Source organism: Marmota flaviventris, chromosome 10, assembly GCF_047511675.1.
Source record: "Marmota flaviventris isolate mMarFla1 chromosome 10, mMarFla1.hap1, whole genome shotgun sequence".
NCBI lineage: Eukaryota > Metazoa > Chordata > Mammalia > Rodentia > Sciuridae > Marmota > Marmota flaviventris.
Genome location: NC_092507.1, coordinates 36,491,494 through 36,560,842, shown reverse-complemented (window position 1 = coordinate 36,560,842; position 69,349 = coordinate 36,491,494). Strand labels below are relative to the sequence as shown.

Below are 69,349 nucleotides of genomic sequence, written 5' to 3'. Positions count from 1 at the left end.
CCAACCTACTGTTCATCCACAGCTTCTAGCCCAGTAGCAACCACTCCCTCCATCTTTCCTCTTCATTCTGGCACCTTTCTTATACCTCAGTAATATCACATTGATCTTGCTGGGCACTACGCTAAATGCTGAGCAAGACAACCTTACCTTCTGCTACTGAACCTAACGAGGGAGAAGCATGCAAACACTAGCAATAGTCAGATAAGTACTTGAAATAAAACTGCATAAGATGGAAGGCTATGGTAAGAGAAACGAGGAAAGTTATTCTGAGAACGTTCTGCAAGGATGGTGACTTTTTTTTTTTTTTTACAGAATCAGGAACAATAGGAAAAGGGGGAAGAATGGATATTTGTGATAGAGGGAGAAGGCTTGTGCAAAAGCATGGAGATGTGAATAGTTATAAGTGCTGGAGGAGGGGTCTTTGGACAGGGAGCCAATGATAGGAAAGAAAAGATACAAGTAAAAAAAAAAAAAAAAAGAATAGCATTACCCTAGATTAAGTAGAGAAAAGTGATGGGAGGGGAGGGGAGGGGTTGGGGAGATAGGAAGGATAGTAGAATGAAATAGACATTATTATTACTGTGTGTATATATGTGAATGCATGACCAATGTGATTCTGCAACCTGTATACTCAGAAAAATGAGAAATTATATCCCATCTGATTCAAATGTATGATATTTCAAGGTCATTGTACTGTCATGTGTAACTAATTAAAACAAACAAACAAAAAAAAAAGAAAACTCATGGACATTTCATCTCAAGATACCCCTTACTTTTTATATTTATGGAGGCTGTAGGCAACTATTATCAACTGTTTTTCTTTACAAAGTTTTTGGTAAAATAGGGGAAAAAATTTAAAAAATAAAAAATAGGATATAAATAAAGAAAATATAATAAAATGATAAAGGAAAAATAAAAAAGGGTTTCATTGTAAAAAAAAAAAAGAAAAGAAAAGAAAGAAAGAAAAAGAAAGAAAGATCACCAAATTAGGAGTCAGCAAAAACTGAGTTCCTATCATCACTCTCATCCAAACTCAGACACTGGGCAAATTATGGACTTTAGTTTTCCAGTTGTTGAAATTAAATGTTACCACTGTGATCTCTGACATGCTGTGACTGCATGAAATGATGTTTCCAGAAATAGGGCTGAACAGTAGTTTTAAAGACCAGAGAAAGGAAAATCTTGCTACCAGAGAGAGAAAGCTTTGTAAGTAGGCCCCGAGAAAGATCTTGAAGGATTTCTACAAGCAGAGGTGAGGAAAAGATTTTCCTACTTTTTAAATTATGTTTAACGTACTTCATAATTGAAAAGGAAAAAGGGACTTCTGTTCTCTCTACTGAGAGACTGAGCAATCATTTCTGTCTGAAGGGATACTGGCATGGCTTTCTCCAGTTCTGAATTATACCTTCCCTGTTTTTAAGGAGCTCAAGTCTGAGTGAAAAGAAAAGAAAAGAAAAAAATCATAAAACATAACCCCCCCCTGAAAAGGTGCTTTAGTATTTGGAGGCATGGGGGATGCTCCCTATCTCTTCCTCCCCACTTCTGTAACCGGAACTGTCTGGGTCACAAAGAACATCCTCAGAGGAAATCCTGTTTTCCCACTTCCTGGTCGGGGGCTGAACTCCAGGAAAAGGATGGATTTTGTGTCCTGCTTCTTCATGGGAGGTCTGGGGCCTCCAGTGCAAGGGGCATTAATTGAAAACATAACAGAAAAGATGATATCAGGTATTCAGAGGTGTAAGAGCTGCAGGCCCCTCAGAAGACCACTTGGCCCTCATGGCACATGTGAGGACACAGGCCAAAGGAGAGAAGGGACTTGCTCCACTGCACAGAGCTGGGACTTAATTCAGGATTCCAGCCAGCCTCCCAGAGCGCACTATTGCCTGCCATGGAATCTGAGTCAGCAAGTTAGAAATGGAGCAATAAAACCCAGGCCCTCTCTGATCCCTGTACATACCACAGAGGAAAGGAAAGTCAGTCCACACATACCTACGCAGTTCCCAGCCTTCCTGCCTTGATTGGTATTGTTTCTTTGGCCTCCAAACTCTCCACAGGTTCAAAGCTCTTCAAAACCAAGCTTAAATGCTCCCTCCCCAACTCCTGCATTGTTTCCTCACCTGGAGCAAACCTTCTGGAATCTTCATGTGGAAGGGATATTTTTCTTCTTTGAAACTCCATAACCCAGGCTGGGGTTGTGGCTCAGCGGTACAGCGCTCGCCTAACATGCTCAAGGCCCTGAGTTCGATCCTCAACACCACATAAAAATAAATAAACAAAATAAATAAAAATAAACAAACAAAATTTAAAAAAATGTTTGTTTCTAACAAAAAGATAAATATTAAAAAAAAAGAAAAAGAAAGAAACTCCATAACCTTTTCTCCGGTCCTCTTCTTGACCTCTTGAAGAATTCAATACAGATTGTACGTTACTTATGTGTACCCAGGACTGGGAACTCCAAGGGCAGGAACCATGCACAGTCACAACCCCTTTATCCAATGAAAAGCAACATGAAAAAGGTCTGCTTCACCCTCCTGCTATGCTAGGGGCCTTGCACTAGACTCTGGGGAGCACAATGAAGAATGAAAAGACACCACCACACTCTGCCTTTACCGGTGTGCATTTAGTGCTCACTCCTGTATGTGCAGAATTATATTAATCTATCACTGAGCAGAGTCCTACTCAGTACATCATTCAGACTTCACAGCCCTCCAAAGTACACAAGTATTCAGCTTCACATGCAGATATAGAAGTGCACAAAATTACAGAGAACTGGGACAAAAGCAGGCAAAAAGACTTGCAACAAGTAAAAGCGCCCTGGCTTAGGACAGTGGAATGAAGTTGAGTTTGGGGGGAAGATGATGAAATTATTTTTAGAGGCCAGAAACTGCTCGCTAGGGGGCCCATTCTGTTTGCTTGCTGCATTGTGGCTCCTAAGGAAAATACTATTTCATATATTCTCTCATCTAATTAGCATAACAACTCAATGTTATGATAATAAGTTACACACAACGGCTCTATGAGGTAGATATTATTATTGTTCCCAGTTTTATAGGGTGGAAAATAGAAGCAGGGATATTAAGTAAATTGCCCCAAGGTCCCACAGCCAATATAAGAAGCCAGGATTCAATCCCAGTCGTCTGGCTCCAGAGCCCATGCTCGTAATCTCAGCAGCAGGTCAGGATTATTCCTGGGATGCAATAGAGTCTCAGGTACGAAGGTGATTCCTACCCCTGCCCCCACCACTAGGTCACACAGGTAAAGTAAATGGTCAAGTCAGAAGTTGAACTCAGGACTGTTGAACTTCAGAGCCCACGTAGGCTGCTTCTCCTTTTTCTCCTTCTCCTTCTTGTGGGTGGGGCAGAGAGACAGCTGAGGTAGGCATGTGCTTGGGTTCCCTAAAGCCCATGTCCTTCCTTGATAGGTGACATCAGGTCTTGGCCTTGGATGGAAGGCAGGGTGTACCACAGCTGAGTGGCTTCTGATGAGTGCTCCAGACTCCTAATCAGGCTCTGTAACTCTACTGGCTCTGCTTGTCATCCCCTTCCTGCCCAGTGCAGAGACTATCAGCGGAGATAGAGTCTACCTCTCACCTCCAGGGAAGGGCTGCCCCAGCGCCAGTAATCATGGAACCATTGATCTCTCCTCCCGGGTCATACAGGATGCACTTTCACACTTCTCTGTGGCTGGTTCTAGGACTCAGAGGGCTAGCTAATTCTACTTTCTCCAAGTCAAAGCCCAGGTTCTCTCTCAATTTCTCTCAGCAGCTCCATCTCTGTCCCTCCAATTTCTTCAACATACATCTGTGGTGCTCCTACTGCATCTGGGAATATGCTGGGGCAAATTCAAACCATAGACACGGTCCCTTTCTGGGAGGGTTTTGGCAAATAACGCAGACACTCAAGTGTGGGTCAGCACCATGTTGGGGGGATGCTTAAGGGATACAGGAGTTTCTGCTCTGCCCCAAATACATGGGCAACCAAACTCCTTGGCTCTCTCTGCTCCAGGACTTCACTTGGTCTTCACTCCTCTCCCTCCTGCCACCCAGTTCAGCAAGGCCCTATTCCCCCAAGATTCTGAGGAAGCAAGATAATGATGAGACTAACCTGGGAGAAACAAAACGTCCATCCATGTGCCACCAGAGGCCTGAGCGCATGCATGCAATTACATTCAATTCATTTTTATTCTCCTAGGCCTGTAGTGGGCTCCGGGTCCTCCCATATCCCCAGTAGGCAGCATGGGGCTCAGCGCTGCTGCTCAGAATGTGTTTGTTTAAAAAGGACCAGTAAGCAGGGGCTGTGTCCACTGAGCAAATGAGGAAACCAGGTTCTAGAGAGGATAAGGGACTGTCCTCCCTCTCAGGTTTTAGTACCAGAGTTGGAAAAAAACCCCTCAGATTTGTTAACCTAGCACAGGGCATGCATTCCAAGGCAGGGAGCACAGATATTCATCTCTGATATCCAGGCACAGAGGATATTATCCAGCACAAACTAGATCCTTAATAAATGTGGAATAAAATGAATGGGTGAAGCTGGGTATGGTAAGCTGAGTATGCTTACCCCTGGTCTACACTCTCACCTCACCTAACCAGAGCCGCTTCATACAGCTATTGAGCCTCAGCCTCACTGAGCTTCTCGCAGTCTCCACATGGGCCCTCCACTCCCACCACTGGGCTTTTGCACTTGCTATATTGTTCTTTCTTACTATCTCCTCTTGCTACTCACAGTCTAAGGCAAATGATACCAGTTTCACAAAATCTTGTCTGTTCCTCCCCTCCGAAAATACACAGACACACACACACAGACACACCCACCACCTCTCTTGGACTCCAAAGCACTCTGCACACCCTTCTTTAGTAGAACAAATATTAAGCTGTACTGTGATTCTTTGCCTGTGCCTCTGTCTCCTCCATCTTGCTATCCCTAGGCCTGAATACAATGGGGCTTGGGATTGGGGGTGGGAGCAGAGGTTTATAATAAAAATTAATAACTTCTACATATTAAATATTGCTGGGCACTGTGCTAAGCTCTTTGAATGTGTCTCATAACCTTTCCAAAAACCCTGTGGTTTTTTTTAACCCCTATTTTAGATATGAGGAAACTGAGACAGAGAAATGGTTTGGGGGGGCGGTGCTGCTGGTGCTCCTCATGCTTTCTTCAACCATGTTATGAGGCTTTGTCCTACACAGCAGGTCCTGGGCTGCACACCCAGGACCTGGGCCATGTGGAAGAGAGGCTATTTGCTCTCTCTTTTCCCAGTGACCCATAGCTACGTGGCAGAGTCCTCTTGGCCCAATGCCTGTGGGTCTCCTTAAAGATGCTTTGGAAAATCTCCCCCCACCCTTTCTATCCTCACTTTCATTTCCCGTTCTCCCCCACCCCACAGAGCCGACGACCAGCTGAGAGAAAGGTGACAAGGAGACCTGAAGGCTTGTTTCCGCAGGGTGCCTCTGCGGAACTGGAGTTCTCCCTGAGAGCCTGAACAGAAGGCAGAAAGGAAGAGGGAGGCAAAGATGAGAGATTACAGACAGAGACAGAGAGGCAGGGCCAGGGGCAGGAAAGAGGAGAAGATTCAGCACCAGAGAGAACTCGTTCAAACTTAAGATAGAGACAGCAGAGATGAGAGGCAGAGTGAAGAGATGATAAGAGATAAAAAGGGTCCCCCACCTCATCCCTGGGACAGATAGGGAAACTGAGGGTCAGAGGAAGAAGGGACTCTACTTCCTGGAGGAAGTCCCTGTCACTCTTCTGAATACCATCAGTTCAGTTCCTTTCTTATTCCCAGCTCTTACCTCATGTCTCTTACCTCATGTCTGTGTGCCTGGCTCTGAGCAGCGCGAGCAGACGGAAGGGGCAGATTCAGGGCATGTGAATCAGGAAAGAGAGAGAGAGAGAGAGAGAGAGGGAGGATGGGAGAGAAAGGTGTCAATGCAGGCTAGGGCAGGGCAGGCTGATCAGGGAAGTTTTCCTGGAGGAGGTGGGGTTGGAACAAGGCCACAAAGAAGGTTTGCAGGCAACTTTACTGAGACATGATTTATATATATATATATATATGTCATGTACCATATATATGTAATGCACTCATTTTAATGTTCAGTTTGCTGATTTTTTGTTTTAATGTGGTGCTGAGGATTGAACCCAGGGCCTTGCACATGCTAGGCGAATGCTCTACCGCTGAGCCACAACCCCAGCCCCAAGTTTGCTGAGTTTTGACAAATGTATATCCTGCAGAATCACCATCACAATCAAGATAGAATATTTCCTTTGCCCAGAAAGTTCCCTTATGTCTCTTTGAAATCAATCCCCTCCACCATTGCCCCTGATCTGAACTCTGCCATTATAGATTCATTTTGCCTTTTCTAGAGTTTCATATAAATGGAATCAGACACTCTATATAATGACTTCTTTCACTGAGCATAATGTTTTTGAGATCATTCTGTATTTTTGAATGTATCAGTAATTTGTTTCATTTTTACTGCTGAGTAGTATTGCATGAATGTACCACAATTTGTTTATCCATTTACATGTTGATAAACGTTTGAAGTATCTCTAGGTTTTTGGTATTATGAATAGAGCTTCTGTGACAATTTATGTCCAAGTGTCCTTGTGGACACACATTTCTTAATCTTCTCAATAAGCGTATATATAAACTGTATGTATGTAAGGAACTACCAGAGTTCTCCAAGGCAGTTGAAAGATTTTTGCATTTCCTTCAACAGTGCATGAGAATTCCAGTTGATCTACATCCTCCTCAATTCTTAATATTGACTGTCTTTTAAATATTACCATTGTATCCGGGTATGATGGCGCATACATATAATCCCAGCAATTTAAGAGGCTGATGCAGGAGGTTTACAAGTTTGAGGCCAGCCTCAGCAACTTAGCAAGACCCTGTCTCAAAGCAAAACCAAAAACAGCTAGGGATGAAGCTCAGTGGCAGAACACCCTGGCTTCAATCCTTAGGATTAAAAAACAACAACAACAAAACAAAACAAAAACCCACAACCATTTTAATGGGTGTGTCATGATAGCTCATTGTGGTTTTAACAATTTGCATTTCTCTAATGTAAGTTTGAGCATCTTTTCATGAAACTTGGCTATTTGTCTTTCTTTAAGGATCACAGGGTCTTCAGCCAGAATCTATCACGATACTATACAAAGAGTTCAAGATTTTGAAGTAGTTCACCCAAAGTAACAAACACTTCCTTATAGCCAACAGGAGTCGAGGAGACATTGGCCAAGCAGGCTTGGGTGTATACCAACTTAGTGACTCTAGGTAAATGAGTCTGTTTCTTTATCTTCAAAGGGGGATCATACCAGCAGCCCTGAGTCCAGAATTCCAAGTGTGAGAGTCATCTCTATGCTTCCAAAGCCCAGCAGGATCTGTGCGGGATCAGATGACAAAAGTAGAGCAGAATAGGTGCTCACCAGGTACAGTCCCCTTCAGGGCTCATGGGTTCCTTTTACTGTCTTGATGTGTACATGTGGGCCATGGCCCTACCTTAGTGACCATTAACAAGTATTTGTGAGCTAGAGAGTTAATGGCTGCACACATTTTGTGACTCTCTTCGCAGCTCTGAGAGGAAAACCATTGGCGCAGAGCTGTCTGAGCTCTCTGTTCCTGAGGACAGACAAGTTGAGGTGGTATTCCTTTCACAAGTTGAGGATGCAGCTTTGGTCTTCTGGACACTTCTGAAAGAAGCATGAGCTGGAGAAAGGGAAAGAGCTCTGAAACATCAGAAAGCGTAGTGCTTTCTTTCTTTTTCTTTTTCTTTGGAGCAAGGGGATACTGGGGATTGAACTCAGGGGCACTCGACCACTGAGCCACATCCCAAGCCCTATTGTGTATTTTATTCAGAGACAATGTCTCACTGAGTTGCTTGCTGGCTTTGAACTCCTGATCTTCCTGTCTTAGCCTCCTGGGATGCTGGGATTACAGGCATGCACCACCTTGCCTGGCACATATTGCTTTCTTCATATCCTCATTTACCTTACTTTAGCCTTTGTTACACATGGGGTTGTACACTAGAGCAGTGTTTCTCAAATTTTGTGTGGATCAGGGATCACCTGGAATTCTGGTTAAAAGCAGATTGCTAGCCAGGCACAGTGGCATATGCCTGTAATCCCAGTGATTTTGGAGGCTGAGGCAGGAGGATTACAAGTTCAAAGCCAGCCACAGCAACTTAGTGAGGCTCTAAGCAGTTTAGTGAGATCCTGTCTCAAAATTAAAGTGTAGGGGGACTGGGGATGTAACTCAGTGGTTAAGTCCCTGGGTTCAATCCCTGGTACTAAACAAATAAAAATTGGATTGCTGGCTTCTTTCTCATAGTCTCTGATTTAATAGGCCTGGAGTAGGGTCCATGAACTGACTTTTCTAACAAGATAAAGAGCATTCTGACTGTCCTCCTTGATAATCAGGAATTAGAATAAGGTCTTTCCATCCCTGAAACTTCTGGTGGCCCGGCTGGGATTTGGAAGTAGAAAGATGACTCTCATGCTTGGAATTCTGGGTTCAGGCCTGCTAACTGGTAGGGTAAGGGTTCTTCCTGGGTAAGAGAACAAAAATGGAGAGAACGGTCACATGCAAGTGAAAGGAAGAAATAATGACATCTCCTTAGATTGAAGTTTTCACCATTAACAATAATCCTTATAAACCCCAGAATGCTGTGTGGACAATTATCACCTCCTTTCTACAGACAAGGAAAGTGAAACTCAGATTAACTTGCTTTGAATCCTACAGCTGGCCAGTGGGGAGAAGGACAGACGCTCAGGTGGGCCTGCCTATTGGATTGCTGCCTTGGAAGCACCACGGCTGAAGCAAGACTAACCTAGATATGAATTCTCCTCCACTACTTACTAGCTGGGCATTCTCTGCAAGATGCTCAGCCTCTCTGTGCTACTACAAAATGGAGGTCCTAGGAGTCCCTAACTCATTGGGTTGCTGTCACGATTAACTGAAATGAAACTCTGATGTGCTTAGGAGCAGTACCTGGCACATAGAAAGGCAATGTAAAATTTTGGTTTATTTAACCTTATCGGCCATCAGACTGCACACACTGAGCGGAGAAAGTTCAGAGAGAGTCCAGTACCCAGTGACAGGGTAGGCAGAAACACTTGAAACTATAAGAGCCTCGGGTGGAGGGAACCTTGGCTTCGTCGGTGGTGAGGGAATGGCCTCATTTAAAAGCCTGATTAAGTGCTCTGCCCGCTCGCTGGGTCTTAACTCCAGGACCAGACTTCAGACTTACCAGTGCGGGTCCCAAACCTCTCTCCCCACCGTCACTACCCCCACCCAGGCGCTCCGGGTTTCCTGCCCGTCTGAGGCCCCTGAATGTGGCGGGTGGAGGAGGGGTGGCATTTCCTGGCCAGGCCGAGGGCCGCGTCACCCTCTCATGGACGCTCGGACAACTAGCTGACCGACAGGCACCAGATGCTATTTCGGGCGGCGCCTGGCTAAGCGCTCAGTTTCCGTTTTTCCACCCACTGTCGGAAACTGGGGAGGGGAGGGGTGTAGACATCACGAGCCCCCAGCCCCAGGCAGCCCCAGGTGGGGGCTTGGGGACTTGGTCAGGGACAGCTGGCAGTCTGATAGAGGAGAGCGCGTTTGTGTGGAGGAGGGGGATGGCGAACGCCCCGCTCCCAGCCCTGGAGACAGACCCCTGGACACACCCTCTGCGGTAGGGTTGACCAGCCTTTCCACCTGTCTCCACTTCTTCAAGACAGCTCTTGAAGGTGTAGGGCAGGGTTCTTGCATGCCCTGTAAAATAACCCGACAGTCTGCAGGTGCCTCAAAGGCATCAGGGAGTTCAAAACAAAAAGCAGAATCCCACCCCCTGCTCTCTGGTCTCCAGAACTCTCCCCACCTCTCAAGGAGGACTCACCTATCTCCAATATGACAGCCACATTCCTGGATTCCTTCCTCCTTCTTGCCTGCCAAGCCCAATTCCTTCAAACCCAGTTTTACATCCTACATAAATGCCATCTTCTGCCAGCACCTAGAACAAGCTCTAATTCTCCCTCCCCAGACCACTACACTGGCCCCAGAACTGGTCTTCCAGAATCCTTCCCGTCCCAACTCCACGCTGCAGCCAAACAGTCTTCTAGAAAAGCAAATGTGATCCTATATAGGACACTGGACACTGGACAAAAGGTTCCAAACAATCCTTGAATTGTCCATAGGCTTGCTCCATTCCTACTGAATTCTTTTCTGTTCCTTTCATGAACTTATGGTCCTTTTGCTTCAGCCCTTGGCCCAGGCCTCATTTTCTTAGGGAAGCAGTCCCCAGCTGGACTCTCCGATATGGGATTGGCAAATCTCTTTTTGCAGGGGCTTGCATACATGAAATGACTTACCCAAGAGTCCCACAGCCCAAGAATGACAGATCTGGGTTTCTAACTCACTCTATTAAGTGTCACAGACAGGAAAGGTGTGTGTGTGTGTGTGGGGGGGTGTGTTTAGACTTTCTCGGGTCACAGGTGGCCTTCCACTGTGGGGTTCTGTGAAAGTTCCCTTTATCCACACAGCAGCTGACTTTCATCAGAGAACACAGGAAGAGGAGACAGGCTGCACTGAAGTAACCACACCTTCTCAGGGAGTCATCCACATGACCTTGGAGGGGCCAGAACTCAGAGAGGGGTACAATTGGGGATCAGTCCTTGACTGGAACTCAACCTATGACTGGACAGATGAGGAGCTTTTCCCAGTTCTCACACTCCAAAAAGAGCCCAAACTGGAGACAGAAGAGAGACAAGCAGCCTGGCACAATGAGAAAAATTGGACAAAGAGCTTGGTTGTTGGCTTTTCTTCTGGGTCACTAAGTTTGGGCCAATTCACATCTCTTTTTGCCTTATTTTTCTTCTCCATGATGGTATCCAGATCTCCTATGCAAGTGCATACGATGTTTTCATGGGCTGTAGGTTGGTTGAAGTATATAGACTTATCACCCACCACTGCCACCTTTTAAAGGTCATTGTATTTATTCTCACAACTTTGTGAGGTAAAAGTTATCTCCCTGTATTACGGAGGAAGAAAATGAGGTTTGGAGCTAAATGGCTAAAATTTGAGCCTGTACTCCTTCCACTCCGACATGAAAGAATAAATTCATATATTCTCCATAGGTTGAGCCCCAGTTACCCAGTTGGCACTGTACTCCACTTCCTGCTATACATTATAGATCTTGTCTGGAGTACTCCACCACTGAGCCACATTCCCAGCCCTATTTTGTATTTTATTTAGAGACAGGGTCTCACTGAGTTGCTTAATGCCTGCTATTGCTGAGGCTGGCTTTGATCCTCCTGCCTCAGCCTCTGGAACTGCTGGGATTACAGGCATGCAACACCATGCCCAGCCCAAACTAAGTTCTTAAAGCCCCATTTTAGCTGAGACTCCGGGGCCAAATTTCCTTCAAACCCAGGCTCCACCACTCACTAGAAATGTAACATTGGGAAACATTAGATTTTACTCTGTGCCTCGGTTTCCTCATCTGTAAACTGAGAATAACAAAAGCACCCACTCCTCAGGACTGGTTATGAAAATTAAAAATATTTGTAGAGTACTTAGTACTTAGGTTAAAGTGTTTGTTAAAAATATTATGGGGGAGTGGTGATTGTGGGCACTGGGCTAAGCCTGAAATCAAGCAGAATGAATATTTTAATTCCCTATTGACATCAGTCACTCCAACCCTCTTAGAGCCCCCTTGAGTTTGTGCTACTGGCTCCATTTTAGAGTAGAAAGGGGTGGAAGGCCAGAGAGGAGTTGGGGGGCTTTCTGAGATAAGAGGAACTGTCCACTGAAATCCGGGTGTCTTGGACACTGGAGAAAAAATGAAGGGAGAAGAGTCAGGAGGTGATGGTTTGGGAGGTCTTGGTGGTCTTCAGAGGCACAGAGTGTTGGGATGAGAGTCGCTGAAGAAAGGTATCTGGAAGGCCGAAGGAATGGGTGAGGTTGTAGGGAGCCAGGATTCGTGAGAGGTCCCCGGGATGAGAAATGGGGCTGAACCCGCCCGGTCGCAGACAGCGCGCTCAGTTCTCTCGGTGGCGCATTCCGGAGCCGGTCCCAGCGCCGCGCAACCAGTCCCCACTCCCTCCGGTGAAATTGCCAAATTAAAATGAATCATTTGGCCCATAATGGCCGAGGCGCTTATCGGGGGCGGGCGGACCCGCGGCAGTGCCTTATCTCCGCGGCGCACACGGCCCCGGCGCGCCTCGGCCCATGCTAACGAGGCCGGGAACGTGAGCGGGATTAGAGCGCGGTGGGGCAGGAGCCGGGCGCGGGCGGGCGGGGGAGCGGACTGCGGAGGGGCCGGGCCTCCATAGCCAAGGAGCAGGCCTCAAAATGGCCACACGCGTCCCCCCGTACGGAAAAACGTGAGCATTCTGGCCTTTTTGTTGGGGAGAAGCGACCTCCCGCCTCCCACGGAATTCCTCGTCAGTTTCCTCCCCTCGCTCCCCACACCCGCAGAAGATGCCTGCGCTCCCTTTCCTTCGGTTTCTTTAGACGGGGGGCATTTTCCACGGACACCCCCGCCCTCGCCGTCCCCCTCCCGCCTCTGAGACTCTCTTCCTTCCTTCCCCTTTTTCCTTACGCAATATACAGAAATGCGCGAGGCGGTGGTTGGTTTTCATTTCTTCTTCGTGGTTGTGTGCATGCGGTGGGATTGTGAGAGTGCGTGTGTGTGAGCTGTGGGCGATGTTGGCTGTTTCCGAATGTGGTCTTTTGGGCGATAGGTTGCGTGTCCCCGTGCAATGGTGCCTGCACTGTTTGGGTGTGTAGATTTGGACCCCTCGAGGCCCTACTGCCGTTTATTCGTTGTGTGTGTAATTACGCCCGTTTCCTTTCTCAACTGGGGTCGGGTTCTGCATGTTGGGTTTGTGTGGTCTTGGCGATGGTGTTTGGGTGGCTTCGTTGTTAGGTCGCGCCTGTGTGATCCTGTGTCGGGTTGTGTGTCCGTGAGTGACTGTGTTTAACTGATTTCGTTGTGTCATGTTGGGAAGCCTGCGGGTCTGACCATGTCGGCTTGTGGGGCAGTGTTTGGTTGTGTTTATTTGCTTCCCTCCTATGAGGCTGGACCTTGTGTGGCCCTGTCCACACCGAGCTGTGTGCGTGTATGCCTGTGTCCTTTAGAGGTGCATTTGCAAATCGCTGGGGGCGGGAGTGGGGGAGGGTGAGCGAGAGATCCAGGCGCTAGTGGGGACGTCGGCATGGGGGCGGGGAGCGGGATTTCACATTTTATTCCAAATTATGATGTATTCGGGAGCCAGTGTTGGCTTGGATGGGCGGACAGAGCCCAGTCGGCTGCTGCTCTGTCCGGAGGTCAATCTGCGCCTCGGTGTTTGAAGGGTTCGTTGGTGAGTGGGAGGCTCTTCCAAGCTCGAAGCTGAGCAGCGCTTGCAGAGGCCCGCGCCTTCAAGCCGGTAGCCGCCGGCTTGGGTTCGCGCCGCACTCCGGCTTCTCCCATTTCTGGTCAGTTTCGCGGGTGCGGCCGGCAGCGGTGGTCTAGGAGGGAGGCCCGGTAAGGACAATGGATGCATTTTCCCAAGGCCTCGCGCCACGGGTGGGGGCCCTCGGGATCACCTCCGGGGGACATTTTCCTACCCTTTTCTTCATAAGCGACATTACCGTGAGGGTCAGATGCCTGTCGCATGGGTGACCACAGCCAAATTCATTCGGGCTTCTTGGAAGAACGGGGTCAGTGCTGCCCTGGCTGGAGAAGAAAGGATTTTGTTTTGCCAGTTGTTGTGATTGCCAATGTCATCATCATTATGATCATCATCATTAGCATCCTATTTTAATTAAAAATAATCGTCCCAAAGCGCGGCAGCAAGTCCCTTTAGCTTCTTTGGAAGGAGAACAAAGCAGCGCAGTCCTGTTACCCCCCGCCCTCCAGTTTTGTTTTCAAGTTGTTGGGTTTGGGGTAGGGAGAGAAAATGGAGGGGTCAGACAGAGATTCAGTCATAAAGCAAACACAACCCCGAAATAACACACCGGGGATGGGTGGGTTCCCCTTTTTCTTTCTTTCTCCATTTGGATTAGGAGAGGAGAAAGAAAATCGCCCGCATTGGATCAAAATTCGAGGAAGAATTATTCCTGTATTTCCACCAGAGCGCGGCAAAAGGAAGGAAGCCTTTGCAATTAATCCAAGACTTCGATGTGATCATAAACTGGACAATTTAGGCAAAACAAATTAAACAAAACCCACAGGGGGAAAAATAAAAGCAAACTAAATCTGGCTACACCCTTGGAAGCAGTATCCGGTTGGTTTTTAACCCTCCTTCCCTTTTGCCTTATTTATTACTGCAACAAATTACTAGAATTCCCCCTATTCTGCCTGTCTAGACCCCGAAAAATCAAAAACCATTTTGTAGGGCTGGTGGAGGGAAAGGTGAAGAATTTACCCCCTCTATTTCTCTCTCCCTTACTCTCTTTACTTACCCTAACTTACTTACTTACTTTAGTTTTTTCTTTTATTCTTTCTGTTAGAAGGGAGGGGGAAAAAAGGACCTGAATTTATCAGACACCTACCCACCCCCAATTCGGACTCCATTCCTTAAGGGAAGTAGAGCCCTTGGAATCTGGTTCTGGTTTCGCTTTGGGCTGGAGGTGGGTAGATCGGGGTCAGGAGAGTTCCTGGAGGAGGGGGTTGGACTTGGTGTTCTGCCCCACAGATCAGGGCCTGGAGAGACTGACTATTCACCTTCCCGGACACATACCCCCCACCCATCCACGTCTGGCCGGGGAGACCCTTATGCGCTGTGGCCAGGGCCTGGCTCCGGTTGCAGAGTAAACTGCGTAGACACGTCCATGCTTAGAAAACAAATTTGACCATACCGAACCAGTTCGATCCCGTTTGGAGGGTATGAAAATGTTCTGGGCAGCCTGCCGGGAGGGGTTGTTGTTGTTGGACTAAATAGTTATTCCTGATTGGTTAGGCGTAGTGTTCATTTTTAAGGGGAGTGGGGGAGGCTCCAAACACCTGCAGGTTGGGGGCCGGAAAGCAGTTCGTGATTCTATGGGCTGGTTGGTGGGGGACATGAGGTAACTCCCAGCCATTGACCCCCATTTCTCTCTCGCCCTCCCTTTTTCTCTCCACCCCCATCGTTCCTGGAAACTCGCATTGGGCGCGGCAGACCGGCCAGGACCACGCCGCAGTCCAACTAACTGCTAGTCTTTCTGCGAGAGAGGGGGAAAGCAAAGACCCCTGGCCACAACCTTGACCCCTCTCCTCCTGCGGAGGAGTGAAGGTCCTGTTCAGAGGGGCCAGTCTCTCTAAATATGCCCCAGGTGAGTTTTTGGGGGGTGAGGTGGGGTGAGGGTGAGTGTTAGAGGAAAGAGTATCCAGGAAGGCCTTGGGATTCCTGCTTGAGGGGGGGAAAGCTCAGGAAGAGAAGATCCCAGTCTTAGATTGGGACTGGACAGGACCAACACAAGGTTGGGAAATTCAGCTGCCTCTGGCATCCAGCAGGGCCCTTCCCTTTTTCCGGTCTCCAGTAAAACCAGCTGGTGGAATAAGTCCTCCTGGCAGCTCTCATCCTTCTGGGTTCTGTGGACATTTCACAAGGCCGGTGACTTTGTAGAGGCTATATCCGGGTGGTTTAGACTATGCCTGGAGCTCCTGCAGGAAGAAGGCCCAAGCCATCCTGGCTGCTCTTGTGAGCCTTGACACAGGGCCTGAGGCCTAGGGCCTATAGTGCTGAACACCCCTCCACTTGGTAGCAGCAGATACTGGTGGATTTGGATCTGATGTGGACTTTGGGCTCCTCCAGAGTGTCCTGCTGGTGCCGATGCAGTAGGAGGGATTGGAGGCCAGTGTATGATAGTGGCTCTAGCCCCGGCCCCCCCCCCCTTTTTTTTTAATCTAAGAAAGTCTCCATGCCAGGGAATGGAGGGTTGGGATCTGCTGGAGATGGGGTATCTCCTTGTTCAGGCACACACTGAAAGGCCCTGCTGTTTGGCAACTGGAGTGTGAGGATTTGGTGTTAAGGGCTGCAAGCTGGATTTCTACTGCACAAAGAGAAGAATTGTAATGGTAGAATAGTCTAGTGCCATTCAGTCCTAACCCTCCCTATTTCTGCATCCTCTCCAAATAAAAATCACTCAGGCTTTCCTTTCAGTAATCTTAACTGAAGCCAAGTGATGCAGTTTTGTCCTCAATGACTATAGGCGTTTGTGTCATCTGGTGGCTTTCTTCTGGGTATGGACCCCTGGCTGGGGTGATCCTGGGCTCAGAAGAACTAGCTGGGTTTTTCTGAGGTCCAGGAGAGGGGGCAAGGAGAGGCCAATCTATGTCACTCACAGGAAAATTTGGATATATGGATATTTATAGGCATCTGGAGAGGACCTCTGGGGCCAGGGTCAACTCATCTGGAATATTTGCTCCTTTTGCCTCTCAGGAACTTGCTTCTACTGCTTCAGGGCAGAATTAATCAGAGTATACATGTGTCATAAGAGAGTTTGAGCTCAATTAGTGATTGGAGTGCACACTATATGTCATTCAGAAGCACATGTCATAGGGTATACACTGATGGTGGTGACTTTGAAGTAGGGAGCTAGCACCTCTGGGCTTGTATATTTCACCAAGGACTATATTTCTGTACTTCAGCAGGGGTGGGGTAGGGAAGCTAGGATGCCTGTTTTTTGCTTTTGGTTCATTTCCAGTGGCCTGAGTGTGTCTCGGTTGTGGCATTCTGTGGATACAAACCTTTATTTCCATTGTAATCAAAAGTTCACTTTCAATGAAGCATTGCAGATGCACTGCCATTGCTGCTTGTGTACACAAAATCTTGGGGAATTTTGTCATTTCCAGGCTAAGTGGGGGACTGGCAGACCCAGCACAGGCATGCAGTCTGAATCTCAGTTCTCTGCCAGCTAGTGTCTGTGGTGGTAATTAAGCTGAATTCTGTAGGAAGTTTCAGTCTCCCTTCTAGGGTGGGAGGAATGGTTCCCAGATGACTCTGTCCAGAATATTGCAATGGCAGAATGGAGGAGTTTGATGGCTACCACAAATATTAGATGGACTTTGAGCTGAATTGGATTTTGATATATTTCTGTTCTGCTTTAAAATACCCCAATTACATAATTCTGAGAGCAGAAAACCTATTTTAGACAATTTATTAAGTCCGTTGAATATAGTTTTATTAAAACAATGCACAAACATGCCCAAACTCTGGATTCTGAGTCTCATGGTTTTTTTTGTTTAGGTTCTTGTTGGGGTCTGTTTCTATCTGGGTGAAGCTGGGTGATGAAAGATCTTAGCATATTCATGGGAAATAGAGTGGCTGTGGTCATCTTGGAGTGTGGTTATGCAGAATAGAGGGGGTTTCTGGGCTCCAGTGTATATATGGGAGAGAAACACAAAGTGAAATCAGAGTTCTATTTCTCAGGAACACCAAGATGGAGTGGGGACTGGAAGCATTCAAAGGCTGTCTTGATATCTCAACCGGATTTAAAAAAAAATTTTTTTTTTAGTTGTAGATGGGCACAGTATCTTTATTTATTTATTTATTTTTATATGGTGCTGAGGATGAACCCAGGGTCTCACACTTGTGAACCAAGTGCTCTACCACTTAGCCCCAGCCCCAGCCCTCTCATCCTGATTTTGGAGGGGAACCCAGACCCTAAAGGCCTCAGGAGCACTCTTTAAATTTCTGGGCTTCATGCGGGTCTCAGCCAGTCTTCCCTTACAGACCTGACCTTACTGCTGAGTCTCACTGAACTGAATAGGATGAAGCATACAGGGCTGTGATGCCAGAATCATCTTAATCCCAGCACCATCTTTGTCTCTTGGTGACCTCTCTTCTCTGTATCTGGGTAGGAGCAACACAGTAGTGCACTGAATGCAAGGTGGATTTTCTTAGTACAGCCAGGAGAGAGAGAGAGAGAGAGAGAGAGAGAGAGGGGGGGGGCAGTGGAAAAGACATCTTTGGATTTTTATTTTTTTTTTAAACTAGCATTGTAGGAGAGAACCCCAGTCCCTGTAGCTTTCATTCCCTACTTCCACCTGTACCAGGTTTCTGGGTGTACGTGTGAAGTGTGTGTGTGTGTCCTTCCACACACTGAGGGAGGGTGTTGCTGAGAGGTGAAGGATTACTCCAAAAGCACCCCAACCCTGCATGACAGATTCCCCGCCAAAACCAAAAGTGGGGCGGGAAGAACACGGGTCGGGGATTTGTTCCCTCCTCTTCCCTTGCGGCTTGAGAAGGGGCACGGGGTGCTCTTTCACTCCTCTTTGTACATTTCCTTCCTCCTTTTATTCCCTTCGGTTTTCTTTGCCGTCTGTATTCCTTTTCTTCCAATGTATCTGCCGTCTTTCTCCATTTCTGTCCTTTTGGCCCACAGTCTTTGTGCCTCCCAGACACTCCCCCTCCTCCCAGTCCGGAGAAACCCTTCTTCTTGGGCCGGAGGCGCGCCTGGACTTCAGGTCCCCAGGGCTGAGGACTGGGGTGCGTGTCCTCTTGGCGCTAAGTTTGCTTCTCAGGTCTCAGTGCGCGAGTTCCTCTCTCTGCCTCTCAGCCCTCTGCGGCCGGGCCGGGGGCTGTTGTCAGAGCGGGCGTCCGCTTGTCTGTCTGTCTGCCCGCAGGATGACCGAGCGGCCGCCGAGCGAGGCGGCACGCAGTGACCCCCCGCTAGAGGGACGGGAAGCGGCCGAGGCCCGCATGGCCCCCCCGCACCTGGTCCTGCTGAACGGCGTCGCCAAGGAGACCAGCCGCGCGGCCCCAGCCGAGCCCCCGGTCATCGATCTGGGTGCTCGCGGCGGCCCGGGGGGCGGCCCTGCCGGTGGGGGCGGCGCCACAAGAGACTTAAAGGGCCGAGACGCGGCGGCGGCCGAAGCGCGCCATCGGGTGCCCACCACCGAGCTGTGCAGACCTCCCGGTCCCGCCCCGGCCCCCGCGCCCACCTCGGCCCCAGCGGAGCTGCCAGGCGACGGCCGCATGGTGCAGCTGAGCCCGCCCGCGCTGGCGGCCCCGGGCGGCCCCGGCCGCGCTCTGCTCTACAGCCTCAGCCAGCCGCTGGCTTCGCTCGGCAGGTGAGCAGCCCGCGGGAGGGCGGGGAGAGCGGCCGCGCAGCCAGGCTCCCCTTCGGCACGTGGGAGGGACCCCTCTCCTGCCTGTGGATCGCGGGAAGGGAGCGTGTGGTTGGAAACCTCTGGGCGTAGGAGCCGGAAGCTGGAGCCGGTGTGCGAAAGTGGGAAAGGAGCTCGGGAGCCTGAGTGACTGTGGAGACAGACGTGACCTGCGGCGTGCGGGTGTGTGGAAGCCGAGGGGAGGAGTGCGCGCATTCGAGGGTGCAGGCTTGAGGCTGTGTGAGAGTGACTTAATTGTGTGCTGGGTGGTGGTGGGGTGGATAGGGGGGTGTCCTCTGTGTGTGAGTCCCTGGCAAATGTGCTGGATGAGCTCCTGTGTGAGAGAGGAGGTGTTTGCTTTTAAGTTATGAAATTCTGGAAGGTGTAGCCCTAGGTGGACAGGTAAGAGAGAAGGATATGGAGTGGTTGTAGAGGGTACCCTTTTATGAGTCCTTGCTGGAGTCCACCCTGGCCCCTCTCCCCGCTGGCTGGGTCTGTACAGTGGGTGTAAGGGAACAGCCTTCCCTGCTGGGTTACTGTGAAGTTGCACGGAGGATGCAGGGTCGGGATGGGGAGGGGAAGAGGAGGCGGGGTAGAGTGCAGGGCAGGCAGCTAGGAGAGAACCGCGAGTGGGTGATGGGGGAGAGCCACCGGTCGGGGAGCTTGTTGGAGGCGATGAGTCAGGGTTTCCTGTGCGTGGTTGAGCATCATCGGAGGGTCGGTCGGAGGAGGGAGCACGAGTGAAGGTGGGGTGAGTTTGGTGGGAGGGGACAGCATGCCTCTTTGTGGTGCTGGAGTTGCATATCATCAACTGTGAAGGCCATAACTGCCTGTGTAGGCACCTGTTTGGGAGCGTCTGTGTGGTTTGTGTGCTTTCTAGGAGAGGAGAGTATATTTCCTTGGTGTGTGTTGTGCGTTCATTTTTCGTGTTTGCTCTGTGAATTTACCTCTGTGTGCTTGTGTGTGTGATTCATCTTCTATCAAATTCAAGTGTGAAAGGAGCTCCAGGACAGGTGGGGAAAATCCCTAAGGAGCCTTTTTCTCTCATCCACACAATGTGTGATCTTGTTTGTAATCTGCTTGCTTCCTCCACAGTGGGTTCTTTGGGGAGCCTGATGCCTTCCCCATGTTCACCACCAACAATCGAGTGAAGAGGAGACCCTCTCCCTACGAGATGGAGATTACAGATGGTGAGTCTCCCCTGCCCCCACCTCCATAACCACCCCTCTTGCTCGACCTGTGGAGGAGGAAACCCTGGGACTATATAGGTGTCCCACATAGGTGGGACAAGCCACCTTGGAACCCCGAACCAGCAAAGCCCTTTTCCCTGGAACAGAGTTGGAGTGAAGCCATGGGTAAAGCTGGGAGGGTCCCACTCATAGTCCTAGAAAGAGGGCTTATAGGAGAGGGACTTACTGTGGTGCTCATCCCAAAGCTACAGAGTCAGTTCTAGACCCCACTCCAGGCTCCATTCCTACCTCTGGGAAGGATCCTGGGGAGGGCAGGAAGAATCTGCTATAACTCCTGACCTCTCAGGGAGCCCCTGCCCCTTCCCTCAATGCCTCTGTGGAGTCTGGAGTCTGCTCCTGCCTGAAATTGCACCTTCAAGGGCCTGCTGCCAAGTCCCTACATTGTGTCCCATCACTATCTATCTCTTGTTCCACATTCTGGGCTGAGACCTGGTGTTCCCTGCCATCACGGATTCTATTCTGGTCCAGAGAGGCCTCAACAACACTTCTGTGAACTACCTGAGTATTCTTTGGCCCTAAACTTGAGTGGTAGATTTGGAGGACCTTTTTCCTCCTTCCAAGGTTGACCTGATGTAACTGGATCCCAGCACCAGGGTAGAAGAGTGGCCTCTTCAGAGCTTAGGGACTTTGAGCAAGTCACTGGAGTTTGCAAGGCTTCAGCCTGGCTGGGGCTCCTGGGAGAAGGGCACTAGGGCCTCAGGAGACCTGGGACTTATGCTGGGAGCTGGCAGATGGTGTGTGTGTGTGTGTGTGTGTGTGTAGAGCACTTGAGCTTCATGGGTAGAGCACTCTGTGGGGTTCTGGAGAGGAGGGGGCCAGAACCTCAGAAGTCCAAGCCTTCCTGGGTCAAGGGCATGTGGGACCAAGAGGGAAGGGTGATGGGGCGCTGCTGGATTAGAGAGGGTTCTCCAGCCTGGGAGAACTGGGGGTACCAAATAGGAAGTAGCAAGACCAACTCTGAAGTTCCTCAGGGAAGAGGCAGAAGAACCAGGTGAGAGGGTTTTTAGGGAACTGCAGGCGTGTAGGAAAGTCATTATCCATGAATGTTACCAGTGTATACTAAGCACCTACTCAGTGTCAGGCCAGAGAGAGACAGAAGATGCTAGAAGGATGGACAGACTAAGGAAACAGGAAGAAGTGTATATATATATTTGTGTGTGTATGTCTCAGGGAAGGAGTAGTTAGACATGTAGGTGAAGGGGAGGGTGTGGGGTGTGGGAGTGTAGGACATGTAGAAATCAGAGACTGAACCAAGAGTCCATAGAAGTGGAACCAGTATAAGCTCTAGAGTCAGGACTTGTGGATTCTTATTCTGTATGTTTCTGAGCCACAGTTCCTTGTAAATGGAGTGAATAATAGTTGCCTTCCAGATTATTCAGAGAGTGTGATGGAGAAAAGTGTTTTTAGGGCCTGGTTCAGAGCAAGTGCTGAGGACATGTGAGGGCTCACCCCTCCCCTCCCTTCCTTTGCTGGTCAGGAAAATTGTGGAGGGATTTCAGGGACAGTAAGCCCCCTCCATTGAAACTGGGACTGCCTAACACAAGGCAGACTTGAATATGGAGCACAGTGCTTTGCATATTGTAAGTGTTCCATATGTGCCCTGTGGCTGCTTCTGCTCTGCAAGCCTTGGTACCAGGATGCTAATGACTCTTGGGTTAAGCTTTAAGCAGTGCATTGTAGACAGGGAGACTGAGGCAGTCCTTTAAAGCCTGTCTGAAGCCTAAGACCATGACTGTGCATGGCTGTCTCTCCTCACCTCTTCTCGGGGAAGAAGCCCACAGGTTAATTCCTTTCCTTTCTGGTCTCTGCTCTACTTTCATCCCCCAGCCCCCTGATATCTCAATGCTTAGTCACTCAGGAAACATGTACTAAAGCCCCTACTCTGTGCTTTCCATCACTCCTAAAATAAAATCCTCTTACATTTTACCACGGGGTCCTGCCTACTCCGACCCTGTGCCCACTATTCCAGCCATTCTAGCTTCAGCCCTTTCCCACTTCGGGGACTATGAACTTGATATCCCCTCTGCGTGGTCACTCTTCTTCCTTTCCATGCCTATGCCTGGCTGGCTTTGTTTCAGCCTTAAGTTTTTTACCTTATAAATGTCATCACCTCAGGAGACCTTCGCCCCCTACCTTAGCAAAGAGTACTAGCTCTTTTTGTCTTTTACTTATCACTTGACCCCCTACTTTTCTTTTTAACTACTTTTTCATTGCCTCTCATACCCTCTAAATGTAAGCTACACGAGGGCAGGAGTATATTTGTTCACCATTATTCCTTCGTGCCTAGCACAGTACCTGGGTTGTTAGTAAAAAACTGATGAACGGCTAGCAATAACTAACAGTGTGAATGTTTAAACTGAGACAGGCATTGTGTTAAGTACATCGCCTGTGTGAGGCATCAGACCCATGTAATGATCTTATGAATTTTCTTACCAGTATTCTCTCCATTTTATGGATGAAGAAGCTAAGGCACAGAGAGTTTAAGGGCCTTGCCCAGAGGGACTTGTCTAGGTTCAATTCAGGAATTGAACCTAAAGGTTCTGGCTCTAGTCTGTCTTGCTACATCATGGTCTTGGCACAAGTGAGACTGAATGATGTATGGTTCTTATCCTCAAATTCTGCACAGCCCAGAGAGGGAGCCAAGCCCAGAAACATATATATAACAATCAAGAGTGATGGGGACAAAAGAGCAATAGGGTCATAGGGGTTGGTTAGATGGGTCTGGAGGGTTGAAGGAAGATCTCAGAGGAGGTGACAGGACCTGAACTTGGAACGAGTCTCCTGAGTAACAGCAACAACAAAGTGTTCTGGGTCTCTCAAGCCTTCCAGTAAATGGAGAGCCCTTTGGGAGGAATCTCAGCTTATTCTCCTAACGCGTTGTCCTCCTACCCTCCAGGTCCCCACACCAAAGTAGTGCGGCGGATATTCACCAACAGCCGGGAGCGATGGCGGCAGCAGAACGTGAATGGGGCATTTGCTGAGCTCCGCAAGCTGATCCCCACACATCCCCCGGACAAGAAGCTCAGCAAGAATGAGATCCTCCGCCTGGCTATGAAGTACATCAACTTCCTGGCCAAGCTGCTTAATGACCAGGAGGAGGAGGGCACCCAGCGGGCCAAGCCTGGCAAGGACCCCGTCGTGGGGGCGGGCGGAGGCGGGGGTGGGACAGGGGTTGGTGCTCCTCCAGATGACCTTCTGCAGGACGTGCTTTCTCCTAACTCCAGCTGCGGCAGCTCCCTGGACGGGGCAGCCAGCCCGGACAGCTACACGGAGGAGCCGGCACCCAAGCACACGGCCCGCAGCCTCCATTCTGCCCTGCTGCCCGCCAGTGATGGGGCCGGCCCCCGGTGATGGGTCTGGGGCCACCCAGGACCAGCCGGGAGAGGACCCCTAGGCCACTGGGATGGTGGGCTTTAGGGCAAGTGGGATGAGAAACAGGGCAATGGACTTTATGAAATCCCCTTGCGCTCTGAACTTTGGGAAGCCCCAAGGCTGGCTTTTCTGTTTCCTGCCTCAGTAGAACAGGAAAATGGAGCAAAGTGGTAGGTACTTTTTTTCCGAAGATGGCACGGTCTTCCCCCTCCCCAAAACCCTAAGACTTCCTAAGAGAGAGGCTCAAGTGTCACTGCTTTTGGCCTGGAGTTTGGAGCCCTGTCTTGGTTGACACCTGAAGTTGTCTGCTGTGTCATCTGGGGTATCCAGCAGTCTCTGCCTTGCCATTAGCCCCTCCCAAGCTGGCTGGATGGCTTTTGTGGCTGCTTCTGTCCAAATATATAGGTACCCAGTGGCTGCCCATTTTTTGAGCCCTGTCTTCACCCAGGCCCATGTTGATCCATCCAGCTTGCCAGCTGCTGCGGAGAGTCACAAGCCTTGAGGTGCCTTCTTCATGGCCTGGTTGAAGAAGTTGGCCATTGAACAGCCTGCTCCTGACTAGCTGGGCCAGAGGGTCAGGAAACCCAATAGCCCTTACTTCTTGCCCTGGGGATCAAAGTTCTTTCTCTCCATTGAGACTTGCCTTCCTATCCTGTGGCTGTGGAGATGGAGTCTACAGCCTTGAGCATGCCCTGTTGGGCCTTGTGTGAAGGCAGAGAAAGGGAAAATGAGAGTGAAAATGAGCAAGAGATTTTGGGCATGTGGGCTTCAGCTCCTGCACGTTACTGTTTGAGCAAATGCCAGTGTGCTGATGGGCACCTGTTGGTGCTGAAAGGGGAAGTGCAGCCCCATGCACATTCTCCTAGATGCTTAGAGGGTGTTCCCTGCTGCAAGATGTCTGCTAAATGATCTGGTCTTTCTTCTGAATGAATTGAGCACAAACTGTCCTATGAATTATTTGTATTTAAGATTTTTTTCTTGATTCAGTTATTGGTGAAATCTTTAGGTCTGGATATGACCCAGGACACAGCCCGACTTCTAGGGCATGGGAAATCCAATCAGACACCAGGCCCTGGCTAAACATATGCATATTCATCTAGCAGAACTTTAAATACCGTGTGATTGTGCAGCTTTTAGTCATTAAAGGTGTGCAGGGGAGGCTGGTTTAATACAATACGAGTGTCCCCTCCAAAAGTTGTACATGACATTTTTGTAAATCAAATCCTTATTCTTCATCTTTTAAAGAAATAACTACTGCAAGTTCTTTTGTAAAGTGAAGAATCCTTTTGTAGTGTGAACGACTGCCCCTTTGTTTATCCCTGTGTCCATCCAGGTGGTGGGACATGGTTTTCTGCCTGTGATACATTTCTAAGGCCATGAAACAAACTGCACAGAAGTCCTCTGTATTTGTTATTGTACTTTAAGTCACCCCAGCCCTCTAACACCAGGTTCTGCCTTTGAGGTCAGAGAAAATATCCTGTCATGTAAGAACCCATCAGTCTGGCTGTTGGAAATCGCCTTTCCTGTTCTGAGTTTCAGCCCAGCAGCTTGCCCCGTGCTGTGATGAGGCCCTATGCAGGAAAAAAAAAAATGATCCTGGCTCCCCTCCCTTCCTTTTAAGTTGTGAGGTCCAGTTCTTGGGCATGGGAACAGTATGGTCAATCATTGAAGCACTCTGACTCTCTGTGTCATTCCAAACACCCCAAATCATATTTTGATGAACATTAGGGTTGGTTCCTTACCAATGCTTAGAAGTTTCTGTGAGGAGTCTCACCCATGTAAAAATGGAGCAACTGTCCTGGGCTCTAAGACTGTGTTTGCTTCTCCGTGGATTAACTTGACGTGGGAATGAAAAGTGGTCATGTGTGGTTGAATGATTGGGTTTTGTGAGATGGTTCACACATTCTATCGGGAACTCAAGATTCCAGTTCCCCTTTCTCTTAGACTTGCAGTGTGACTGGGATAAGGTACCCACGTGTCACTTTCTCATTAATACCCTGGCTTGGTCTGTCCTAGGACAGCTGTGTGGATCGAATGCAGTTGTGAAACTGGAAGAGTTTTGAGACCACAAAGAGCTCTGTTGCCAGCTGGGGGTGTAGCTCAGTGGTAGAGCACTTGCTTAGCATGCTCAGGGTCCTGGGTTCCATCCCCAGAACTGGGGAAAAAAAACATCTCTGTTGCCCTCAGTACCAATCCTTCTGTGGGGTTCCCAGCCTGAGTCTAGGCCTGGGCATGAACAAGTAGGTCATTTAAATTATACTTTACTTTTGCTTGAGTTATCCAGACCCTCTTCATTTCTCCAGATTGTCTGAATTTCTGTCTCATTCCAAGGAAAGGGACAGGAGTGAGAGCAGAAAAGAGATTTGGGAGCATGGGCAGACTATGTAAAAATCTGACGGGGCTGCCCAAAGAGGCCTGGACAGGGGAGAGCATGGCTTTAGGTCTTTGTAAGAACTAAAGAAGACCTATGTTTTCTATTTCCATCTTCTGTTCTCCAGGCCCTTCTTTTTCTTTGCCTCCTTCTTGCCCATGAAGAAATAGCACACTCCAAGAATAATATCTGTATGAAAAGGAAAAAAATGTAAAGGTCAACATTTTGAGAACAAAGATGAATGTAACTAGAGGGAATCCCATCTGTTAAGAACTCATACTGTTTTATTTGTAGTGGCAAATGACAAGATGGTACAACCTTTATCCTTTTCTAAAAATAAAGCGAAGGGCACAACATCTGTAGTCAGCCCACAGCTGTATTGGCTGTTTGGGTGGGTCTCTCCGTACTTGTGATTTCAGTGGTACGTGACCCTCTGCCGCGGCTTGCCCCTGCCCGTGTACATAGCGCAGTGTTTCTGTGGGCGGGCCCAGCACTTTTGGTCAATGTTGTACTGTATGTGATGAATTTCGTTGGTCTCTGCATTTTTCTGCAGAAGAGGAGTAACCACTCCGGGTACCTTGACCTTTTTGTACAGTCCAGAGGCCAACACTGTGGGTGTGTGAGTAGCAAAAAAAAAAACAAAAAAACCCTTGTGGTGATGATGACGTGTGTACATATATAAGGTTATATGGGGAAGATTTCTAAATAAAAGTTTTACAAAGGGGCTGGACTTTTTGCTTGCACTTTGCACCTCTAGGCCTGAGAATGGGGATATTAAGTGGAAAGGCATGGCAAGAAAGTGCTTCTTCTGAAATGGGGGAGCTTTCAGGACTCAGCTGTCCTCTTAGGAAGTGGGAGGCAGGGGCAGGACTAGTGGGGAGGAGGGAGGCTCCCCACTGAGTATTTCCATTCTTCTCCTCCTGCCTAGGTTTAGCAGAGGAGCATCTTACACCTATGTTGGAAGTACTGGGCAGCTCTGAAGATAGCCCCTCTGTTGGCTCAGCTTCCATAGCTGGGGCAGTAGCTTCCAGCATAGGTTCAGGACAAATTAAGGTGTTGCCATGGGAGGGCCCCAGTTTCCTGGTGACTGATAGGAAACTGCAGCTCTTACTCTTGGCTCTTGAGGACTGGGGTCTCAGGGATAGAGGCCAAAGACTTTGGAAGCCTCAAGTGAAGGCCCTGTGGTGGCATTCATATCACCTGGGAGGGCTGTCCTGGAGGCTTAGGAATGGGAATGTGGTTGGAGGCAGGGATTCTGAGTCTGGAGGAGATCACTGCATGTGGACTGTTCCATCCTTGAAGACTTCAGTAGGTGGGCTCATTCAACTAAATGTTCATTCTTCCTTCTCTCATTTGCTTTTTTTTTTAAGTTATAGATGGACACAATGCTTTTATTTAATTTATTTATTTTCATGTGGTGCTGAGGATTGAACTCAGTGCCTCACCCATGCTAGGCAAGTGCTCTACCACTGAGCTACAACAATAGCCCCTCTCATTTGATTTTGAAAAAGCATGTATTTATTTATTTACATTGGTTAGTGAACTCAGGGATATTCGTTATATCTCTGAGTTATATCCCCACCTCTTTTTATTTTTAATTAAATATTTATTTTTTTTGTACTGGGGATTGAACCAAATCGGTGGCACTTTACCACCGATTTACATCCTCAGCTCTTTTTTAAGTTTTTATTTTGAGACAGGATCTCACTAAGTTGCTTAGGGTCTCACTAAGTTGCTGAGGCTGACTTTGAACTTGCAATCTTCCTGCCTTAGCCTCCGGAGCCACTGGGATTACAGGCATGTGCCATTGTGCCCAACTATTTTTTATTTTGAGACAAGGTCTTGCTAAGTTATCCAGGTTGGATTGAAGCTTGCCACAGCCTTTTAAGTAGCTGGGATTATAGATGTGTTCCACTGTGCCTGACCAGAAAGCATTTATTGATCACTTGCCATATTCCAGGGGTTAGGAACCCAACACTGAGCAAAACAAAGATTCCTATTTTGTGGAGCTTAAATTCTAGAAGAAGAGACAGTGAACACAGACATACACACAACTATAATGATAGGTTGGTTATATAATAAGTGAGAACAAGTAATCAGTACAAATGCAAAAGGCTGTGCTAACAAGGGAATTGAGGCCTTCACAGGTAACTCTGGTTCCTTTGCAGTGAGCCTCATTTATCTTGCTAGACTTTGGTCTTAGCTGCCCCTGCCCTCAGGGAGCTTCTAATCATTGCTAGGAAAGCAAAGACAGGATTGGACTTGGGATCTGGCCTGTAGGGAAGCTCCTCAGTTTTTGAAAGTCTCTCTGTGCTTCTCCCTGACTCAGGTGTGGAGGTTCCTGGGTAGATGAGATGGTGAGATTTGGCCCTTGGGTGGTAACTGGCTATGGATTTTGGGTTTATAGGCTTGAGAAGCAGCAGGATGGAGGGACCTTCCATGATGGGAGGGAGAAAGTAGTGTTCAAGACTAGTGTTCAGGGTGGAGGAAGTGGTGAGTCAAGTCCTCACCATTTGCAGTTGAGTGGTCATGCAAAGTTCTGAACATGTTGATTGAGTTTAGTGACATGAAGGATACTGATGCCTGGAGTATCCCATATCCAGCACCACGTATCCCATAATGACAGGTAGGGCAGGACCAGCCCACCTGCCTCCCAGGACAGTGCCATTCCTGAGGCACTGGGGGCCTGTATCCCACAGGGAAAGGGCCACACCTGGGGCCTGCCCGAAGTAGCCTGCTGGTCTACCCAGCCTCTTTCTCACCACTCCCTTGTTCTCTTGGCTGCTGCTCTGCAATCCTTCCTTCTCTTCCAGACCATATTATTTTATTGTTTTATGACCTTCCATTTTGCACCTTTTGTTTCATTTCTTGTTTTATGACCTTCCATTTTGCACCTTTTGTTTCATTTCCCTAGAACGGCTCACCTGTCCTCTCTTCCCACTCACCTTTCATTTGGTTGACTTGTTCTCAACATCTGGGAAGCTGTCCTGATTCCATGGGGCCAGTGGCCTCCTTACCCCGTGGTCCCTGTTTTACCATAGTCCTGTATTTGTACAAAAGTCTACTTTTCTGCTTTCCCCCTGAAATATGAGCCTTTTGAAAGCAAGACCAGGTCTGATTTATCCCTTTGCCCTCAGAGCCTCAGGGTATACCTGGAATAGGTTCCTTTCAATATTTGCCTGGTGAAGAGCTTCCCAGCTCCGTTCTGAGGTCAGCAGGGAAGCGATTGGAGATGTGTGGGAAGTGAGCCGTTCCTATACAGAAACCACGCCACTGGGCTGGTCAGGGCCAGGCTACAGCTCTGCCCTGGGCAGGCAGAAATGTATGGGCTGCCTCTTCTGTTGGAGGGGGAGCTTTCTGGGGCTGGGCTGCAGCAGTCTGGTTATCATAGGCCTGGTGCAGGAGGTATGGAGGGATGAAGATGGGGGTATGGTGCTTATCTGATCCGCTCACAGCAGCAGCCCTGCCTTCTCTTGTTTTCCATGTTTGCAAAACAACTAACTGTTCCCCAGCAGCCAGCACTGCCCCTCCCACTGTACTGCTCCTGGGAGCCAGGCAACTTGGGGACACAGGTTCTGGTGCCTGGCAGTGTCCAGCAACAGAGGCTTGGCAATCATGAATCCAAGTAAGGAAAGAGATATTTCAGGATCATCTGGGTTTTGTGTGTGTGTGTGTGTGTGGTGGCAGGAGGACATGAGGTCTAGAGAGGGAAAGGGGCTTGACCAAGGTGACCTGGGATGGAATTCTGGTCTGTGTCCAGAGCCAGTGCTCCAGAACCTTCAGGAAGGAAGAAGAGACAACGAGTATAGTTGGTGTTCTTAGAACAGATGGGTCAAGGCTTTGAAAGAGATGGCAGCTCAGCTTGTCCCAGCAGTCTGCTCAGGAGAAATCCAGGTGGACAATGGAGAACTTGCCTGCAGAGACTGACAGGATAGGATCAGAGGTGGAGGACAGTTGATGTGGAACCAGTTCATGAAGGGTGGGGTCGGCACGGATGGGAGGGAGCAGGAAAGGCAGCTGGACCACAGGATGAGTCTGCTCTTTGGGATCAGAATCACCTGGGTTTAAGTTCCATCACTGCTACTTAATGTACTGGCTGTGTGACTTAAGTGAGTCACTTGACCTTTCTTTCCATTTCTTCACCTGTTAAATGATGATACGAATACTCATCATCCAGGACTGTCATGGGATTTCAAAATGGTATTTGTCAAGTGCTGTATTTTATAGAAAGCAGCCATGATTATTCCTGGAAATGGGGTTGGGATAGAGCTGTCCTTGGGAATGCCAGAAGAGAGAGAAGGAAGAGAGGACAGGATGCAGGAACATTAGTCATCCCCAGCAGCAGAACTTCCTCTGGGCCTGCCCCATGCTCAGTAATGCTGGGGATCCAGCAAGGGACCATCCTGCCCCTGTCCTCAGGGGCTCACAGGCTGGATAGAAGTGGGGTGTAGGGGAATGGACATAGAATATTAGAACTCTTGGAGTCAAGTACTGGGAGAGAGAGAGTGGCTGGGGGAGACAGCTGCGGCAGCGGAGGCCTTAAGTCAACGTTTGCTGAACTGAAAGGGCCTGAGGAGTAGGCGGTGGAAGGCTTCCTAGAGGAGTTGCCACCACCTGTCCTGAGTTCCAGCATCTCCCAATGGTAGAGGCCAGCTGCTCCAAGGATGACATCTTCTTTCCTGGATCCCATACTCCTGCCCAGGCCACCTGGAATCAGGCGGGGCTGGGCTTCTGGAACTAATGATGGCACTCTGACGTTGCTTCTGAATCCTGCTTTCTCCCTCCACTTGCTTGGTCCGAGCCCTGCCTCCCTCCCCAGCTCCTGGCCTCTTCTGTCCACACAATAACAGGATGTGATCCGTTCGAAGAGAGGAAGTGGGGAGGACGGGCAGTGCTGATAGCGCCGTTCTGACTCTCCACTCTTCCCCTCCCCTGCGGACCAGCCCCTGGAGCTGCCTCCTCCTGCAGGCCTTGTCGGGCTTCCCCGTGGGTCCAGCAGGGGTAAGTGTGAGCTCTTCAGGACCAAGCAGGCTTGTTGAAGCCTACAGGGAGATATACACTGACTACACCCTCTGCAGGGCCTGCCTCACTGGACAAGTATTTTTGGAGCTTCTGGAACCTGAGGGTGTGCAGACAAATCCCTCAGCTTTCACGTTAGCAGGGCTCCACCTGCCCTGCAGCTTCTCCAGGTTCACATGGGCCTGATCCAAATCAGTGGATGATAGAATCCATCAAAAGGCTCTTGTCAAAGGCTGGGGAGTCTTGCACAGCACATGGGGGCAATCTGCACAGGGGAGGAAACTGAGGCTCAGAGAGGCAAGGGACTTGTCTAAACTCAGTGTGGACTGGGAGCTAGGCAGGAGCTAGAATCTAGGTCTCCTGGTGCTCCATCACCCTCTATAGGCCATTGCTGTCTGTAAGAACTTTCTGGGATGATGGCTAATATGGTAGCCACTAGCCACCTGTAGCATTTGAGTACTTGAAGTATGACTAGTGTAACTGAGTACTGAGCTTTTAATTTTGTTGAATTTGAATTAATGTAAGTGCAAAAGGCCATATATGGCTAGTGGACAGCACAGCTTTAGACTCTGATTCATTAAGTCATGTTCATTTCTTGTCACCTTTGCTGAACTGGGCAGCACTAGGGACACAGATCAGCTGGGTAGCTGCAGCCATGTATTAAGTACTTCCCTTGAAGTCGACCAGGGGGGAATCTGACTCACCTAGGGGTCATGGAGCCTTCCCATAGGAAGCTGGTTTTGAAGTCTGTGAAGGAATTGATCAGATGTGCAGAGAGCAATGGCATTTGGGTAGCAAGAGTAGCATGAACAGAGGCATAGCACTGGGAAGAGCGGGGTATGCTCCGAGGCTGCCAGCTGTGTGGCTGATGAGATGTGTGTGGTGGAAGCATTGGAGCTGGACAGGCCTTGGGGCCAGGTCACTGGAGGCCTTGACTGCCATGAAGGTGATGGGGATCCACTGAGTGTTGCGAGCAGGTAGGAGGATGGTCAGATCTATGTTTCTGAGACCTTGGGGATAAAGCCATTGGGGCCAGAGTGGAGTCAGGAAGACCAATGAGGAGTCAGAGAGCCATACTCACCACAGTGTGGCAAGAGGCTGGGAAGAGCTTCCTGCTGCTGCCAAGCCATAGAGACTGGACACACTTATTACCAGGACATAAAGGCAAGGGGCTCAGGAGAGCTTGAAATTGTACTAGAACCAAGCCCCAATCAGCTCTTGCTTTTCCCAGCCCACTTTCCCAACCTGTCTTCCCATTCCTGTGAAAACCCACTAGTGCCCTAGGGGGGATAGAAGCCCAGGCGCTGGTGGGTCAGAAGAGATTTTATATGGATCTTTGATGAAGAGCAGGTTTTGGGAGAGTGGTGTTGAGGGCTCCTAGGTCCCAGACGTGGGAGGCTCAGACAGAGGACATGAGTCCCTAAGGGGGAGCCTATCCTGCACTCTGAATTGCAGTTTATGTCAAAGACTGACTCTTCCCAAGAACCCAGGACAGAGGACAGTACTTTCACTTTACAGATGAAGAACACTGAGGTCTTAGAGATTGAGTGATTTGTTCAAGATCAAATGTCTAAATGAGAATCCTAGCTAGAATTCTACCCCTGGCTGTTTGGGGAGCCAGTTCCTTACTCTTACAGCAGGTGAACCCCTGAATACTATTGAGGTCACTACTGGCACAGCCCAGCCCCAGTCATTAGGTTGGGACTCCTCTGAGGGCAAAACAGAGAATGACCCTCATGTACTAGGGGAGGATAGGTTTGTCGATATGTTATTTAATGAGTTTCCTGATCTCAGGGAGACTCAATGTCTCTGACTCTGTCTCAGTCAAACAGATGATGATCTGACCATAACATCACCTCTCTCTGCATGGCCCCCACCCCCTTGCCATCCCATGACAAAGTCCCACAAGACCCATGACTTTCTGAGACCCAGTGGAGCTATGAGACTGAGTTGGAAAACCCTTTCCCACCCTATGTCTGGGGATAGCATAGCCAGCTGAGCCCCAGGGCTCAGGGTCCTCAGTCAGTCCTTCCCAGCTCCCCTGCTGCAGCTTGAGACCTGTGGTGCTCCTGGGTCCCAGGCTCTCTGGGCTGGGCCTTCTGCCCTCTGGCTGTTCTCACACAGCCTGGCGGAGGCTCCTCTCTCAGAGCTCCCGCCCCTCTCTCCAGCAATCCTCTGGGAGCTGCACGCTCAATGGGCTATCAGGCTTGCCCATCACTCTCACGCCCCCCTCCACTACCCCTGAATAGGTGGGATCCAGACAGATACAGGCACTCCCAGCCCCAAGTCCCCAGCCAATCTCTCCCAGGACCGCCTGGGACCTCCCAGCTCTGACGTGCTACCTGCCTTACCAGCTCAGGACCTGCAGGTTTTGGTCACACTGACAGCCTGCCCTTCTATTGTCTGGCAATGCAGTCTAACCCAGGTACCAACGTGCTAGGATTGCCTGGTCCATGCTGCTAGGATTCTGCTCTGTGAGTCCAGCCACAGGTGAAGGTTAAGCTCCCTAAGACCCACAGTGGGAGTGGATTTCGGTGACTGTGTGCTTCTCCCCCTCCCTTCGGCTTGGGTAACTGCAGCAGTTTCTTGTGAAAATGCAAGGAGAGGCCTGGGGAGGGCAGGACAAGCTGGTGGTTGCCTGGCTTGTTTTTTTTTTTTTTTTTTGGCAGGGGATGGGGGGCTGGCCATAGGCCCCTTCAGGGTCCACATCTGCTGGGTTGGGGCTCCGCCAAAGACGGCTGACTGGTTTAGTTGCCCGGCTGCCGCGGGCAGGGAGCTGGCTGGCAGGCTTTCTGCAGGATGCTAATGAGGGCAGTCACAGGCGAGGGGGGGGAGGCGCGCTTTTGTCCTGCACTTGTCCTTGGTGGAGGGTCCTCAGAGGGAGACAAGGGGCCCTCCTCAGACCCAAGTGTCCGTGATTAGCCTGCCATCACTCACTTTGATGGATCCCAGGGCTCTGGGGGGTGTGGACAGAGATGGGGAGGGACAGGGAGCAAGCCAATTCTGTGCCGCCATCCCGTGATTCCCAGTGAGTGTCCTTACAGAATCGCTGCTTAATCCTGTCTCCTCCACCCTCTTCCTTTCCCACTGTGAGCCTTTGCTGTACCTGTGATGTCCTCTCCAGGCTCACATTGCCAGGAGTGGATCTCTGGATGAGGTCATCTTAGAGCCTGCTTCTGCAGGAGTTTCTCCTCTTTCCAAACTCACAGAGCCATGTCTGGGTTTTCATCTGCTGCTTTTCATCTGCCCATATTTTGGTCCTGGTGGTCTCTTCCTATTTGTCTGTGAATTGCTTAGTGCTGGCATGGTGTGTCACTGATCACTAGTGGCTTCATCCTGCCCAGGATGGGGACCCGCACCTAGGAAGTGCTCAGTAGATATTCACTGAATGATCTCAGGGTGGTGGAACACAAATGGATCTCAAGCTTCATTTTGCAGATGGGGAAGGATGTGTGACTTGTGCAAGGTCACACAGAGCAATGAGTGACTCAGTCTCCCAGCCCCACTCAGGCCTCCTTGAGAGCAGGGCTTCTCAAATTTTGGTTCAGGGACACCCAAGGAAAGAGGAGAGGATTCAGGTAGGACATAAACATGAATGGGGAAAAATAAGCCCTCTGTATTGCCACAACCTCTGACAGAAACTGAGCCTCTCATCCTTTGCTGATGTAGGCACATCACAGCACCCTGTGGCTGAGCCGTGTCTGGCTTTTGTTACCAGTGGAAATTGTGTCCTAGCTATGGTAGGGTAACCTTAGGTATCATTTATGACTATTCCCAATCTGTATGGTAGGTATTAAATTTGTTGCTAGATCTTGTTATTTAATCCATTAATAAAGGGGCACACATGGTCATTATGTTGTAAAATCTTAAGACACTTTGACAATTATATTTCAGTACCATTGATTTTCCCTATGCTTTTATGTATTTGGGAAATTTATTTTACTTTATTTGTGATGCTGGGGACTAAACCCAGGGCCTCTCACATACCAGGCAAGTGCTCTACCCTTGAGCCACACCTCCAATACTAAGGTATTCATTTTGAAAGGGATCACAGACTTTACCACTCTGCCCAAGAGGTCCATGGCATACAAAAGCTTAAAACCCCTGCACAAAGGAACATCCCTGGTTGACTCTTCAGCCCAGAGACTGTGTCTTTGATCCATCTTTTGCAAAGAAGGTTGGAGGAGATGTAGACACCTGCTAGTGTGATTGGAAGAGGCTCGGGGTAGGGGTCAGTCCTCCAGCACCACCCCCTTGTCCTGTCACTTTTTAAACGTAGCTGCTATTTACTGAGTACCACACACATGCCCATCACTGTTCTTAATACTGGGAATAGAGCTCTGAACCAAACTTTCCTTTACAGAGGGTATGTTCTTGATGGAGAGGTAGAGAATAAACAACATAAATAAGTTAAATAAATAGTGGATTAGATGGGGGTAAATGACAAGGAGAAAAATGAGACTAGTAAAGGGAGTTGGGAGTATGGGAGGGAGGGATTTGCAATTTTAGATTAGATAAACAGAAGGGCCTCAGCAATGAGGTAACACTGGAGCCAAGACCTGAAGGTGATGAGGCAGCAAGCCACATAGTGTGGGGAAAGAGTATAATAGAGGAGAAACCAGCTAGTGCAAAGGCCCTGTGGCCCAAGTGTATCTGGCATGGATAGGAACTGGCCAGGAGGCAAATGTGACTGGAGTAAGAGAGGAGTGGAAGATGGGTCTAAGAGGTACCATGTAGGCACTCTGAGACATTGAGAGGACTTGGGCTTTTACTTTTCCACTGGAGGAGTTGGAGTAGGCCAGAGACATGCACTGACTTAAATTTCTGGCTGCCATATTGAGAGCAGACTGAATAGGGGCATAGGCAGAAGTGGGGAGACCAGTGAGGGGGTTGTTGCAATAAGCCTGGTAGCAGATGAGGGGGCTTGGAGAGAGCACAGCAATGGAGGTGGTGAGACCTGTTAGAAGTCGGGGTGTATTTAGAAATGCCAGGAGCATTTACTGAGCGTTTACATCCAGCTTTTGGGGGTGTATCCGAGGGGAGGGCAGAGCCAACTCTGAAGTCTTTGTGTGAAGAGCTGAAGGAGGGGGTGCTGCACAGGAATGGGAGGCCCAGGAGCAGTTTTAGCATCTTAGTTTTGAGGTGCCTGTCAGGGGAGTGGTCTGGGCTGGAAGTGTAGCCTCGGGAGGTATTAGTGTCGGGATGTCGCGTGTCATGTGAGATGGGCTTGGTCATGGGCCTTTCAGTGGACTCTAAAAGCGCTGGACCCTGTACTGTGTCACCTTGCCCTCCCACAAACCCGGAGGAAGTGCTAGAATCACCCCCATTATACAGAAAGGAACACTGAAACCCACAAGGGCCAGGGCCACACTGCACAAACACTGGCAGGAAAGAGCAGATTTGGGATGCCCACTTACATCTGTCTTATTTAACCCTCGAGCTTTTAACCCACACCACACTATTGCAACTTCTTTTAAGCCTCATGGTTTTTCCTCCTTCCTCCTTCCTTCATTCTTTCCTTTCTTTTTTATCTTCAAGATTCTTACTTTTGGCTTTCAGGTAAAAGCTTTGGGAGAGGTCTAACTGTAGTTGGAATTAACACTTGACCTTTAAAAAATTCTTAAATTTTTGGGGGGCTGGGCATATGGCTCAAGCGGTAACGTGCTCTCCTGGCATGCACAGGTCACAGGGTTCAATCCTCAGCACCACATAAAAATAAAATAAAGATGTTGTGTCCACCGAAAACTAAAAAAAAATATTAAAAAATTCTCTCTCTCTCTCTTTCTATCTTAAAAAATTCTTAAATTTTTTATTATGCACATTTTTATATATGTGAAGAGTGGATAGTATGATAAATGATACCAATCCATCACCTCATTGTTTTTGTAGTAAAATGGGGATGCAATACCCACTTCATACTGGGAGGAATGAGTAGGAAGTCCAGAGTTGTCCAGTGTCCACAAGTGTCAGCATGTGGGAGATCATCTTTCTTATCTACCTCTACCTCCCCACACTCCTTGTCCCCACAACGGATCGTTATGAAACAAATCTCAAACATCATTGCTACTTCATCTTTAAATTCAGTTAATATCTTTATTACTTGACTTAATTAAAAATCATTACTCTGTCAGGTTGTGTGCTGTTTTTTTTTTTTTAATTGGTTGTTCAGTGTGCTATGTTCTAGTAAATTCCTACTCATCTTGCAGAGCTCAGTTCAAATCTTACCTCTTCCTGGAAGTCCTCCAGGATCCTTTTTCCCCCCAGGAGTTCAATGGCTCCTTACTTGGGGTTCAGATTGTATATCTCCCTCACAGCACTCACTTTTTTAAAACTTGATTTCTTTTCATTTCCTTTTCTTTCTCTTTCTTTCTTTACTTTCCTTCTCCTCCCTCCCTGCCTTCCTCCCTCCCTTCCTCCCTTCCTCCCTTCCTTCCTCCCTCTCTCCCTCCCTCCTTCCCTCTTTTCTCCCTTTCCTTCCCTTCCCTCCCTTCCTCCCTCCTTTCTTTCTTCTTTCTTTTTTTCTTTTTTGGTAGCAGAGATTGAACCTAGGGAAGCTTAACCACTGAGTCATATTCCTAGTTCTTTTTATTTTGAGGTCTCGCTAAGTTGCTTAGGGCCTCACTAAGTTGCTAAGGCTGGCTTTGAACTTGTGACCCTCCTGCCTCAGTCTCCCAAGTTGTGGGGATTATAGGTGTGCACCAACATGCCCAGCTGATTTCTTTTATTTTATATGAAGAGAAAGTATAATACAATGCTCAAGAGCTTCCAGATCAAATTAACTTGGATTAAAATTCTGGATCCACTTACATCCTGAGTTTAATTTCTTGGGATCTCATTGTTTTTGTAGTAAAATGGGGATGCAATACCCACTTCATACTGGGAGGAATGAGTAATAAGCCCAGAGTTCTTTGCACACGACACATCAGGCACATAGTAAGTATTCCTTCTAGAAGTTACATGTCGCACTCACCATGCTGAGCCGGAGGGCAGGGCAAAGACCACTTTCTATGTGTGTCCTGGTACCTGGGAGTCCTGGACAGAATGGTATGGAGGGTGGCCTCCAACTGGCCAGCAACCAGGCAGGCTGGACCCCATGGCCCTACCTGGTAGAGAAGGTTCTCTGGTGAAGAGATGCTCTGGTTTTACTCTTGAGCTAATTAAGTACAGTAAAAAGCTTATAAGTGACTCGATTTTGTCTTTTAATGTATACTTATTTTATTCATTTTTAAGCTACAAGTTTATCCCTCCCTCCCCCATCATCAAACATTCCTCATTACAGAAACTCTGGAAAGAATATAAAGAGAAGGAAAAAAAAATCACAAGGGCCTGGGGTTGTGGCTCAGTGGTAGAGCGCTTGCCTAGCATGCGTGAGGCACTGGGTTCAATTCTCATCACGGCATATAGATAGATAAAAATAAAGGTCCATTAACAAATAAAAAATATTTTACAAAATCATGAATTCAGCACAGGTGGCCAATTAATATTTTAGTGTATTTTTATGTTTTTTTCTCATCTGTGAAATTTTAATTGCATTTTGTTTAATTTTTAAATCTGTCTTCAGCTTTTTAAGGTCATTTTAAAGTTTAAATTCTGAGGGGCTTGGGGTATATCTCAGATAAGAGTGCTTGCCTATCATGGGCAAAGCCCTGGGTTTAATCCCCAACACTGCAAAAAAAGAAAAAAAAAACATTTAAAAATGTAAGTAAATAAATAAAAACAAATAAATAAAGGACTGGGTGTGGCTTCTAGACTGATCCAGAGTGGTCAACATGTAGCTTGGCCCACACCCTGTTACACCTCTCACTGCCCGCTGGGGCTTCTGTCATGAGAAAGGACTGGCTGGGGACAGGGCAGTGTGGCTCAAACGCTTGATACCCTGTTTAGGTTTGGGTGTTTCTTGCATTTACCAAGTATTCACTGCTGTGAGGCCTTCAGATGCATTATCCTCTGCTGATCTGGTGGACTTTACTGGGAAACAGTAAAGTGGGGTGGGAACTTTGATCCCAGCTCCCTTCCTGGACCTCAGGGGCTCCATCAGTGAGTCCATTCACCCCTCCTCTGGCCCTTGTCCTGCTTTACCTCCTTCTGCAAGCTCACAGCTCCTACTTGCATACCTCCAGTGGCAGGGAGCTCGCTACCTTTCAGAGTCATCTCAGCCATCACTAGACAGCCATGGGAGACATCTTTGTCTCACTGAACACAATCCAGCTTCCCTGTGACTTTTCTTATCATCTCCATGTGCACAAGTTTTCTCTCTAATCTGAAAAAGCTCCAAAGATATATAGATAGAGATTCCCCCGAGGCTGCTCCTCTTCAGACTGAAAAATCTCAGCTCTTTCAAATATTGAATAGATTAATGACAAAATTAACAGCAAGTGAAGACAAGAGTTTTAGTTAGGATGAAAAAAAAAAATCAGTTCCACGACTCTGGTGCCCTGAAGTGAGAAGCAGCAACTCTGGGGGTTCTATTAGGAGAGGTATGAACTCTGTTATTTCTTCATTTTCCCTTCAGTTGAGATGGACTCAGTCCCCACCCACTTGAGGGTGAGTCCTGACCCAACTTCGCCCTTCCCTCTCCTGGGCTGTGTCATCTTTGCCCAAAGCCTTAATCTCTGTCCATAATGGTTGAATTCTAAGCCTCTATTTCCAGTTCAGATCTATCTCTCCCCTAAATGCCCGGTGGAAACACCAAGCTTTGTCCTGAGATGTCCCCAGGCTGCCCCTGGACCCAGCATCCTTGCCCCTTTGCTCCCTGCTTGTCTCCCTCACCAAGTCACGCATCTCCCCAGAGCAGGGCTGTAGAGCTGTGCCTGGCATCGAGCAGAAGGAGAGAGGTTTGCTAAACACATGAACACCTGATGGATTCTCACCTGGGCCCCACGGGCCATTCTTCTAGTTTTCTTCAGTTGAAAAACCAGTAGAGACATCCAGGTGCTGCCTGTCAGAGGACCAGGAGCCGTTTTGACTCTGGACCTCTGAATCCCCTACTTCTTGTGTGATCTGGAATATGAGGGAGAAGCCAAGGGGAACTCAGGGACTTAAGTTTGCTCAGCTAGATGAGCTTGTTGCTTGTCCTGATTGTGCCCCTTGCATGGTCTTTTCGTCCTTTTCTAGTTATCTCCATGCATGCTTTTAATCCCAGGCGCCACCACCCCTCTCTTGGATTCCTTCCAGAGCCTGCTCCCTGCTTTCCAGGCTATTCCCCAAGCTGTGCATGGAGACACCTTGCTGAAACGCATGGCTGCCCATGTCATGCCCTTGCCTACAACCTTACCGTAACCTTGCATTATCTGTAAGGTGACGATCACACCACCCCTCTCCGGCATCCCTTCTAGGGTCCATTCACTGCAAGATCCTCAGACCTCTTCTGCTCTCTGCTCCCCAGTGGGGTTGTTCCCCATCATTGACAGCAGCCTTGCTGTCTGCTCCCCCCAGGCTGCTCTTCCCACCCTTCTTCCACCATGGAAGCTCTTCTCTCCCCAGGTCCCTCCCAAATCCACATCTTAGCCCGGGTCTGACCTCCAGACTCACCACCTCCAAACCAAACTAGGAATCCTGCCCCTCCTGCTCAGAAAAGCCTCCTCCTGCAGTTCCCCCACCTCATCTAGCTGAGCAGACTTAAGTCCTTGAGTCCCTCCTTGGCTTCTCTCTCATATTCCAGATCATATTGATTTTATCCTCAAAATAGGGCTAGACTCACCCACACATCCCCAGCTCCATAGCTCCTCCCTGACCTGAGCTGCTGCCGTCTCTGGCTGAAGCTTGCATGAACCTCTTCCAGACAGGGGCCTCCCTGTCCTGCTCTCCTTGCTCCTCGTAATCCCTTCTCAACCCAGCAGCCCAATTATGTTTCTTGTGATCAAAACTCTCCAGTGGCTTCCTGGTCTCCATTGGATTAGAAGCTAAAGTCCTTACAGTCACCCACAGAGTCCCAAAGGAGTGGACCTCCTGCAGCCTTCCCAACCCCACTCCCCACCTCCCTGCAGTCACTTCCCCGAGCCACACTGACACTCCCTCCATGATCCTTTCTCAGGGCCTTTGCACTTGCTGTTTTCCTTGCCTGGAATCCTTTCCCCTCCAAGAGCTGAACACCTTCCTCACCCTCAGCTCTGTTCAGAGGAGCCATCCCCGTGAATTTACATATGTCAGCAAGCCCTTCCTTGAGGACTCTCTGCTCCTGCTCCTGTCTGGGCTTTTCTGTACTGCCATTAGACCTGCTTCATCTACTTATTGTTTGTTTCCTGGCTCTAGAATTTGATTGCTCTAGAATTTCGGCCCATGGGGACAGGGGTTTCATTGTGCTGTTCCCTAGCATACTGAACAGCGCCTGGTCCTCAGGAGACTCAGTAAATACCTGTTGAATGAGTCGTAGACTTACCACTACCTTCTCCTGACCTCCCAGACTAGATGGTGTCCTCATTGATATATTCTTGGTGGCCATACACCTGTTTTGAAACATTTGGCACAACTGCAATTACATAGCTGTATGAGGTGAGCTTTACCTTACATCACTACTGGACTTCCAGTCCTCTAGTGGACACTAAATAGGTGTTGTATGAATGAATGAATTAAAGTAAGTCAGAGTGTTATTGGAGAAACTGCTCAATAAGCAGGTGCTCCAGTCTCAGGCTGGTTGTAGGGATGGCCCTGTCCCTCCTCATTTACTGTGTGGCCTTCAGGTGGTCCCTTCACAGTTTCCCCAGGTGAAAAATAAGTATCAAGATCACACTATTCAGGATGAGCTTTTAGGCCAGAAAAGACTGATTCTGGAAGCCAGCTTGGTTCTGCTGCTGGCCTGGAGCCCTGGATGGGGGAGCAGGGGTGTGCTGGAATCACTGGGCAAAGATTTGGCCTTGGGACCTCTGCTGGCAGGCTGACTCCTGGCCAGGGGCCAGCCCTTTAGTTTCTTGGCTGGGTGAGTAGGTAATGGGAGGGGTTGATTGATCTTCTCCCACTGGGGGGTCCTGGCCATAAATCTCCCTGGCCCAGTGGGGTCGCCTAGGACCCAGGAGCCACAGCCAGTACATTCCTTGGCTTGGCTGGCTCCAGGCTGGTACTTTCTGCCCCTTCCAGCTCTTACCACTGGGGCTCTCTGTGGGGGTAAATACCCATCCAGTCATCCAGAGGGTAGAGAGAGACAAGGAGACAACTAGAGCTAACATGTCTGATTCATTCAACGACCAGCCTCTGAGCACTGCTGTCTACCAGACCAGAGGGAGGCACTGCATATACTGAGATCTAATTTCACAAAATATTTGTTGAGTGTGTATGTAGTCACTGTGCTCAGTGCTAGGGGTGAGATGGGAGCTATTAATAGAGTAAATATATAAGTCAGGAAGGAATTGCAATTCGTGACTATGTCTGTGAAGAGATGAGCAGAGAAGACTCAGAGGTGGGTGAAGGGAAGCCAAAGGAGTCTTCTTGGAAAAGTGACCTTTAAAGCAAGACAAGGAGGATTAGCTTACTGGGTAGTTAGGAGGGGAAGAGTGCTCCAGGCAGAGGGCAGAGCAAGTGGGGAGCTGGCCCAGATGCAGGAGGTACTGGGGCCAGATGAGGTGGAGAGAAGGGGAAGGGCAGATTGTCCCACTCCTCAGGACCAGGTCAAGAAGTCCGGACATTATTTTAAGGGCCACTGGAAGCTATTAAAGTGTCTAAGCAGAATCTGTTTGAATGAGTACAGTGTCCAGGAGCTCTCAGGCTTGCAAGCAAAGACAGTAATGAGGTGAGGCATTGTAAGAAGGAGTGAAGGAAGCTTCTATCTGTGCTCTGAGCACCCTGCTTTTACTCAGTCTGAGCTCTCTGCCTGGATCGCTTTCCCCACTCTGTCTTTCTGCCTAATCCAACATTCAATCAACTTTTCCCTTAGCATCACCTCTTCCAGGATGCCTTCCTTGACTTTTAGTGGTCATATGCAGATCTCCACTGCAGCCCTGGCTTGCCATGTGCATTGTCCAGCATCAAGGACTGCATCCACATCCACCTTCTCTTCTTCCAGATCACCCCATGAGAGGGTGAAAGTAGGGGGCAGGAGGGGAAGGAAGTTGGGGACTCCTCAGCTCTGTGCTGGTCCCCTACCTTCCCAACCAGTCTGGGATTGGTGCTAGATACTGCCACCTGCTGGTAACAAATGGAATTAGTCCCGGTCCATTCAGGCTTTTCTAACGAGTAATCACATAAGCTCTAGCTAGATGCAGGGCTTGTCTAAGGGGCCTGATGATTTCAGGAGGCAGAGCTGGCCTGGGAGTAGGTGGGAGGGATTAAGCATGGATAGAACAGCTGCTCTAAGGTGAGGACTCAGGGTCCAACCCTGGTGGCTGCTGAGGCCTGAGTCCAGACCCTGGGCCTAAGCCAGAGCACACTTACCACTTTGTTACCTCAGGGATCAGTAATGTCCACATAGCTGGGAAGATGACCTCCTCTCCTCTGTGAGGACCTCCAGGGAGCAGGGACCAGCCTCAAAGCCAAGTGTCCACCCACACCCCCCTTTTCCGGGACAACTTGCTTTGCTTTAAAGCCTGGGACTTTGACCTGGGAGCTGGGCTTTCCGCCTGTTGGTCACCTGCTGTCTTTCCTGCTCATCCTCCCCCTCCACTGCCCCCAAAGCATGGCTCAGAGAGTCCTTGCCTTGCCTTTATCCAGCGAGTTTAGTGAGAAAAGGCAGAAACTGTGTCTTGCTTGCTGATGGCAGAAGCTGGGCAGCTGCACTGTCTGGTGGGGCTGGGTGACGTCCTTGTCCACCTCCCCTTAAATCTCTCCACCCTTGGCTCCTCGGATATTCAATTTTTCTGGGATTTCATCCTCTTGCTCCATCCTGCCTCCTCTTCTTTTGAGACACTTGTGTGCTGGGGTTGCATCCTGGTCCCTGAAAACTCTCTCTCTCTCTCTCTCTCTCTGAAGGTCTTGCACTCCCATCCTGAATTACCATCACTGTTCACAAGTGTCCCTCAGATCTAACTCTCTTCTCCAGACCCAGGGATCCTGCTGCCTTCTAGATGCCTCCCTCTGGAGGGTCCGCAGGTACCACACACAGTACATCTAAGGCACCTGAGACACCACTATCCACTCAGCTATCCAAGTCAGAAACCTAACCAAGAGTCACCTCCTTCCTCACCCTGTCCAGCTAGTCACTGTTCTAGAAACCATGCCCAGGCTTTTCTACCAGGGCTCAGACCCACCCCCACTGCCACACCCCTGCTGCAGGCTAACACTGACTGTGTGGCTCCTTTGTGGCCTCTCTAGATCTCCCTTTTCCATTTCTGATGCCCATTTCATTTTCTCAAATGCACCTCTGACCATGTGACTCCCCTGCTTAAAACCCTTGCTGCATGTTTGTTAAATTCAACTTCATTCCTTACATTTCAACCAGTGATTCTCTGGCTGTTCATTACCACTCTCCAGACTGTGCCCACAGATTCTGACCCCAAGTTGTTGTGGGAGGGGGAGCAGCACATACATGGACAGGAGGCATCACTCAACTTTACCCAAAGTTCTCCTAGAGCACTTTGAGGATACCCAGTTTTAGTTTTATTTTATTTTTAAAATTTTCTTTGCTCTTTTTAGTTATACATGGCAATAGAATGTATTTTGACATATCATACATATATGAACTATAACTTCCTATTCTTGTGGTTGTACATGATGTGGAGGTACACCGGTCGTGTATTCATATATGATCATAGGAAAGTTATGTCCGATTCATTCTATTGTCTTTCCCATTCCCAATCCCCCCCCTTTCCCTCCATTCTCCCGTCTAATCTGGTGGAACGCCCCCACCCCTACCACCACCATTGTGAGTCAGCATCTGCATATCAGACAGAACATTCAGTCTTTGGTTTTTTGGGATTGATTTATTTCACTTAGCATGATAGTCTCCAGTTTTATCCATTTACTGGCTAATGCCATAATTTCATTCTTCTTTATGGTTGAGTAATATTCCATGTGTATATATACCACATTTTCTTTACCCATTCATCTATTGAAGATCACCTAGGTTGGTTCCATAAATTAGCTATTGTGAATTGAGCTGCTGTGAACATTGATGTGGCTGTGTCACTCTAGTATGCTAATTTTAAATCCTTTGGGTATGTACTGAGGAGCAGGATAACTGGGTCAAATGGTGGTTCTGTTTCAAGTTTTCTGAGGAGTCTCCATACTGCTTTGTAGAGTGGTTGAACCAGTTTGCAGTCCCACCAGTGATGTCTGAGTGTACCTTTTTCCCCACAGAAGATACCCAAGTTTTGGATGGTAATGGGCCCACTGTACTTGCATGCATGAGCGTGCGTGCGCGCACACACACACACACCAGGGACAAAACATGATTCTGAGTGCTCCCAACTGGCAGAACCATTTTGACATGGAAAAGGGTACCCAGTGGGTCCTCTGAACAGCAGTTTGACTTCCTCTGGGCAGAGAGGCTATGAAGGAGACTCCCTAGGGACTTTGCTCCTGGTCCGCCAGCTTTGCCTAGCCTTTCCTTTCTTTATGGGCAAGAAGTAAGATTTATTGGTGAATGTGAGGAAGGATGTGGTAACACGGTGGAAAACCTCACCAGTACAGGGTTTGCCATTTGTCCAGGAAACTATGGGATGTATTTGACAGCTGCCCACTTCTCTGCTACCATGTCTTCAAATCCATTCACATCAAACTCTGTAAAGCCCCACTGTTCTTAGGAAAGTTATGAACAGATATGGATTTTCTGGTGGCCAGGGAACTGAACTTAGCCCCATGTAGGGCCTCAATCACACACTTCTTGTTCTGTACCCATGTGCAGATGGACACTATGACTTGGTCAATATGAACCCTAGCCACTGTGCCCTGGGACTTTCCAAAGGCAATTTGAAAATCTGTCTGGGACCCAGATCAAGGACATGAAGAGCTCAGAGACATGTACATCCTTTGGGAAGCACCGTCTCCAAGGTCATACAAGGTCATACAAGCAACAGCGTGCACACTGCTGTACACTGCGTTCAGCCATTGCATACCAGGTTCCCATGAGGAGCTCCCAGCACCTAAGCTTCCCATAGTCCTGCTGTGGCTTGGGGCAAGGAAGACTAGCATGATCCCTGGCCTTGATAGGAACTTGGGTTATGCTTAGTCCCTGAGCTGGAGGGTAGACTGGATGCCATGTGATTCTAGAGGGATGTTTCGCCTCTTATGAGGAGTTTGGCTCCAGGATCAGGTGATAGCTGATAGGTGTCCTCGATGGTAGGTGAACCTTCCTCAGATTGCTCCTGGGTATAGCTTGGACCTCGGCACCTGGGGGTACCTTCTCTTCTCCCTCCACAGCAGCCTCTTCATACCTACTTCTGCCTCCAAGGACTGCTGGAGCCAGACCTGAGGGTAGGTGCTGAGGCCTTTGATCTAGCTCAGATCTTGTCTGAGGGAGACCTGCCACATCTCCAGGGACCACATGGGGCCAGGAGGAGGAGGTGAACTGGGTCCAGGTCAGTTGGGCTGGGAAAGACGGGGACTGGGACCTCAGCCCCTCTGTTGTGATTTGTGGGAGGGAGTGGTTTTAGGGAGCTACTGGGCTGGGCCAGGGGGTGGGGGAGCACTGAAACTGGGCTGTATTCCCCAGAGGGGAGCCCCAGGGTCTTGCTTGGTAAGGCAGGGACAGGTGAGGGGGAGAACAGAGAACAGGCCAGGCTCTGGAGAAAGTGGGCGGCTGTGAGCCTCCCTGCGCCTCTGGGGTTTTCCCTAGGCCCTGAGCCAGCCGCAGATTTCTTAATTCCATTGTATCCTTCCAAGAAGCTCCACCCACTGGACTCATTCAGTGCAGAAGAGACAATGTGTCACTCTTCCCCAGAGCCCAGCCCCACTGCCAGGAATGTGGAGCCCAGGCAGGGACTGTGGGGGCAGTATGGGGCTCCAGGTGTCTGGGGCTCTCCCCACACCTCCCAGGTCCTCAGATTCACCTCCTCAGCTGGTCTCTGAAGGAGGACCTCAAATGCCAGCTCAATGGGCTGGGCACGGCCAGGGAAACCAGTCCAGGGAAGCCAGTCCAGCCAGCTCATTTCCATGGGAGGGAGGGCAGTTTCTCTCCCCCGCCTGTCCTTCCCCCTCCTTCTCCCTCTCTGGCCCTCTTCCTCACTCGCTCCTCTCCTCCCCTCCAGGATCCGACTGTGCTCAGTGGATCTCAGGCAAACACCACCAACACCCCCAGCAGCTCCAGAAGCTCAGTCAGCAGCCGCGGAGGGAAGGCCCAGGAGCTACCTGCAGCCATGTCAGCCTTCAACCTGGTCATTCTGGGCCTGCTCACCTCAGTGCCACCTGCCAGCTGTCAACAAGGTAGCACAGGACAGGGGACAGCCTGGTGGCTGCAGAGAGGAGAGGGCTGGGCTGGGCACTGGTGATCCAGGGGTGGGTGGGATGGTGTCCTGGCTTTACCCACCCCCCTCAGCAGGTACCAGATTAGCCAGAGGAAACTCCAAAGGCACAGTTTTCTGAATCAGGTCCCTGTGATTTGTTTTCCACCTGTGAGAAGAGGTGACAAGACAGGGAAATGGTGGGTCTAGGATTTGTGGGAGGAAGAGCGGTTAGACCTGAGCAGGAACTGCCCTAGTGACGGCTGCATTCTGAGGGCTGGGGGCCAGGGGCTCTGGGGAAGGTAGGAGTGGGGCTCACACCTCCTCAGGGCAGGCTTGCTCTAGGCGAGGGGCCGTGCTGTCAGGGGTTTGCCCAAGACTTTGACCTGGTCCTCATCTTCTCAGCTTCCTGGGCTTGGGTAGAGAACAGTGCCCCTGTCCAGCTGTCTTTTTTGCTGTGTGGCCTTGATGAAATCACTGCTCCTCTCTGAAACTTAGTTTTCTCACTCATATAAGATGAGGATGGAAAACCTCACTCTGCCCACCTTCCAGGGCTGCTGCCAGGTCAGGGATGTGGGATAGCTTTGTACCCACTGAAGCATAACATCCCGAAGTCTGGGGTCCACCCGGCACTCTTAGGGTGCATCTGTGGCCAAAATCTGGTGACTTTGCAGTGGCCCTTGGATCTAGTGGGAACTGACAAAGATGATTCCAAGCTCTCCTGAACTCTCGTGTGTGTGTGTGTGTGTGTGCGCGCGCACGTGCACGCGCGCGTGTGCGCGTGTGCACGCACTCCAGCTCTGTCTCCCAGGTCCTGGAGGCCCTCTAGGGAACTGAAGAGACCCGAGGCTGAGTAACTTACATGGGTTGTAGAGCAGGGCAAGAAGGGACAGGATCCAGGCCATCCTTCTCCTGCCCCAGGTTCTGTCCCTTACTCTTTGTGCTTGCTCCAGAGTCGCAGGGGAGGAGGAACCAGAGGATTGTAGTCCCTCTTGTGTCTGAAGGGAGTTGGCTACAAGGTCTAGAGAAAGCAGGGAGGGGCCTCCCAGGGCTGCTCCCAATGCGTGAGCAATTATTTATTTATCTGAGAGAGCAATGTGCTTGTTTCTCTTGGGAGGAACAACAAATTAAAAAATGCTCATCTTTGTAGGATAACCACACTGTGTATCTTCTGCTATCCATGGAGCTAAGCAAGGTCTGACCTAGCCATAGGCCAAAGAGTTCCACAATCCTCCCTCCTTCCCAACACCTGCTAGGTTCAGAAAGAGTTCAAAGAAGAGGTGAAGCCTTCACTGCAGCAGGAGAGCTTTAGGGTAGACTCAAGGGAGGTCTTTTGAGTGACAGTAAGGTAGAAGGAATGTCATTGATGCCCAGTCTGGTCATAATATAGAATGGCTCTCAGAATATAAAATGGCTGAAGGATACAGACCCCCCACCCAGAAACCCCCTGTTGACTTCTGTTCCCTCCTAGGACCTTTACCTACTAAGTATCTCTCCTCTGCAGGGCTGAGCTCCCTCTGGTTCATGTCGCACAGTGATGCCAAGGAAAGAGAGGGGAGCTCTTTGGGGCTCCCTGTGGCCTAAGGGTGGAGATTTCTGGGACATCTTGAGGGTAGGAGTTGTTGTTAACAGTCAAAAAGCATAGAACAGGGGCTGGGATCGTAGCTCGGTGGTAGGGCACTTGCCTTGCACATGTGAGGCACTGGGTTTGATCCTCGGCACCACGTTAAAAACAACAACAACAAAATAAAGGTATTGTGTCCATCTACAACTAAAAAAAAAAAAAAAAAAGTGCATAGAACAGCATGGTTGGAGCATTGACCTGGTCTCTGGCCCTACTCCCCTTGAACACCACCCAGCTGGAGGAATCCAAAGGGGCTCAGGGTTGGAAGCTTCCTTCCTGGTCCCCCTCATCTCAACTCTGTCACCGCTCTGTGCGCCCCGACCTGAGCAGCTCGGCTGGCGGGATCTCACACCCTTGCAGCTCCTCCCAGCCTCTTGCCACGGAGCAGGATCTTCCAGATGCCCGCCCTTCTCTGGCAGTTTGGGGCCAGTTTCCAGCCTGATGGCAGTTGCAAAGGAGGAGGGGCCACTCCTAGCTGGCAGGGCCTGGGCCAGCTGTCCAGGGGAACTGCCCTTTGGTCCCTGGGGCCCAGCACTCCCTGGGGGGCCTGCACGTGACCCCTGGGGGAGGGGACGAGGCGCAGGGATCCAGATCTCAGAAACAGCACTCTGAGCCCCACGGCCTTGTGGGCTGCCGTGGTCAGGCATCTGTCTCTCCCTGGGCCTCTGCCCTTCTTTCCAACCACATCTCATGCTCAGTGGGGTCAGATGGGCCCTCATTGCCAGTCCTCTTACCCAGAATGTCCTTCGTGTTTCTGAAGCGGCCGGTGGCCCCCCACACAAGCACCAGCCCTTGCAGTGGGAGGCGCCTTCTGCCCCTGCTCTGCACTCAAAATCCCCCTTCCCTCTTCAGGTTTGGGGAACCTGCAGCCCTGGATGCAGGGCCTCATCGCAGTGGCCGTGTACTTGGTTCTCGTTGCAATTGCTTTTGCCGTTAACCACTTCTGGTGCCAGGAAGAGCCGTAAGTGCTGCCTGAGGGCCCTGGGGCTGGGGTCCTGAACAGGTAGGGTGGCCTCGGGACCACTGCTCTTGCTCTAGTAGTGGGGAGAAGGGCCTCAAAACTCTGGGTCAGGTCCTCTCACGGTGTGGAAGGGAAACTGAGGCTCGAGGTCACAGGGTGAGTTGGTGACTGTGGGAACTAGCCTCAGGCTTGCTGGCTCCCAGATGTGGGCTCTATTGGCCAGCTCTGGTGGTCCCTCCCTGTGAGTTTTGGGAAAATATCTTCTCTCCTTGGAGTCTTGAGGTTTCCTTTGTAGAGTTGGGATAGCAGCCTGGTCTTCCTACTGGAAAGGAAGTTCCCATCCTTTTCCAGGGTCAGCTGTGGAGCTCTTGGGTTGCAGACTGGACAGCAAACACAAGTGCACGTGCTGATGAAGGAGACTGTACAGTGCGCTGCCCTGGTCTGGGGGTGGTCAGGGAAGGCCTCCCTGATGGCATATGCATCCTCGAGCCTGGGGGAGGCAGTTACAGGACAGGGGGAGTACTCCTGGATGGCCCTGAGTTAGAGGCCTGGCACCAGGGCCACTGGGTATGAATGCACAAAGATCAAGAGTGCACTCTCATTTATCAGGTCAGGGCCTTGGGGCGAGGGCACATCTTTCCCAGGGCACTGTTTCCCATGCTCACAAAGGTGGCCCGGTGGCCAGGATGCCAGCCGTAGCCCTGCACAGCCTCAGAGGAAACACTAGTTGCTTAGTGGAGAGGGGACAGGGGAGGCCCAAGACGAGGCAGGCAAGGTGAGCAGGACCCAGGCCAAGAGAGCCCTTGTGCCTGAACTTTGAGCTTCATCTTGGTGCAGAGGAATTTTTAAAGCATGTTTTAAAGCCTGGGACACAGCCTTAGCAGTCACTCTGGCTGCCACTTGGCAGCTACACGGTGGATGGGGGCAGTCTGCAGGCCTGGGGAGCAATGAGGAGCCGGGGCATGAGGTTGGGATGATCTGGACTAGACGTGGCAGGTGTGATACTGAAAAGGGATTGAGTCTAAGAGCAGTCCAGGAGGTGGGCCCTTGGAGGCTGGTGGACAGAGACAGTAGTGGACCCAGGGGGATGAAGATCAAGGAAAATATCTGGGAACCTCACTGAGGCATAGGACATAAGCGGATGAACAGATCTGGAGGCAATTGATGAGTTTATTGGGGCCATGTTGAATCTGATTTATGTGGGATGTCCAAGGAAAGACGAGCAGGTGTAAGGGTCCCTGTGACCCTCACGAGAGCAGTTTTGGGGGTGAGGTGGAGCCCACACTGCTGTGAGTTTATGCTTGAATAAGAGGCTTTCTGTGGAGATGCTTCATTCCTCCACCGGCCAGCTCTCCTTCAGGGGCCGCTGATGGACCACGGATCTGCTCCTGATTCTGGGCAGACACTGAGTCTGGCTGTTCTGCTCTGAGGCCTGAGCTGAGGGTGGCTGGGAGGCAGTGGAGAGAGGCCTTGGACTCAGGGCAAATCTTGCAGATCTCTGGCCCCTACTGTGGAGCAGGAAGAAGAGTGTGAGTTTCCCTAGACAGGCCGATGGCAGGGCCTGCTAGACAGAGATGCTTGTCCTGCGCTTGTGAGAACCAGCATCCAGAATAGGATCTGCTCGGATAGGGTGAGGTGGGGGGCTATCAGTGGATGCTACTAATGAGCCTTGTCCCCAGGGAGCCTGGAAACGTGGTCATGACTGTTGGGAACAAGGCAGATGGGATCCTGGTGGGAATGGATGGAAGGTACTCCTCCACGGTGGCCAGCTTCAGGTGAGGTGCTGGTACAGGGCTGCTTGCCCTAGGCTCCAGGGCCCAAAGGGAACCTCAGGAGGAGGTGCTGCTGGAGGTGGGGAAAGAGGGTGGGGACTCCCGTGGGGAAGGGCTAATGAGGTGTCGGGGACTTTGTGGGGATCACCAGGCTCCATGGGCAGGTGAAGCCTCAGTTTGGTAAGAAGGCTAAGTTGGGGGAAGGCTACTTGAAAGGGGGTTCAGTGGGTGGATGGGGACTCACAGGCAGTGGGTGCTGTGGAGGAAAGGGGTTCAACAAAGGAAGGGATACCATGAAGGGATGACCCTGAGGGGAGAGGGCTCAGCGGGGAGGGAGTTCAGCACGGGGAGATGGGTGACCAGTGGAGGAGGATCCCAGGGAGGAGGACAATGGGATTCAGGGAGGTGGTGCTGAGAGGCTTCCTGTCTACATGCCCCAGCCCAGGTGTGGTCAGGAGAAGCCCCTCCTGGGAGTCAAAAGTTTATTCTACAAGATACCACTCTCGCCAGCACAGGGTGGGCAGGGAGAAGCGATGCGAGGCCTGCTGACCACCAGGCCCTGCCTCTTCTTTCAGGTCCAGTGAGCACAAAAATGCCTATGAGAATGCCCTGGAGGAGGAGGAGAGCAAGGTCCGCAGCACCGCCATGTGACCTGGCTCACGGTGGCCCCCAGCCCTGAGATTGAGGTGAATACCACCACCTGGCCACTGCCTTCTCTGTGCAGGAATCTACAGTCAAGGACTGACTGCCCAGCAGTTCTAGCCAGTCAAGGTTGGGGCTCAGACCATGTCCAGGTTGGGGTGCCGGTATGGCCCTCGCGTCTTCCTGGATGCCTCCCACCCAATTCAGAAGAGTGGATGGAAGACGCAGTCAGTTTAGCCTCCCGGGCTGCCTCCCTTTCTCCCCTATAACCATGGAAAGGACCCTTATTTCTGTGAAATAAAGACTTTTTGTACTTCTGGGGCTGAGGCTCAGAAACAGCCCCTCTGGCTTCCAGGGAGACCCTGTCTTGCTTTCTGAGTCATGATAATCACCTTCTGAAACCACTGTCATGATGGCCTTGGAGGATTACCCAGGAAGTCTCTGGGGCCACAGGGCGGCTGGGGCCAAGGGGGCCAGGCCAGGAGAGGTGAGGGCCATGTTGTGAGCTTATGTCTATGTCCTGGTGACCAGGCAGAGTGCCCTCCAGGAATGTCAGATGAACGCCCTTGTGTGGGAGAGTTTGGGCTCATTCTGACCAGAGGATGGGCCTTGCTCCCTGGGGTTAAACCCTTCCCCAAACCCTCCCCTGGGCAGGAGCAGTCAGGAGAGCTTCCCAGGCGGGGCAGGCCCTGGTGCAAACAGGGTACCCCAGCCTTGTCAGTTTCAAGGTGTGTCCTAGGTTCTTTCCTGTACAAAAGGCAGAAAGAGGGGATCAGAGAGCTAAGGGCCAGGGAACCCACCCACTCTACCTTGTTCCAGGGAGAGCCCCTCCTTCAAGTCTCACCCGCAACCCATCCTTCCTCATGCAGCACCCCACCCTGTCTCCATGATGCCTGGCATTGTGATGGGTTCATTCTTCTCTCATCCATCCAGCTCTACCTGCTTTCTCATTGCCCCTGTGTGCTGTGCGTCAGGCAAGGAAGTGCCAGGAGAGTCCAGGAAGAACTCAAGGAAGCTCAGATTTGAGTTCTTGGCCCCCTGACAACTTGCTCTGTGACCTCAGGAGAGTGGCTGACTCCTCTGAGCTCAGTTTCTTCTCTGTGGAAGATTTGGCCAGTCTCATCGCAGAGCTGGGGTAGAACTCAGTCCTCACCAAGGCCTGATTCCCAGTCCTGAAGTGGGTTGGGGGTCAGGTGATGGGTATGAGGCCGAGGAGGGAGGAGGCATGACTCAGGGCCTGGCTGACCCTGGGCCCTTGCCTCTGTGACTGCCCAGGGAACGGCTTCTGGCTCTTTCTCTCTGGGGTAACAACCCAAGACAGACTCACCCAGGAGCATTCTCAGATCCAAGGTAGTGGGGCTAACAGTGTACTTTGTCCTAATGTCTCCCCTGCCACCCATCTCATCCTGTCACAGCCATTCCTTTGCTGTTCCAAGGCTCACCCAAATACCCCAGGGAAGACTCATCTTAAACCAGAATTAACCTTGTCATCTCACTGGGGTTTAGGATGTGGCCTGCAGCAGAGGGAGTGGGGTGCAGCCACTTTGTTCCAGGCCCACTTCTGCTTTGCTGTGCAACCTGAGCCAAGTTATGTCCTCTCAGGGCTTTAGCTGTATGAATTGTGGCTGTTGTTCCCATGATTCCTACTCTAGGCTTTTGCTCATGTGGCCTCTGCTAGTTTAAACTCTGCCTGTTTTTTTTTTTTTTAATTTTTATTTATTTATTTTTAAATTTTTTTTTCTTTTTTTTTTTATTGGTTGTTCAAAACATTACAAAGCTCATGACATATCATCTTCCATACATTTGATTCAAGTGGGTTATGAACTCCCATTTTTTGCCCCAAATACAAGTTGCAGAATCACATCGGTGCCTGTTTTTGTTTTTCCTGGTGGAGGCTCCTCCCGCTCTGGGCAGGGTTCCTTAGCAACCAGCCCAGCTTCTCACTCACTGAAGGAGAGACAGGTTCCTAGAGGCTTAGTCTCTGCTAAGGCACAAACACCTTCTTTTTCCTTTTCAGCCTTCTGGTGGGGACCTTCTGATGGCCTGGATGTGATTCTCCTTGCATGGGGTCATATTTCCTCCCTCCTCTGATCCCAGCTGTCCCTGGGAGGTGAAGGTGGGTCAGGTCTGGTTCTCTTCCTCGGAAGGCAGAGCCACCTGTGAGGCATTGCCAGGAGGGGCCAGTTTCTGCCTGAACTCACCTTGCTTCCATCAGCCTAAGGGGACAGAAGGGGCATTCTGCTCTAAGAGCCTCCTTCCCCCCTTTCCTATTCTGTCTCTCTCAATTTGAGCAGGACCAGGATGATGGGAACCCTGGGGACCCCCAAGGGGACTGGACTGGAACTGACCTTACAGCCCCCACCCCCACTCCATGCTCTGACCAGAACGGCCAAGACCCCCAGTCCTTATCGCTTGTTCCCACCTGCCAGCCTGGCCTGATCATGGAGGGAAAGGAGGCTGGGCCGGGGCCAGGGCGGCTGCTTAATGACCCTCCCGGGGCCTAATCTCAGACTGGCAGCCGCTGAGTGGCTCAGGCTCGTTCCTGGAGGAGGCTGATAACGCACCAGCTGGACCCCCCACCATCTACTGGGCGGTACAACCAGTCCCCGGGGGCGGCCTCTGAGGGCCTGGGGCGGGGCTGGAGGCGCGCTGCCCACCCCTGACCCTGGGGGAGGGGATTAGGAGCTGCGGGAGTGACAGGCAAGGGAGGGACCGCTCCGAGCCCTGGGCCGCCTCCCGGGCTGTGCTCCGCCCGTCTTGCCGGCTCTCTCCGTCCTTTCTCTTCCCTGTAGGCCCTCTCCCGCCGTCCTGTCCCCTCTTTGTCTCTGTCAGTCTCACGACCTCTTGTTTTCATTTCCACCTTCCTCTCTTAGTCCCGTCTCCGGTCTCCCTCCCTGGCCTCTCCCCACTTGAATTTCTTCTGTTTCCAGCTGTTTTCCCCAGCTGTCCCTCTCACCAGCTTTTCCCAAACCCCAAGATTCCTGGAGGTCACCCCTTTGCCTGCAGGTCCCATGACTCACTGTTGGCGTCTCTAGCGGATCCCTTCCACCAACTCGCTGCCAGAACAAGCAGGTCTCCCAAACCTCGCTCTGGAACCAAGATGTTCTCATACTGTTGATGGCATTATCGCTTTTTCTGCTTCCGGGAATAGGGCTTGCATCTTTCTTTCCTCTGTCTTATCCCCAAAGTGTGACATTCATAGGGTGACATTATAGGTCATACCCAAGTTCAGGCAGGAAAAGAAAGCCTCCACCAGCAACCCGCACAGGTAGAGGGAGATTACAGAATTGGGACTGAAACTTCAAGAGGAACTTCCAATCTGGACTTTTTTTTTTTTTTTTTTTAATGTTTTTAGTTGTAGATGGACACAATACCTTAGTCTAATTATTTTTTATGTGATGCTGAGGATTGAACCCAGTTCCTCATACGTGCAACACAAGGGCTTTACCACTGAGCTATAGCCCTGATCCTCTGGACTTGGCTTTGACAAAGGCTTTTTGGAGTTCTACCTCCAGAGCTTCCCCCATTGTGGGGCAAGCTTCCCCCATTGTGAGGTGGTCAAGAAGCTTCAGGACTACTTCCCTTGTGCTCAGGGTAACTTGCAGAGATACTACTTTCAGGAGCCATCAGATCAGGGCTATGGGTGGGTAGCACCTCTTTCCTTTACCCAGGGGGACTGGTGGATGCAGAGGGTACAGACATGGGCTGGAGCCTGAGTCAAATGGTTCCCTGTCCAGGACCAACCTCACAAGTAAGTCAGACTGGGGGAGCCATCTGGGACTAGTGTGGGGGCACCTGCTCCCTACCCAGATCTGGCTGGGCGTCTGGATTCCCCAGCTCGACTTTCCTCCCAGATTTCAGCCCCTGGCAGTGTGCACAGTGGCCAAAAGCAAGAATCTGGGAGTCATACAGACTCTGGATCAAATTCCAGGTCTGCATCTCACTACCTGTGAGACCTCCAAGACTTGCCAGTAAAATTGGATTGGTAATAGCTTCCTGCAGGGCTGCTGGGAGGAAAGAGAAATAACATATGTGTTATAATTACATCAGAGAGTTGCCAGAAAGCAAATAACCTATGGTCAGCTTTGGAGTCCAGCCCCTGCACTCCCCTTTATCTGGCACCTGTGCCACGCCCCTCCCCCACTGCACTGTCTACTTGTTGGTGCCCACCTCTAGCTCCAGGTCTGGGAGCCCCTCAAAAGCAGGAATGGAGTCACAGCCCTCCGAGTCACTAGCATCCAGGATAGGGCTGAACAGGGGAAGGGAAGCCCAAAGAGGGGGGAAGTGACACAAAGGAAGGAGGCTAAACTAGTAGTCTGGCTGTATGTCTGTCCATACCCCTCCATGCCATACAGGTGCACACACATAAGCACCTGTACACCCGCATGCATATACCTACGCTTGCTCTCTCCCTGGTTGAAGGTTCTGGGGTTAGTGATAGACTTTCCTGATCACCTCTGCCCCATCTGGCCTGGAGTGGCTCTTGTTGTGTGCCTGTGGCCTCCGCTGCCACCTGGTGGCTGCACACTCCTTAGGAAGGGCAGATTCAGCAGAGCCTTTGAACTTGAGCTGGGGTAAGGGAGCAGAAGTGCTGGGGCCAGAGACCATCTCCTGGCACTGTCCCAGCACTCCCTCAGGTGATTCAAACATTCACTGGGTCTTCCTATGGGCCTCCTGGGCAGCTGGGCTCCTGGCCCCAGTGACTGAATCCGTGAATGCCACAGGCTCCATCTGTACTGGTCAACCAAGCTTTTAGAGGCTTAGTCATCTTGGTTCTGCCTCCCCCCACCACACACACAAATTGTCTAAAGCATAGTAGCCTGTGCCCCTTTTTCAAAGTGAGTGAGGGATGACATCATTTCTTGGACTTTGTTTGTATGGAATGACCCTGATCTCCTAGAAAAGCAGAATAATGATAGTTCAATGAGAGAGAAAGAAAGTGTGTGTGTGGCAGGGGATCCGAGGGTACAGAGGTGAGCTGGAGCCTGAGTCACATGGTTCCTGAGCATCTGTCCTGAGCAAGTTGGAAGACTGTGGGACCAGGGACACTGTACTGAATGATGCAGATGATTCCTCCACTGACCAGGTCCTGCAGCCTGATTTGGGCCCGAGTCACCTGGAAGGAGGGGGTGCCTTTTTTTTGGCACCATAGAGGACAGGGAATGGCACTGAAAATGGCAGATGCCAGGGGACAAGCAGAAGTGTGTGTTTATGGTAATTTGCATTTATGGTAATTTGGGGTTTAGGAGCTTGTGGGACAAGGATACAGGAAGCCTTGGAGGGACATTTGGAAATACATTTGAGGTCTGACGCTCAGTTGAGCCATAGATTTTGCCCTACAGTCAGACAGTCCCCGAGCAGCTAAACGCCCAGGTCTGAGTCAGGCAGCCTGGGGGTAGTACTTAATACTGTGTGACCCTAGACAAATTACCTTCACTGTGCTCTAAATTGGGTGTCTATATAATAATAAATAAATAAATGGTGTCTATGTAATGAGGGACATTGTGAATATCAAAAGGAACAATGTGCATAAAACACACGGAATAGTACCTAGCACACAGCTAGTGCACGATTTTAAGTTAATATTATTATTACAGAATGAGCTGAATTAGATGCAAGATAGAACTAGCAGGATCCTTAGAATCATTTAGTCCAATGTACTAATATTATACTAAGGAATCCAAGCCCAAGGAAGGGACAGTACCTGCCTAAGCTTCCATAATGAGGTGGGTGAGAAGCAGTCTGGAGGCCCCGTGAGGCTGGTGGGTACAGAACATTCCAGGCCCATCTGTTCTCCTGTGTCTCTCGAGGTATCAGCATACTAGAGCTGGCGAGGCCCATTTGTTCCACATCACTGAGGCCCATGTAGTTCTCTGTGGTCTTTGTAAATGAATAACTGGACCTTTGGCCAGGTCCAGCTGTGGGCTTGGGGTATGGGGTGGGGGTGGTGCAGACATAAGCTGGCATATGGGGTAAAGGTCAGGAGGAGGGAGGATGTTTCAGGCACCCAGGGATAGTGAGCTGGAGCAAGAGGCTGGAAAGGGACTGTCCTCAAATCCAAGCCCAATGATGGTGGCAGTGATGTTTTTTTCAAGGAAGCTGAGGGTTCCTATGTGGTGTGTAGGGTGTTTTCTGATTGGAGCCTCATAGTGATCCTTCTGGGTGGTTGTAACTAAGGTTGTTTTTTAGAGGCAAGAATACAGACTCAGAGAGAGGGAGGTACTTGCTCAGGGTTATATAGCCAGTTAGTGACATCGAACTTGGTCTTTTGACTAATCCTACCCCAGTATAGGGATCTCTGGTGTGTGTGTGTGTGTGTGTGTGTGTGTGTGTGTGTATGAAATGAGTAGCCACAGTGTGCGCTGAACTTTCAGTCCTTTTGGAAAGTTGACTTTCCAAAAGGGTCCCTTCAAGAATCTAAGAGTAGCTGTCAACATTTGCTGTTTTCACCTCCATCTGTCACACCTATCCCTCAATGTCTGAGCCTTCTTTCCACCTGTACATTCCACCAAGACTGCTCTCATGGGGCTAGGGTTTTAGTTCAGTGGTAGAGCGCTTGCCTGTCACGTATGAGGCCCTGGGTTTGATCCTCAGCACCACATAAAAATAAATAAATAAAATAAAGGTATTGTGTCCATCTACAATTATAAAAATACTAAAAAAAAGACTGCTTTCACCAGTTCCACCCCTTGTTGGAAGATGCAATGATCTCTCAGATTCTTCTAAGTTTACTGTATTAGATAGTACCCCATTTTCTCCAGGAAGATGTTCCTGAAAACCTGCTCTTGGCTTCTCAAGCTCTTCCTGGCCCATTGATGGTGCTCTCCCTGGACACATTGTGAATTTGGAGACAGAGTTATCTGAGCACAGGCCACATCCACTTGTTTATCATAATGTCCTAAGTGTTCAGCAAAGGCTTGATATAGTAAGTATTTGTTGAATGATTGACATGGGGACCTTCACTCCATTCTGTTACATTACTTCCTGTGAAGTACAAACAGAAAAGCAGCACCTTCAGCCCCTTCCCTCCTGTAAAACTTCATAGGCACTTCAGGTTCCAAGTAGAATTCTTTTTATGGGGGGTGGGGTACTGGGGATTGAACTCAGGGGCACTCAACCACTGAGCCACACCCCCAGCCATATTTGGGTCTCACTGAGTTGCTAAGTGCCTCGCTTTTGCTGAGGCTGGGTTTGAACTTGCAATCCTCCTGCCTCAGCCTCCCAAGCTGCTGGGATTACAGGCATATGCCACCACGCCCCACTCCAAGTGGAATTCTTAATCTTTCCCCAACTCCAGCCCCCAGTTCCTGTAAATGGCACCCATCCACCCAGACCAGAGACAGGAGAGACACCTGAAGTGACCCCACCTCAGCTTCACCTAGTTTTGACTTTCTAACAAATCATCCTCCCGTGCCTGCGGGCTCCCTGCTTCAGGTCACTGTCTTGCCTGGATGTTTGCAGCAGTCTCCTCCCTCTTTTCCTTGTATGTATTCTTCCTTTATCCTGCCACAGTTCGGAAGTTTAGAGAGACCTCTGTAAAACGCAAATCCAACCAGGATTCAGCTCTTTGCACCTGCAGGGTGAATCTTATGTTTTTTGAGGCAGGTATAGCCTTGGCTATGTGCATAGACTTGAAGCCCAACTTCCCTAGGCTAATTTTATATTAGCATGATGTTTGGTAAGTTATTAGCAATGTACATAAGCGCCTGAATATGCAATTAGGAATAAAGCTATGTCCATCTGATAAGATCGTGGTGAGGAGTAAATGAGTTAATACATCTGCGGAACGCCTATGGTCATTACTCGTGGAACATTTACCTGTCTTGCCTGCAATATCTGAATCAGCCACTAGATGGCCATACTGCAACTCTGCCTCCTTCCTCCCCAGCCTTTGTTTTTCCATTCTTTGCCACACACCTCACAGCAGAAGTTCTTCTACCTCCCCTCCCAGACCAAGCTGTTCTACTTCTCAGTACCTCTGTTGTTCATATTCAGGGTTTATGTTTTTCATTCAGTCAGCTTTAACTTCATGTTTGGAACTTCTAGCAGAGGGACCGCAGCTACTCATATACCCTTGACAGAAGAACGGTGGTACTCTACCGCGGCAGGTTGATCTCTTACACTGGGTGCACAACTTCGGGAGAGAAGCACGCTGATGGGGAGGGAGGTAGGGGACATCTGTCTAGACAGCCAGACCAGCTGAGTCATCCCTGGTGATCAGTGAGGTGACAGACCTTACAATCAGATCACCCTCACATCTCAGTCTCACCTTCTTCTGGAAGGCTCTCCAACACCTCTTTGCACCCCACTATCACCATCTGGTCTATATTCTGGGTCTGTGAGCTCCTGGAGGGCGGGCCGTCTCCAGAAACACTGGCAGGACACCTGCCTAGAGCACTTGCTAATGCAATGTGTGTTAGCCAGTTTCTGCTCAGCCCTGTTTCCTGGCCCCACCAGGTGAAGAGTCCTTCTTTATTAGGGGTGGGACACAGCTGGGTCAGCTGAGCTAGGGGGCTCCTTAGCCTGGAAAGCATAGACTCAGTCTCCTCTTTCCTTAAGGCAGTAAACCTCCTGGATTACTGGGTGCTGAGGCCTCTTTTAGTCTACCCCAAGTAGGGCTGAAGGCTGGTTTCTGGCCACTCCCTGTGGAGCTCTGTGCCTCTGTCTGGATGAACCTGATCATTGTACATATTACAGTGAAGCCCTGGAGCAATGGCCGTGGCTAAGGACTAACTCCCAGGAACAGAGCCACTCCATCAAAGAACATGGGCTAAGGCTCTTGCCAAATGAACGCTTTCATTTGGGTTGAATCCATTTACACTTAATAAACCTGCAGTGTAAGCAGCATGTTTGTGTGTGATTTAAATCTGTGTTGAGGCCAAATATTTTTCAAAAGGTTGTTCACAAAGTATGTGCTTTTTCTATGTGAAATGTTTCTTTTCTATGTATTGACTGCAGTATTTTGAATAGCCACCAGATGGCAGAGAGTACACAGTCCCTGGGAAGATGAACCAGCAACTCCACTTTACCTGTGCAAAAGGGGGAGTCTGCCCAGGCTAGAGGATCTGAAGGAAGTGGCCATTGATAGGATTGCTGGGGAGACATGGGGGTGACCTTAATAGATAGAGTCCTGGTTGGAAATCAGGCATTTGGGATTCTAGAACTGGCCCTACCCTGCCTCAAGTCTAGCTTTCATTTATTTGTTGAGTAAGAAATAATGAGGACACCTCATGACTGTAAGCACATTTCAGCCATCATTAGGAAATGTGTTCAAAGGATTTAAGATATGAGTCTGGGTAGTGATCCTCTCCCTTTTGTCTTGGAAAGAGATGTGAGATGACATCATATAAAATGCTCATCTGTATCTATCTGCCTCTTCCCTACATGTCCCTTACCTTCTGACATTTATGGGCACCTTTTTGAAAAGCTTCTTTGGGTTACGAAGTGGGGAGAAATGATATAAAATAAATGTTCAGTATAATTGCAGCTGCCGTAAAACAAAGCAATCTGCAAGTCCTGAAAGAATGCTGCGTCTGATTTGCCTACCTCCATCAACCACATCACGAGGCTGTGCCAGTGTTTATGTGGCTGCCAGAAGATATTTTAATCCTCTTTAGCTGAAGATAATGGCAAGCAGAGCCTCTACAACACATCATACACAATGTTCAGCATTCAATAAGAACTCAGTAGGCATGCCAAGAAGCAGTCCAAATGACCCCAAGAAAGCAAAAGAAAAAGAAGGAAAGAGAAAGAGAGAAAAGACAGCAGAAATAGTCCCACAGGAGATTCAGCTATGGAGTAGCTAGACAGAAATGTTCAAACTATGATTAACGTGCTTGGGAAAATAATAGGAAAGAGAATCTCATAAAAATTTAATACATACAAATGAGTGAAATGGAGATTCTGGAATTATTTAGCAATGTTTTGTAGTTTGGTTTATAGGCTTTGAACATATTTTGTCACTTATTCTCACAAATTTTATAATTTTGGTTGCTATTCTAAATGAAATTATGTTTTAAATTTTATTTTACAACTGTTTGTCACTAGTATAGATGCTCCTTGATTTGGGTTATGTCCTGATAAACCCATCCTAGGATTAAAAAAAAAAATCCTAAACTCAACCATCTCAAGTCAGGACCAACTGTATATACAGATAGATTGATTTTTGTATATTTATGTTATGGTTTGCACCCAAAATGTCCCCCAAAGGCTCGTGTGTTGAAGGCTTGGTCCTCAATGCAGCAATGTTCAAAGGTGGGGCTTTGAGAAATGATTGGATCATATCCTTTTTCTGTTCCAAGATCCCGTATTACATTTTGTTGTCATGTATCTTAGGCTCCTCTTGGTGGTGGCAGTTTCTCAGATTGTCCTTGTTGATGACCTTGGCAGTTTTGAGGAGTCCTGCTTTGGTATTTTGTAGGATGTTCCTTGGAATTGGATGCTCTTTTCTCCCTAAGACTGGGGTTATAGATTATTGGAAAGTTGACTGCAGAAGTAAGGTGGTGTTTCATTATATCATATCAATCCTACTTTCTGTTTCTATGAACTGGACTACTTTAGATACCGCAAATAAATGTAATCATATAGGATTTGTCTTTTTGTGACTGGCTAATTTTACTTATATTCAAGATTCATCCGTGCTGTGGCATGTAACAGGATTTTATTCCTTTTTAAGATGGAATATTAGTTTGTCTGTATACACCACGTTTTGTTTATCCATTCAGTCAATGGGCATTGGGTTGCCTCCACTTCTTGACTATCATGAATAATGCTGCTAAGAACATGGATGTGCAAAGAATTCTTCAAGATTATGCTTTAAATCTTTTGGATATATGTCCAGAAGTGGGATTTCTTGGTGGTAATTCTATTTTTAATTTTTTGAGGAGCCACGATACAGTTTTATATAGGGGTCACATTATTTTACATTCCTGTCAACAGTGCATAAGTTTCCAATTTCTCTGCATCCTCACCAACACTAGGTATTCCCTGTTTTGTTGCTGTTGTTTATTTTGAGAGTAGCCACCCTAATGGGTGTGAGGAACACTTAGGATTTTTAAATGAATATTTTCTGTGTGAAAAAGAGATTTAACTCTGGGGATGTGGTTCAGTGGTGGAACACTTACCTAGGATGCAGAAGGCCCTGGATTCAATCCCCAGCACCACACATACACACACATAAAGACTTATGTATTCCTTATTCATCATATATCTTTTCTTGCATTTTTTTGCAACAGTTAGAACTTCCAATACAACATTGCCAGGAAGTGATGAGAGAGGATATCATATTCTTAATCTTAGGGAGAAAGTATCTAGAATCTGTACCACTCAGTTGAATATTAGCTGTGGGTTTTTAAGATTGTAATAACACATATTAAGCTTACAAATTGATGGGATCTGCTGTGGTATTTCCATACATATACATTGTGTGTTGTTCATTCCCATCCTCCTTTTACCCTCAACCCATCTCTCTTCCCAGCTCCATTCCCACTCCTAATCCTTCTGGTCATTTTATTTTTAAGTTTCCAAATAGGAGAAGGAAATATATGCAATATTTGTTTTTCTGAGCCTGGCTTATTTTGCTTTATATGATTTCCTCCAATTCCATCCATTTTACTGAAAATTACCAAATCTTATTCTTCTTTATGGTGGAATAACAATACTCTACTGTGTAGGTATACTGTGTTTTCTTTACCCATTTGTCTGGTGATGGGCACCTAGGTTGATTCCATATCTTAGGAATTGTTTTAGTCAGTTTTTGCATCACTGTGACCAAAAGGCCAGACAGAACAGCGTAGAGGAGGAAAACTTCATTTTGGTTCACAGTTTCAGAAGTTCATTTCATCGTCAGCTGACTTCATAGCTCTGGGCCCAAGATGGGGCAGGACGTCATGGCAGAAGGGTATCATGGAGGAACACAGTTCAGGACTTGGCAACAAGGAAGCAGAGAGAACTTGTTCCTTTATTCTGTTGAGGCATTAGATTATTCTATATCTAATTTGTTCAGGGCTTCGTCTTGAAAACATGCGGAATCAAATGCGTTTTCTGCATTTATTGAGATGATAATGTGATTTTTTTCCTTTAATTTATTTGTCAATTTGCATATGTTGAACCACGTTTCCATTTCTGGAATGAAACCAACTTAATTATGGCATAGGATCATTTTGATGTGCTGTTGGATTCAATTTGTTAGTATTTTGTTGAAGATTTTTGCATCTATGTTCATCAGGGATGTTGGTGTATAGTTTTTGTTATTGTTGCTATTGTGACCTTGTTAGATTTTGGTGGTAGGGTAATGTTGGTCTCATAATTCCCTTCCTTTCAATTATATGGACTAGTTTGAGAAGCCTTGGCATAGTGCTTATTTAAAAGTTGGTACAATTCCGCAGTGAAGCCATCTGTTCCTAGGGTTTTCTTTGTTGGGAGACTTTTCATTACTGATTTAGTCTCATTAGCTGTTATTGGTCTATTGAGTTTTTTCTTTATAGTCTCTTGGTTCAGTTTTGGTAGGGCATATGTACCCAGAAGTTTGTCATTTTCTTATTTGTTAGCATAGTTTAAAATAATCCCTACTGAGCCTTTGAATTTTTGTAATATCAGTTGTAATGTCTCACTTTCATCTCAAATTTTATCGATTTGGGTCTTTGCTCTCTTTCTTTGGTTAGTCAAAAATTAGCTAAAGGTTTGTCGATTTTGTTTATCTTTTCAAGGAACAAACTGTGCTTCACTGATCCTTTGAATTACTCTTTAAATGCTACTTCACTTATTTTTGTTCTGATGTTTACATTCCTTTCCTTTTGCTAATTTGGGGTATGGTCTGATTTTGCTTTTCTAAGATCTTGAGAGGCATCACTAGGTTGGTTACTTGAAATCTTCCTTTTTTTTTTAGGTTGGGAGAATATATTTGCAATATCTGAGACTGATTAGAGAACAATGCTGGAACATATGAGCAACTCTTGGGAATCAACAATGAGAAACATGATGGAAAACTTGATACATGATATAAACAGGACATTTCCAAACAAGGAAAATTATGTAGACATAATTTAAAATTATGAAAAAATTAAAATTTGAAAATTATGTAGACACTTCAACTACTAGAAAGTAGAAAAATGTATAGTATATTAAAATACTAAGATATTGGTTTAAAAAAAATTAAAAATTTGTGAAATCTTCCTCTTTTTTTAATGCAGACATGTATGGCCACAAGTTTCCCTCTTAGCCCTGCTTTTGCCACATCTCACAGGTTTTGATATGTTGTGTTTCCATTTTCATTTGCTTCAGTGAATTTTTAAATTTTCATTATGAGTTCTTCAATATCTCACTTCCATTCAAAAGTGTGTTTTTCAGTCTTAACTGTTTGTATAATTTCTGTAGTTTCCTCTTCCTACTGATTTGTAGTTTCATTCCATTATGATCAGAAAGGATACAGAATATGATTTCATTCTGAAAAAACTTAAAACTTACTTATTTTGTGGCCTTATATATGATCTGTTTTTGAGACAATTCAACATGATGATGAAAAGAATACATATCTGGCAGATGTTTAGAAATATACAGATAAATTTGGGGAACTTTCTATTTTGTTGAGGTCTTCAATCTCCAAGGAGCCTTAGGGTAATAAGAAAATAGAATACACAACTTATGCATTCTGCCCTCTCTGATTGCCACGTGGAAAATCTACAAAAACACCTCAATGACTGACTCAACTTCAGTAGACTTCCTGAAAAAAGGAAAAGATTAATAATTGTCTTCAACTGCTCTGACTGTACATTCTTACCTTCTCTATAACTCTCTTCCCATCTCCAACTGTTGTGTTCCAAAAATCTAAGTAATTCTGAGCAAGGGTCAAAATATTGCTTAATAAGTCAGTGAAAAAAGATTATACACCATCCAGAAAAAAAGTGATAACTCTCTATGGAATCTCTATATTTTGGGGGTCACAGTCTGTCAATAGAAGGAACATCCTTTACTTTCTGCCAAAATAAGGATTCTTTAATTGTACCCAAGGCTCTAAAGAAGAGTTAAAATAAAAGTTTTAACCTTTAAAGATAAAATAAAGTTTTTAGTATGGTCTCTTTGTTATAGGTGATGGGTGGATACTTTCCCTAAAACAGCTCAGCTTTCCTAAATTTATGAAGACCATGATTCCTGCACTTCTTCCAATGGGACTCAAATGTAGAGCCACCTTCTCTTCCCTGTTTCCCTGTGAGCACACCCTTTTTGATCTGGTAATTCCTCCTCCTCCTTTGTTTGGCAGCCCAATCTCACCTCCTTTCTTATTTTCACAAGTTTGTTGAAATCTCTTTTTGTTGATTTGTTTGTTAAGTGTTTTCCCTCCATTCTTTTCATTTTTACAGGATTATTTCTTTTTGCATTTTAGTATATGCATATAAGTAGGATTTTAGGGTAGATCAATGGCCAACACAATCAGTCAGGTGGCCTTCTTGTACTGGGGTTTAGAATTTACCCAGGATTGTGATTTTTCTCTTTTATAGGTAGATTGGTTGGTACATAGCTAAGTACAGAAATAAAAAAGTAGTTAGGGGACTCTGGTAGCATACAGTGAAAAAGGCAATAATAAATCATGAAAGCAAGGTTGTTGAGGTGAAAAAAGCTGAAATTCTAGGATGTGGATACCGTCTGGGTCAGAAAGAGGTGTTTAGGATGGTGATATAGGTGTTTAGGATGACTTCTAGTTTTCTGACTTAAAATCACACAGGGATGGTGGTTCTATCTATTGATATAGGAATCCAGGAGAACAAACAGGTTTAGGGGCAGAAAGTGGATGATGAATTCCATTTTGGAACTTTTGTTCACCAAAATATGCTCAGAACAAAGGAAAGTACCTGGAGTAGACACTCAGTGGACAATTGCTAGACAAAGGAATAAAGAGAAGGGTACATATAATAGGTTTCCTGCCAAGAGTCAATGGGTATGTAGCTCAGTGGCAGGCATTTGCTTAGCATGTACAAGGTGCTGGGTTGATCTCCAGTACTGAAAAAAAAATGTGAATTGGGGTATGGTGCAGTATCAGCCAGAGAGTGATGAAAACATGTGGCCAACATTGTGAGTGATGGGATAAAAAGCAGACATCATAAACATGTTCTGTGTTTTCTTTGAGAAATGATCTTAACTTCTAATGAGGAAGAAACAGGATTTCCGGGTAATATAAAGAAAGAGGTGGGTCATGCTTTGATGTCCTATAGTCACATTCAATGGCCCATTAGCAGGGCAGAGAAAATACCTAGAATAATTAAACACTTGTTGAATTATTAATGAGTGAGAACAGCGAAACAGGAAATATTCAGGGGAGTTGAAGGAATTGCTAAGAGCAAAGTTAAAGTGATGGGTCCAGGTATTCAATTTAGAGGGAGAAGAAAGTGGAGTTTTGGAGTGTTTATGAGGAGCGGGCATGGTGTGGGCAGAATGGCTCCCGTGATGCTCCTGGCTCTGAGTGTGAGGGAGGGGAGGAGGCAGGCTGCCTGCTGCTTCGTGTCTGCTCTTCTCTCTGCATGCCATGATACCTCTCTCACCTTTGTAAGGATGCAAATCTCCCGGATGTCCAAGCTCTAATGCTGAAACCATGATGCTTGATTAAGTCCCCTAGCCTCCTTAAAGTTGAGTAAGGATTCTACATCTTTTCACCTTGAAAATCCTGTGCCTGTATTGATGGTCCTGAGAGCTCTCTCTTCTTTCCTTCTGGAATTTCACGGTCCTGGGTTCCACAGATTCTAAGGAAAAATGATGGTTGGAGACACAGTGTGCAAAGAAGTTTCAAGACCTGCAGGTAAAGAAGGTCCATCTGAAAAGTAATGAGTTTGTTGAATAACCAGGACAAGTTTGCTCCTGGTAGGTAGAGGCAGGCACTGTGTGATACACGGGATTCTGTAAGGTGCCTGGCTCAGGTGCTCCCTGGGTGAACACAGAAGGGAAGAGAAGTAACCCCCTACCCTGACAGGTGAAGCTGGGGGCCTCTCTAAGGCAGGCTAACTAAATCTTTATGTGTACATTTCCCGCCATCGGTCTCACTTCCTTGTTGCTGTCTCTTCTTCCTGCTTTCTCTCCTTTAAAAGTTCTGCTCAATTATGGCATTTGCAGATAAATGGATGGAGCTGGAAAATAACAATCTAAGCAAAGTAAGCCAAATCCAAAAAACCAAAGGCCAAATGTTTTCTCTGATAAGTGGTTGCTAATCCATAATTGGGGGTGTGTGTGCAAAGAATGAAGGAATTTTGGATTGTGCAGAGGGGAGTGAGGGGAGGGGAGGGGGTGTGGGGATAGGAAGGAGGGTGGAATGAGATGGACATTATTCCTCTATACACATGTAAGATTACAACTGGTGTGACTCTGCACCATGTTCAGCCAGAGGAAGGAGAAGTTGTGCTCCATTTGTGTACAATGTGTCAAAATGCATTGTACTGTCAGGCATAACTAATTAGAACAATTAGCTCACTGCTTGTAAGGATGGTGGCGGACCACACTCACCCCTGGGCTTGGACTGCAAAGAAATGCATCCTGGAAATTAGTATATAGAAGGCAGAATAAATGCAAAGAATAAGAAGAAAAAAGAGTGAAGTTAAGAGTAGCAACCTAGGAGATAGGAAAAAGCATAAACAACAAGGGCAGCAGTGCTACACTGGGATTCATTGAAAAGATTAATAGATTTTTTTAAAAGAGAGAGTGAGAGAATTTTAATATTTATTTATTTTTTTTAGTTTTCGGCAGACAACATCTTTGTTTGTATGTGGTGCTGAGGATCGAACCCCGGCCGCACGCATGCCAGGCGAGCGTGATACCACTTGAGCCACATCCCCAGCCCAGAGATGGATGTGAGGGGAAAGGGGGGGAAACAAGGGAGAGAATTGAACAACAGCAGATGAGGTAGAGAGGGATGATGGGAGGGGAGGGGAGGGGAGGGGAGGGGGGATAGTAGGGGAAAGGAAAGGTAGCAGAATACAACAGTCACTAATATGCCATTAT

General features: G+C 48.5%; 2 protein-coding genes and 2 long non-coding RNA genes across 18 annotated transcripts; 2 read left to right on the top strand and 2 right to left on the bottom strand.

The window, feature by feature from the left end:
- Nucleotides 1-12,257: 12,257 nt before the first annotated feature.
- On the top strand, nt 12,258-25,072 carry Tal1 (TAL bHLH transcription factor 1, erythroid differentiation factor). 10 transcript variants are annotated; one of them, XM_027937036.2, is made up of 7 exons: nt 12,269-13,121; nt 14,029-14,249; nt 14,661-14,849; nt 15,123-15,276; nt 18,572-19,018; nt 20,150-20,244; nt 23,201-25,072. In XM_027937036.2, the coding sequence occupies exons 5-7, from the start codon at nt 18,573-18,575 to the stop codon at nt 23,653-23,655; spliced, it is 996 nt and encodes a 331-aa protein (XP_027792837.2). In that variant the 5' UTR covers nt 12,269-13,121; nt 14,029-14,249; nt 14,661-14,849; nt 15,123-15,276; nt 18,572; the 3' UTR covers nt 23,656-25,072. The 10 variants fall into 10 exon arrangements, with proteins under 10 accessions (XP_027792833.2, XP_027792842.1, XP_027792837.2 ...); XM_027937037.2 differs by having other exon boundaries at nt 12,275-12,362; XM_027937034.2 differs by lacking the exon at nt 12,269-13,121 and adding an exon at nt 13,374-13,458.
- LOC114094091 (uncharacterized) lies at nt 13,211-14,979 on the bottom strand. Of its 2 annotated transcripts, none has more exons than XR_003582978.3 (3): nt 14,824-14,979; nt 13,615-13,699; nt 13,211-13,491 (listed from the first exon to the last, which is right to left on the bottom strand). It is a non-coding gene; the product is annotated as an uncharacterized lncRNA (long non-coding RNA). The 2 variants fall into 2 exon arrangements; XR_003582979.3 differs by lacking the exon at nt 14,824-14,979 and adding an exon at nt 14,446-14,649.
- A 4,582-nt stretch (nt 25,073-29,654) lies between the features above and the next one.
- Nucleotides 29,655-52,727, top strand: Pdzk1ip1 (PDZK1 interacting protein 1). 5 transcript variants are annotated; one of them, XM_027937569.2, is made up of 6 exons: nt 29,655-29,672; nt 46,352-46,509; nt 47,179-47,353; nt 49,847-49,955; nt 51,635-51,730; nt 52,303-52,727. In XM_027937569.2, exons 3-6 carry the CDS (start codon nt 47,287-47,289, stop codon nt 52,376-52,378), a joined length of 348 nt encoding a protein of 115 aa, XP_027793370.1. In that variant the 5' UTR covers nt 29,655-29,672; nt 46,352-46,509; nt 47,179-47,286; the 3' UTR covers nt 52,379-52,727. The 5 variants fall into 5 exon arrangements, with proteins under 5 accessions (XP_027793370.1, XP_027793372.1, XP_027793373.1 ...); XM_027937571.2 differs by lacking the exon at nt 29,655-29,672 and adding an exon at nt 30,442-31,048 and having other exon boundaries at nt 46,383-46,509; XM_027937572.3 differs by lacking the exon at nt 29,655-29,672 and adding an exon at nt 30,914-31,048 and having other exon boundaries at nt 46,352-46,405.
- On the bottom strand, nt 51,108-55,698 carry LOC114094415 (uncharacterized). The gene is made up of 2 exons (XR_003583028.3): nt 55,390-55,698; nt 51,108-51,463 (listed from the first exon to the last, which is right to left on the bottom strand). It is a non-coding gene; the product is annotated as an uncharacterized lncRNA (long non-coding RNA).
- Between the last annotated feature and the right edge of the window lie 13,651 nt (nt 55,699-69,349).

Excerpts from the sequence above, each read along its gene's own strand:
- Tal1 (XM_027937032.2), top strand. The coding sequence starts at position 12,331 with ATGGCCACACGCGTCCCCCCGTACGGAAAAAC. Across the intron at positions 19,019-20,149 it reads CCGCTGGCTTCGCTCGGCAG|TGGGTTCTTTGGGGAGCCTG; the intron begins GTGAGCAGCCCG and ends CTTCCTCCACAG. Across the intron at positions 20,245-23,200 it reads CGAGATGGAGATTACAGATG|GTCCCCACACCAAAGTAGTG; the intron begins GTGAGTCTCCCC and ends CCTACCCTCCAG.
- Pdzk1ip1 (XM_027937569.2), top strand. The coding sequence starts at position 47,287 with ATGTCAGCCTTCAACCTGGTCATTCTGGGCCTGCTCACCTCAGTGCCA. Across the intron at positions 49,956-51,634 it reads TTCTGGTGCCAGGAAGAGCC|GGAGCCTGGAAACGTGGTCA; the intron begins GTAAGTGCTGCC and ends CCTTGTCCCCAG. Across the intron at positions 51,731-52,302 it reads TCCACGGTGGCCAGCTTCAG|GTCCAGTGAGCACAAAAATG; the intron begins GTGAGGTGCTGG and ends CTCTTCTTTCAG.